The sequence below is a fragment of the Moschus berezovskii genome, chromosome 13 (assembly GCF_049115385.1).
Source record: "Moschus berezovskii isolate FMDL1 chromosome 13, NW_MosBer_1.0, whole genome shotgun sequence".
NCBI classification, from domain to species: domain Eukaryota; kingdom Metazoa; phylum Chordata; class Mammalia; order Artiodactyla; family Moschidae; genus Moschus; species Moschus berezovskii.
Genome location: NC_142472.1, coordinates 56183353 through 56250348, shown reverse-complemented (window position 1 = coordinate 56250348; position 66996 = coordinate 56183353). Strand labels below are relative to the sequence as shown.

The following is a 66996-nucleotide window of genomic DNA, read 5'->3' as shown; positions in this document are numbered from 1 at the left end:
CGATCCCTGGGTTGGGAAGATCCCCTGGCGGAGGGCATGGCAACCCACTCCAGCATTCTTGCCTGGAGAATCCCATGGACAGAGGAGCCTGGCAGGTTCTAGTCCAAAGGGTCATAAAGTGTTGGACACGACTGAAGCGACTTAGCATGCATGCACCATTACATTTATAAACATGTATAAACCTCAGACAAGAAGGAAACGGTAACCCACTCCAGTACTCTTGCCTGGAGAATCCCATGGACGGAGAAGCCTGGTAGGCTACAGTCCACGGGGTCGCATAGAGTCGGACACGACTGAGCGACGGAACGGAACGGATAAACCTCAGAAATACAGTGTTGAACAGAAAAATGCAATCTTGAGAAAGCATAGTATGTGACATTTATATAAAGCTTGAAAACACGTGAAACAATATTATAGAATGCTTATAATAGAGGTATATATAGTAGTAGGAAAAAACATGCATCTGAAAAAATAATCAGAATCAGGATGTGGCGGGTACAGGTGTTGCTGTTATGCAATTTTATAATTTTCATGAATGTTTTACATGTTAAACAAAGCACAGCTGAAATGCTTATCAGCTTGGCACAGATCAAGATGGAAGACACTTTACAAAACTCAGGTAATCCAGCCATCCCCAACCCTTTTGGCACCAGAGACTGGTTTCTTGGAACACAGTATTTCCATGGACCAGAAGGCGGGGGATGGCTGCGGGATGATTCAAGTGCGTTACATTTATTGTGCACTTTATTTCTATTGTTATTACAACTCCACCTCAGATCATCAGGCATTAGACCCCACAGGTTGGGGACCCCATTGTAATTGCTGTTCTACTTCATGTCATTGTAACTTCACTTTCAGATAGTGAGAACAAGTAACCGGTGAGCTGGGGGAAAGGGACAGAGATGAGGTTGAATAAGGGCTTCTAGAATTCTTTATTACAGCTGTCTGTGAGGGTTTTCTGGAAATTTGAGGTGAGGTTTGAGACAGGAAGGAGGCAGCCTGGTGAATAAAGCAGAGAATACCAAGGAGAGATCAGATGATGAACAGTCTGCTTGAGTAGTGAGCCATTTAGGAATGATTCATGCAGCCAATATTTATGATGTATCACTTATGCACATAAATCACAGAGACGACCTAAAATGTAGCAGAGAAACAAGAGCCAAAAAGGAAATGGAATTTGCTCTCCCCTCCCCCAACCCCATCACTCTGCATTCTATAGTCAAAGTAGAACAGGATACAGAAAAATCGGCGGAGGGGGTGGGGGTGGGAAGGATTCTAGGAGGGTCCCTCTAGAGTGGCTTGTATCTTTGTACAATGGGAATGGGAAATGGGGGTCCCAGCTGTACTGCGCTGTTCTTCATTCAGACTTGAAACGTTTCCCGCTTGGGGTTGCTTGGCAGAGCACTGGCTTCTCAGAATAGAAAACCTGATCACAAGCTGCTTTTCCTCTGTGACACACCACCTACATTGTAACATGCTTCAGTGACTGAATCAGAAGGTGACGTGCTTTTCAATTCACTAGAAGATATCCTGCTTGTCACAAACCAAGTAACTCTTGCCAGCATTTTCGAGTACAGCCTATTCGGTTATGGATCCCTCTACTAAACATAAGGTCCTCCAACAGAGGGGGAAAGAAGCGTTGCTGCTAACGTATTAGCATCTTGCAGCGTATTCACGACGACTTCCTGTGGAGCTCAATGAAATGCCAGGGCTCAGCTGTCACAGGGGACTGTGTTCATTCACTGAGCTCCCTACCGGCAACCCTCCAGAGTGTTACAAATCCACTTAACAACCTCGAATCCTGGGTTTTCTGTTCATATTTGTAAATTAACATAAAGAAATACATGCTCACAAGCAAGGAAAATTCCCATAGGCTGCTGCCAAGAAGTTTTATGTTTATTTTGGCATTCAGAAGAAATCTTTTTGAATCCCTAAAGTGGTGAGCAATTCTTTTCATTAGGAATAAGTGAGGCTGGCCTAAAATGGTCTAGGCTTTCAAAAAAGTCTCACTTCTAACGAAAGCACTGACGCAGAAGTATATGAATAAAACAGAGCAAAGCCTCATGGTGCGTGGATAAGGCAGATACTCAGGTACAAGGTGCCGCACTTCCTTCTCTGGCCTATTATCTCCCCCCAAAACCTTCAAGAAAAGGTAATATCAGAGAGAGAGAATTGCCACCCTGAAAATCTTTTTAATCCTTTTCCTCCACTTAACCAAATTCCAGTTCACTTTACAAGGACTCTGGTACCACTTCCTGGCTTTTTTCATCATTAACTTTTCATCTCCTCCCACTTGCCAACAAGAAATGGGAAGGTTAACAAGTGAAAAGGCTGAGTTTCCACATTCTAAGGGAGGTGAAATTCCAGATGAGGCTTGGGTTCTGACCAAGCTCTGGGAGAACACTGAAGGCCCGTGGGCAGTGAGACTCAGGGCCAGGTGAGGGCAGGGGCCCCAAAGAGACCACTGCTATTGGGGAGTTGGGTCTTTGCTCTTTGCAGACCTGAAATGCAGAGCACCTCTACCTGTCAGGAGTGGTCCCTTGGCATGCAGGGCAGCTGCATGTTTATTTAAGAACCCCACTCCTCTAAGGCAGTGTTCTTGACCCTTTCTCACTGACATTCACAGTAGGAAATACGTGTTACTTCACCATCCATTATTGGTCAGGGTCCACCAGTCAGGAAAAAAGAAACTAGAGTATTTTAACAGAGAGAATTTAACATAGGGAACTGGTTGAACACAAGTTGGGGGGCCTAAAAAACTAAAAAAGAACACTCGAGTAACCCATACATAATAATTGCCTCAGGGGTTGGAGATCAGAACAGTGAAGGGCCAGCGACTTTAAGGAGAGGTGCCGAGGAGTTGGCCCGTCAGACAGGAGGTTTCACTAAGGAGAAAAGCTAAGGACCCACCTGTCAAAAATATTCTGTCCTTGAACGCAAATGATATTATAAAGATGTTTTGGGGGATATCCAGAAATGTACATCAGAGGAGCTTGAAATTTAGTAAGGAGAAAAAGACAAAAGCGAATGAGTAATCAATACTTGATCAGCCACTAGGCAGCCTGGTTAGATGTCAAGTAGATGACATGGGGAGTAATACCGGGTAGTATAGGATTGTGAGCGGGAATGATCTGGGAAGGTTTCTTGTCAAGGCCTGAGTTATTTTTGATGGAACAGGCAGAGTTTAGGGAAGGAAGGGAGCATCCCAGATGAAGAGAACACCAGGAGCAACATGAGTCCTTGCATGTCTGGTGTGGTGCTGAAACCTGGGAGTCAGAACCAGCGAGGGAAACCCGGGTGCTGGCCAGGGCCAAGATGAAGCCTTGCACGTGGAGAAGGTCTGTGAACTGAATGTTGGAAACTATGCCCACGTTTAAGAAGCAGGTATAAGACATAGTTAGGAACTCAGTGACGATGCTTTGCAGAGAACTAAGGTCAAGAAGCATGTCGGCGGGAGGTCAGCAAAGTCAAAGGCTGCTGAGCCCAAGGAACTGAGGACTGAGGGAAAACTCTGGTTCACGTTAGAAGCATGTCATCTCTCTTCTCTTTTTTGGGGGGCTGCTGCACAGCTTGTGAGACCTTAGTTCCCAGACCAGGGACTGAACCCCAGGCCCCATATTGAAATCGCCAAGCCCTAACCACTGGACCGCCAGGGAATTCTCATGGTCTCTTTGATGAGGGTAATGGCTCTTGACCATATTGTCTATCTCAGTGGATCAATCTTTCGCATCTGCTTGGTGTGTTTAACTCTCACTTGAACTAGTAGAAAGTACTAAGTGAAAACAGCCAGTCCCCACAGCTTCCCAGCCGTCCAGAGCAAGCTAGGCTTTTTTGAGGCTGTGCTCCAGTGGCTCGTGGTCTTCCTGTGCGTAACTGCCCTCCTTCAGCTTCCTGCAAAGCAGCTGTTCCCTTTTGCTGCTGTCATCCACTCTCCTCAAGGGGCCTGTCCTTCTAAGCAGAGGCTCTGGGATCCTGACTCAAGAAAACAAGGAGGGTTACGCATGGGACCTTGTGTTTGGAGACCTGTTCATGGTTGTGGGCTGCACTGAGACCCCAGCCAGCTGCCTTGCAATTGCGAGTAACTGCCAGAGAGGGAAACCAGATGAGGGATCGATGGATTAGGTGAACCTGTTACCCCAACTAAACATGTGTTCAGCTGGGAGCCGAGCACTATCAGCTTCCCCAGGAGAAAAGGAGAGTCTATTTATAGCCTTACTGTATATGCACAGTTGTGACCAAATTGCTGGAGGTGACAGGTCTGGGTGTTGCTTCTGTGCTAGTTACACAGGTTTTGTTCTGGATTTTGTTTGAATGCTGTCATTTCTCCTGCACAATAGAAGCTGTGATCTCGTAGACTTTGGTTTCTTTTTTCCCTCTAAGACATCAGATTCAGCTACTGGCAACCCCTTTCTCACTTATACTAAATAGTTTTCCATAACTGAACCCACTCTGTAGGTAGCCTGAACATGTCATATGCATCAGTTCAGTTCAGTCGCTCAGTCGTGTCCGACTCTTTGCGACCCCATGAATCACAGCACGCCAGGCCTCCCTGTCCATCACCAAATCCCGGAGTTCACTCAAACTCATGTCCATCAAGTCGGTGATGCCATCCAGCCATCTCATTCTCTGTCGTCCCCTTCTCCTCCTGCCCCCAATCCTTCCCAGCATCAGAGTCTTTTCCAGTGAGTCAGCTCGTCACATGAGGTGGCCAAAGTATTGGAGTTTCAGCTTTAGCATCAGTCCTTCCAATGAACACCCAGGATTGATAGCTGCTTAATACTTACTGAGTTACTATACTGTGGGCTGAATCAAATAGAATATGCAGATATATTCTGGGATGAAGACTATTATTTTAATAGCTGGCACTACAGTTTCTCTTGGCAATGTACTTTCTTGGTATAGGAACATACTTTGATAAATAGTTTAGGAATGGAAGGTGGCCCTAAGTATAGACTCGGAGACAGAGATAAGTAAGAGTACTAAGAAAAGCATATCCTTCATTTAAGACACTTCAGTTGCTCCAAACCTTCAGAAGACTCTGCTGTACAAACAACCAAAGCAAAGAGTCTGCTTTCCACATCCTGTGGCAGCAGGAAAGGCATTGCAGGAGGTGGGATGTGAGGGAGTCTAACTGTTCAGAGAAAACTAGAGCTCAGAGCCAGAACTGACCCTGAAACTGTAAGCCCCCAGGGAACATGTGACCTTGGAGAGAACCCTGGCCTTCCGCAGGCGTTGGAAAAGGGACTTGAGTCAATTTCCACAAAACCTCTGTGGACAAGGTGACCCCAACTGAAAACTGGATGACATACATGGTAGCTTGCTATTTTCAATCATGATTTCTGGAGAGACATTTATTACTAGAAAACAACAGGGCCAGTAATCCCTACTTCCTCCTCCATTTACTTCAATCTGTAAGCCTCATTTTCTTCATCTACATTTCTGGCAACTGGAGCTAGAATACGTATATGGTCTCTATTAGCGTCTATAGCTCATTGGAAGGACTGATGCTGAAGCTCCGATATTTTGGCCACCTGATGCGAAGAGCTGACTCATTGAAAAAGACCCTGATGCTGGGATTGAGGGAGAGAAGGGGGTGACAGAGGATGAGATGGTTGGATGGCATCACCGACCTGAAGGACATAAGTTTGAGGAAACTCTGAGAGATGGTGGAGGACAGAGGAGGCTGGGGTACTGTAGTCCATGGGGTCATAAAGAGACACGACTTAAAAAGACTTAACAAAAACAGCTCTAATAACAATAGCTAACATTTTTAACATTCCTTTTTGAGGTAAATTTACTTACAGTGAAATGTACAGATCTAAAGGAAGCATTTCATGGGTCTTGACAAACGCATATACCCTCCTTAAGTGAAAGCTGCTCAGTCCTGTCAGATTCTTAGGGACCCCATGGACTGTAGCCCACCAGGCTCCTCTGTCCATGGGGCTTCTCCAGGCCAGAATACTAGAGTGGGTGGCCCTTCTTTTCTCCAGGGTATCTTCCCTACCCAGGAATCTAACCAGGGTCGCCCGCAATGCAGGTGGATTCTTTACCAGCTGAGCTACCAGAGAAGCCTCCTAACCCAAATTCTAAGCAAGATACATAACTTTTCCATCACAGAAAAATTTTCTCTTGAGGCAAACTACACCCTCTCCTCCAGGCTCCCACCCTTCTGGCTCTGATCACCACGGATCAAAAACTAATATTTTAAAATTATGTTTAAATCCCAGCATTTTAGGATGCTTCATTAGTATTAAAGCTTTTATTTCTCACAAATCCTGTGAAGCAGCTATTACCTCCATTTTGCAGACGAAAACGTTGAGCATCAGGGCAATGCACCTGCCCCTGGTTATCAGTGAATTGGGTTTTAGAAGTTGTTGGCTTAACCTCACTGCATTTCTGAGGCGGGTCACGACCAGTCTACACCGATTGCTGCTGCTAAATCGCTTAGTCGCGTCAGACTCTGTGCGACCCCGTAGATGGCAGCCCACCAGGCTCCTCTGTCCCTGGGATTCTCCAGGCAAGAATACTTAAGTGGGTTGCCATTTCCTTCTCCAAAGCATGCATGCTGCTGCTAAGTCGCTTAGTCGTGTCTGACTGTGTGCGACAGCGTGGACCGCAGCCTACCAGGCTCCCCTATCCACGGGACTCCCCAGGCAAGAATACTGGAGTGGGTTGCCATTTCCTTCTCCCCTACACCGATTATTCAAGGGTTATTAGAGACCAGCTGTCAATTGAAATCAACGCCACGGAACAAATTCTCAATCCCTGAATAATTGTAAAGGCCGTGTGCATTACATTTTACTAAATGATTCGTTTTATCCCACTCAGAAAATGGCAGAAAGGTGTGAAAGGTTGCAGATTTGGGTTTTACTGGTGAAGAAGCCCCAAAGAGGTGGCTTTTAGGTTTCAAACACGCCAGACGGCCGGGCCAGAGGCGGCTGCCTGGTTGGGCGGCGGGGGAGGGCCTGGAGGGCGACCTTTCCAGAGCCGGCGCCGCTCCTTCCTCTGACGCCACCCGCATCTCTCTCTCAGGAGAGAGCGGACTCGCGTCCTGGCACGGGGGCTGGACGCTGCAGCGCTGGACTCGTCGGCGGCCCCGGAGCTCAGCTCGTCACCCGTCCTGCGCACTGTCGCCGTCTCCCTCAGCTCCCCGGCGCACCCTCGCACCTCCCTGTCCCCGCAGCCCCGGACGCTGCCCAGGCTCCTCCCCGAGCCGACTCCGAACCCTCGCGATCCCCCCAGCCCCACCGCGCGGCCCACGGCTGTCATGGCAACCGGGCGCGCCGCCGCCGCCGCCGCCTCTTCACGCACGTCGCGAACTAACGGACTCCGCGGCGGCGGCGGCGGCCTGGGCCCCACCCCCACTCCACCTGGACCGCGGCAAAAACGGTCGGCCGACCTGCGGCACCTAGGTAATGAATCCGAGGGGGACGGGGGACAGCGAGAGAGCCGATGGTGGGGTGTTTGGGTGGACAGCCACACCCCAGCTCCCGCTGCCGGAGACGCTGGGGCCATGCGCGACGGGCGAGACTGCGTGCTGCGCGAGAAGGGGTGAGAGAGAGAGCGCGAGCGGTGGCGCGCGGGGCATTATGGGGATTGTAGTCCAGCGGCTCCTCGGGCCTGCGGCCTTGGTGGCTCGGCCCGGACGGGCGAACTACAAAGCCCGGCGGCCCCGACAGCTGGGAAAGACCGATAAACTTTGAGCCGGCCGGGGGAGACAGGGAGTCTCTCTGTGGTGAGGGGATTCTTGGGTGGTCGCTGAATGGGGTTCTGAGAGCTAAAGGGGAAGTGGAGGTGAGACTCGGGCGTTCCGCCCTGCCATTTGTCCCGCCCCGGCTGCAGCGCTGTCTCCACCCCGGCCCGGCCACCGCCCCGCGTAGAGTCGGGGAGGAGTAGCCTCCGGGGCTGTGGGGCCTCGGGCCTTCGGCGCTTCTCACCCTCCTTAGTTGCTGCCTCTTGGTGCAGAACCGTATGTATGGCACACTTTTGATGGGCGACCCGAAAAACTATATTTTAACCGATTTTCCTCCTTTCCCTGATTCCCTCCTTTATTGCTAGGTACTTGATCAGATTTATTCTGAAGTAGTTCAGAGGTGTTTGCATTAATTAAACTCATTGGTTAATAATTACTCAAAGGGCATTAATGTTTAAAGGTTAAGTGTGGAAGTAGATAAAAGGTACCATGCTGTTGTATAGTAGTATCTGATATTTTTTCCGTTTTGCATTTTATTTATTGAGGGGCAAGATTACAAAGTGGGCACTCCTTCACCTCACTGAACACTACCTACACATATTTTGATGCCATTTTAAAGATTATTTCTACTTTAAATTACTAATTTTTTTTTAAGTACAGGATTGTCTTTTTAAGCAAAATTTTTAGCAGTGGGTAGTAATAATTATTTTCTTCTATTATTAAAATGTTTTTCAAAATTTCTTAGGACCATTTTTCAGAATGAAAAGCTACCTGTTCTTTGTTTTTTTAATGCTCTGAAATACATTTTAGTCCCTAAAGTTTGCTCAGGCCCTGGAGGTAAGGAAACTGATACAGATTTAGAAACCCTCCCTAGTCCATCCTTTAAAAATTTTTCAATAGATAGATAACCATCCTAGAAATCTGGTATTTTACAACGGTGTGTTGGAAAATTATTGTTGCAGTATGGGCTTGTTTTGTGTGTGTATGTTTCTAAACAAGACAACTTAATGTCAGTATAAAATTAATTTTCTCTCACTTCAAGATTCATTTTCTCTTTGGTCACTGTAAACTTTATTTAAAGAAGCAGTTTTGTAGGAGGAGATAAAAAGTAAGTTTAATAAGACCACTCGGGAAAAAAATCAAGGCCTTATGTTATACATAAGGAATTTGAAATATTTATTCATTTAGGATTTATTTATTCATTCATTCAGGATTTGTTAAGGATCTATTATGCACAAGGCAGTATGCCAGGTGGTGGGAATTAAGAGCTGATAGAAGATGATCATGGGCACACAGTCATGTCATCACAATAGTGTGGAGAGATGGGTGCAAGTTGCTGCGAGCCCAGAGTGGGAATACTTTATAGTGATATTATATCACAATAACATGTATTGAATACTTTCTATGGGAGGCATGTTTTGCATGCAGCCCCTTATTTTATCCTCCCAACAATCCAATGAAGTAGCTCATGTTATTTAGAGATGAGCAAACAGCCTCAGAGACCTTGCCCATAGCTGAATCAGGTCATAGCTGAATAAGGTGTGAACCTGGGATTTCAACCCAAGTGGGTCTAACTCATCAAAATGGTGATCTCAACTACTGATGGCATCTTTTGTACTCTTGGGGAGGATTGTGACTCTGTCCAAGGAGATTAAGAGAAATCTCCAGAATGATGTGGCATTTGACTTGTGCAAGAAAAGTTTATTAAGCTTTTATTGGAGTGAGGCTGAGGAAGGCTGTTCTAGGCAAATGGCATAACAAAAGCAATGGAGAGATTTGAGTGTTTTGTGTTTGGAGAATCCTTGACTGTTCTGATGACTGAAACCGAGAATACTTGCAGTGTAGTGGAGAGACCAGAACTTAAAGTACTTTTTACCATGATAAAGAATTTAGAATTTTTCTTCAACATGGGGTCACCATTGAAGAATTTCCAGTGGAGTAGTGGCCTTATTGGGCTTCCCACGTGGCTCAGTGGTTAAGAACCCGCCTGCAATGCAGGAGACTGAAGTTCAATCCCTGGGTCAGGAAGATCCCCTGGAGGAGGGAAATGGCAACCCACTCCTGTCTTCTTGCCTGGAAAATCCCATGGACAGAGGAGCCTGGCGGGCTACAGTCCATGGGGTTGCAAAGAGTCTAACATGACTTAGCTACTGAACACACATGCAGTGGCCTTAACAGGTTTGTATTTTAGAAAGATAAAAATACTTTAAAGTAGATCTTTTTTCTTAAACCTCACACGTAAATATTATAACTGAATTAGATAGATTCCCTGGTAGCTCAGCTGGTAAAGAATCACCCCAAAATGCAGGAGACCCTGGTTTGACTCCTGGGTGGGGAAGATCCACTGGAAAAGGAATAGGCTACCCACTCCAGTATTCTTGGGCTTCCCTGGTGTCTCAGCTGATAAAGAATCCACCTGCAGTGTGGGAGACCTGGGTTTGGAAGAGCCCCTGGAGAAGGGAATGGCTATCTAGTCCAGTATTCTGGCCTGGAGAATTCTATGGACTGTATAGTCCATGGGGTTGCAAAAAGTTGGACACGATGGAGCAGCTTTCACTCAATTAAAAATTAGTTTGAAAATATTTGCTTTCCTACTTAAAAACCATTACTGTGGAAACAAAAGAATTAACTTAAAAATTAATATAAAAATTATAGTGACATCCGAAGCAATATTGGGTTCTGAGAATAAGCTGGTTTTTCAGTTCAGTTGCTCAGTCATGTCCAACTCTTTGTGACCCCATGGACTGCAGCACGCCAGGCCTCCCTGTCCATCACCAACTCCTGGAGTGTACTCAAACTCGTGTCCATTGAGTCGGTGATGCCATCCAACCATCTCATCCTCTGTCGTCCCCTTCTCTTCTTGCCTTCAATTTTTCCCAGCATCAGGATCTTTTCAAATGAGTCAGCAGTTCTCATCAGGTGGCGAAAGTATCAGTTTCAGCTTCAACATCAGTCCTTCCAGTGAACACCCAGGACTGATCTCCTTTAGGATGGACCTGGTTGGATCTCATTGCTGTCCAAGGGACTCTCAAGAGTCTTCTCCAACACCACAGTTCAGAAACATCAATTCTTCGGCGCTGAGCTTTCTTTACAGTCCAACTCTCACATCCATACATGACCACTGGAAAAACCATAGCCTTGACTAGACAGACCTTGGTTGGCAAAGTAATGTCTCTGCTTTTTAATACGCTGTCTAGGTTGGTCATAACTTTCCTTCCAAGGAGTAAGTGTCTTTTAATTTCCTGGCTGCAGTCACCATCTGCAGTGATTTTGGAGCCTGAAAAAATAAAGTCAGCCACTGTTTCCCCATCTATTTGCCATGAAGTGATGGGACCAGATGCCATGATCTTTGTTTTCTGAATGTTGAGCTTTAAGCCAACTCTTTCACTCTCCTCTTTCACTTTCATCAAGAGGCTCTTTAGTTCTTCTTCACTTTCTGCCGTAAGGGTGGTGGTATCTGTATATCTGAGGTTATGAATTTTCTCCCAGCAATCCTGATTCCAGTTTGTGCTTCATCCAGCCCAGCGTTTCTCATGATGTACTCTGCATATAAGTTAAATAAGCAGGGTGACAATATACAGCCTTGACGTATTCCTTTTCCTATTTGGAACCAGTCTGTTGTTGCATGTCCAGTTCTATCTGTTTCTTCTTGACCTGCATACAGATTTCTCAAGAGGCAGATCAGGTGGTCTGGTATTCTTTCAGAATTTTCCACAGTTTATTGTGATCCACACAATCAAAGGCTTTGGCATAGTCAATAAAGCAGAAATAGATGTTTTTCTGGAACTCTCTTGCTTTTCCATGATCCAGCTGATGTTGGCAATTTGATCTCTGGTTCCTCTGCCTTTTCTGAATCTAGCTCGAACATCTGGAAGTTCACGGTTCACGTATTGCTGAAGCCTGGCTTGGAGAATTTTGAGCATTACTTTGCTAGTGTGTGAGATGAGTGCAATTGTGTGGTAGTTTGAGAATTCTTTGGCATTTCCTTTCTTTAGGATTGGAATGAAAACTGACCTTTTCTAGTCCTATGGCCACTGCTGAGTTTTCCAAATTTGCTGGCATATTGAGTGCAGCACTTTCATAGCATCGTCTTTTAGGATTTGAAATAGCTCAACTGGAATTCCATCACCTCCACTAGCTTTGTTTGTCATGATGCTTCCTAAGGCTCACATGACTTCACATTTTAGTTTTCCCAAATGTGTGTCTTAGTCTTGGTATAAGAGAGAAATCCAGTTTTGCTGGGGAGAAAGCTTTGTGTCCGTGCATTTGTTTTGTGGGTTGATGGTAGGTTTAAAGAAAAGAAGGGTGTGGTTGGGGATGCTGCTAGAGAGATAGGTTGGAACCAGGAATTTGTTACATTTAGATCTGAGTAATGAAGGAGACAAGTCATAATTATGTAGAACCAAATGAGGCAGTATTTTTTCTTCTTGGTCTGAGCATGAACTTTAACTGAGCTTTTTTTGTCCTGAGACTAGAACTGTCCTTGAAGGTGTTACTTGGACTGTTGTGTATAGGGCAACTCTACTGGGTCAGTTCAATTGTAAATATTGTAAGAAGATGCTGATTCATTTTTGAATACATGATAATGCTCAAAATAAGAGAAGTATTGTCAAGTATGTGGCATTGTTAAAATATCTATGCCTCCTTCAGATGTAACCTGACCATTTAAAAGTCCTAGAAACTCTTCTGATTTAAATTCAAGGAGATTTTTTTTTAAATCCTCTTGTATTTCCGAGAGTTTAAATGGTTGAACCTTTTAAAACTTCTATTCAAAGAGGTTATGGTTAAAAGTAATTAAAGTTTTGGTACAGTTTCTAGGAATTATAATGAAAACTGGGTTAGTTGAAAGTAGCGGCCTCAAAGTTATGCATTAATGTTGATTGTGGAGTGAAAATAATAGCTTACATTGATTCAATGTTATGTGCTTGGAATGATGCTAATGTATTTCACATTTAATTTTTGCAATAACCTTGTGATGATAAATATTACTTTCCCTATTTTATAGATGTAGAACTGAGGCCGAGAGAAGTTACATGATTTGCTTGAGATCACAACTAAAAATTTGTGGTGCCTGGATTCATACCCAGGTTTTTTTGCCTGAAATTTTAATATTGCCTTCATACTTGAATAGTTTAGCTTGGTATGCAAGTCTAGATTGGCAGCCTCCAACTAGTAGCACATGAGAGATATTATTCTGCTGCCTACAGGCTTCCAATATTCCTTTTGAAAAGTAAGCTGTCAATATATTATTTTTCCTTTGTTGATAATATATCATTTCTATCTATTGCTTTTAGGTTTTGCAGTTTTACTATGTTGTCCTAGATGTGGACTTGTTTTTATTTATTTTGAAACAGTTACTGTCTTGTATAAATTTTGAAAACGTTTTAGCAATTATGTATTGAATATTGCTCTGTCCTTTTTTTCTCCTAGAATTCGTAATAGACATATGTTGGGCCATGTGTTTGTACTCTCTGCATTTCTTATCTTTGCTTACTTATTCTGTGTTTATATGCTGCATTCTGGGCAAGTTCTTTAGCCCTATATTCTGGTTTCTTGATCCTCCTTTCATCTGTGCCTGATCTGCTATTTCCTCAGTGCACTGAGTTTTTCATTTCAGTGAACATTTCATTTTAATGCTAGAAGTTGTTCTTGATTCTCTTCAAACCTTGTCTATTCATTTTTAAATGGCTTGCTCCTATGTTTTTAGGTATACTTATTTTGTAGTGACTATTAGATTATCAAATGCTTTTGAAAATAGCAATAATTCTGCTATATGTTGTAGCATTTGCCTCACTTTTAAAATGGGTTGTATTTTTTTGTACCTTGAAATTTTAGATATAACCTCAGTGCAAATACTGTGAAGTCTTGGTCAAGGATGTATCCTGTTCTTTTTGTTGTTTCTTTGAACTGCATTATGGAGAACTGGTGAATGAATAAATGCATTTTAGTGTATTCATATAATCAGGTATTGCTTAGCAATAAAAGCATCAAATTACCAATACATACAACAATATGGTTGAATCTCAAAAGCATTATTCTAAGTGAGAGAAGTCAAACCCCAGAATATGTGTTATATGATTCTATTTATGTCACATTCTAGAAAAGACAAATCTGTGGTGATTAATGAATGGAAGAATACATGCAGGTGTACACATTTTTCAAAAGAAATAAAGTTGTACTCTTAAGATGAGTGAATTTTATGGTATAAAAATTATACTTCAATAAAGCTAATTAAAAAAAGAAAAAAACATGCAACACTCAATGGCAACGGAAGTGAGACTAGTAGTTGCCCTGGAGGGCAAGTACTAATTGTGAGGAGACATGGCTTCAGTGGGGTGTAAAAATGTTCCATATCTTGATGTGGGTGTTACCTGGGTGTAAGCCATTTTAAAATTCACTGGAGATGTGTTTACTCTGTGTGTTATATACTTCAGTAATAAAGAGCAAAAGGAGAAAAAAATAGAGAGGAGTTAGAATACAAAGTTGAGAAAATCTAAAAGAAAGTTGAGCAAAAGAGAGAAGATAAGAAAATTAGAGGGCTAACCTAGAAAGTTCAATAGCTAAATAAAAGGTGTTCAGAAGAGAGAAAAATGGAAAGAAATCATCATCAAACTTAATTCAGAAGTTTTCCTAAAATTGAAAGACACTCGTTTCTAGTTTGACACAACCGAGCAACTTCACTTTCACTTTTCACTTTCCTGCATTGGAGAAGGAAATGGCAACCCACTCCAGTGTTCTTGCCTGGAGAATCCTAGGGATGGGGGAGCCTGGTGGGCTGCCGTCTGTGGGGTTGCACAGAGTTGGACACGACTGAAGTGACTTAGCAGCAGTAGCAGCAGCAGTTTCTAGTTTGAAAGAATCACATATAGACCCATGTCAAAGCATATCATCAACAGTTTTAGGAAACTTGTGTCAAAGAAAAGATCCTATAAGTTTGCAGAAAGGGAAAAAGACATGATATATAAGCAGTCAGGAATTTGAATGACTTTAGTTGCCTCAACTTACTCTTGAAACTTAGAAGGTAATAGAGCAATGCTTTTACAGTTTTAAAGGAAATTATTTGCAAATGAAAATTCAGTAATCAGCTAGACTATCACTGAAGTATGAAGATAGTTTAATAAAGGTGTTTTAAGACATGCATAATCTCAAAATTTTATTTTACTCCCCATTTACGGAAAATGTATTCTATAAAGGAGACACTTGCTCTTTGGAAGGAAAGCTGTGATAAACCTCGACAGCCTGTGAAAAAGCAGACATCACTTTGCCGACAAAGGTTCGTATAGTCAAAGCTATGGTTTTTCCAGTAGTCATGTACAGATGTGAATTGGATCATAAAGAAGCCCAAGTGCTGAAGAATTGATGTTTTGAATTGTGATGCTAGAGAAGACTCATGAGAGTCCCTTGGACAGTGAGGAGATCAAACCAGTCAATCTTCAAGGAAACTGACCCTGATTATTCATCGAAAGAACTAATGCTAAAGTTCCAATACTTTGGCCACCTGATGCAAAGAGCCAACTCATTGGAAAAGACTGTGATGCTGAGGATGATTGAAGGCAAAAGAAGGAGGAGGGAGCAGAGGATGAGTTGGTTAGTAGCGTCACTGACTCAATGGACATGAGTTTGAGCAAACTCGCCGAGATGGTGAAGGACAGGAGAGGCTGGCGTGCTGCAGTCTATGGGGTCGCAAAGAGTCAGACACAACTTAACGACTGAACAAGAGAGTAAACCAAGAAAGGAAGAAAGACATGTGATAGACCCCCCCCCAAAAAAAAGATTCGATATAGAAAAGACAAAGGCTACCCTGGATAATTGAAATGCCAAATTGAACAGCCTTGGCAGGTAGATAGAGTGTCCAGAGAAAAGGTTAGGCTTGCTTACAGCCTTGAAAGAACGATAGTATCTTCATCTGGAACAAAGGGTAGGCATGCATGGTGTTCAGTATGATAGATTTGGGTTCCCTAAATTTAGGATTCTTCACACATGCAGTCTGCTCCTTTTGCTGTTATCACATGGCCCATTACACATTGCTTTGTAGAAACTGGGGTTTTACAAAACACCCCCACAGTCTTAGGTTGCAAGTTTTGTAGTTTTAACTCTTATATTTGAGTCATTAATTTTGAGTTAAATTTTGTATATATTGTGAGGTAAGACTTGAGATTCAGAATTTTTTTTTCCTAATATGCATATCTAGCTGTTTCAACACCTTTTTTGGAAAAAAAAATATATTTTTTCGTTGATTTGCCTTGACAACTTTGTCAAAAATTAATTGGCCATACATGTATTGATCTTTCTGGACTCTGATTTGTTCCATTGGTCTTTGTCTATCTTTATGCCAATCCCATGCCGTCTTGATTCCTGTTAATTTTATAATAAATCAGTATAAGTTGTCCTGCTGCTGCTACTGCTGCTGCTAAGTCACTTCAGTCGTGTCCGACTCTGTGCGACCCCATAAACGGCAGCCCACCAGGCTCCCCCGTCCCTGGGATTCTCCAGGCAAGAACACTGGAGTGGGTTGCTATTTCCTTCTCCAATGTGTGAAAGTGAAAAGTGAAAGTGAAGTCGCTCAGTCATGTCTGACCCTTAGCGACCCCACGGACTGCAGCCCACCAGGCTCCTCCATCCATGGGATTTTCTAGGCAAGAGTACTGGAGTGGCTTGCCATTGCCTTCTCCAAATAAGTTGTCCTACTTTACTATAATTTTGAAACTGTTTTGACTGTTCTATCTATGTCCTTTGTATTTCCATCTAAGTGTTGAATCAGCTTGTCAGTTTTTATAAGAAAGGCTGCTGGGATCTTGATTGGGATTTCGTTGAGTCTGTGGATCACTTTCAAGAGAATTGACATTGAGGGTTTCAATTCATAGATGCATGTGCACATACACACATGTATCTATTATATATATCTAACATATATCTATTAACTTAGGTCATCTTTAATTTCTCAGTGCCCAGATCTTACTTATATTTTGTTGCGTTTATCCGTGGAGTGTTTAGTAGTTTTGAATGATGTTACTGTTTTGACTTTAGTTTTCAATTTTTTTATTGTTAATATGTAGAAATACGATTGATTTTTGAATATTAACCTTGTATCCTGCAACTTTACAAAACTCAGTTATTCTAGTAATTATTGTAGATTCCCTAGGATTTTCTCCATTAACAATTAACACTGTATGTGAATAAGAGCAGTTTTCCTTCCACTTTTCTAGTATGTATCCCTTTTATTTTTTTCTTGGCTAGTTGCACTGGTTAGAACCTATAGTTCTCATGTTGAATAGAAGCGTTGAGATGAGATTCACTGGCCTTGCTTATTCTTTCTTGATTTTGGGAGAGAGTATTCAGTTTTTTCTGGAGAAGGCAACAGCAACCCACTCCAGTACTCTTGCCTAGAAAATCCCATGGGAGGAGACTGGTAGGCTGCAGTCCATGGGGTCGCTAAGAGTTGGACACGGCTGAAGCGACTTAGCAGCAGCAGCATTCAGTTTTTTCACAGTTAATCTGATGATAGCTGCTCTTTACTAGATTGAGGAATTTCTATTCTCAGTTTGCTAAGAGTTCTTATCATGAATTGTATTCAGTTTTGTCCACTACTTTTTCAGCATCTGTTCAGATGATCATGTTTTATTTCTAGTCTCTTAAAATTGGTTTTTTAAATGGATACCACCTTGAAATTTTTATATAAATGCCACTTGGTCATAATGTATTATCCTTTTTATATACTGGATTTGATTAGCTAAAATTTAAATATTTTTGTATCTATGTTCCTGAGGGATACTGGTAGGTAAGTTTCTTTTCTTATAATGCCTGGTTTTGGTATCAGGCTAACACTGGTCTTAAAATATGAGTTGGAAGTTTTTCCAGCTGTTTCTTTTTCTGAGAGAGTTTGTTTGGAAATTGTTTTATTTTTTTTTCCTTAAATACTTGGAAGAATTCACTCATGAAGTCTTTTGGATTTGGAGTGTTGGTTTTGTTTTTGTGTTTCTTTGGTGGAAAGATTTTAAACTACAAATTGAATTTCACTGATTGACACAGGACTATTCAGATTAATTATTTCTTCTTCAGAAATAGCTTTGGTATGTTGTGACTTTATCTCTACAGTTTGTAGTGATGGCCCCTCCTTCATTCCTGATTTTGGTAATTTGTGTTTTCTCTCTCCCTTTATTGATTAGTACCAGAATTGAAATTTTTGAGTCTATATTGAATCTACATTGAAATTTTTTTTCTTGTTTCTATTTTATTGATTTTTGCTTTCAACTGTGTTATGTTCTTCCTTCTACTTCTTTTGGATTTAATGTGCCTTTATTTTCCTAGATTCTTAAGACAGAAGCTGAAAGCAGGAGTTTGCAAACTACAATCTGGGGACCAAATCTAGCCTGCAACTTGTTTTTGAACAGCTGGTGGCTCAGATGGTAAAGAATCTGCCTGCAGAGCAGGAGACCCGGGTTTGATCCCTGGGTCAGGAAGATCCACTGGAGAAGGGAATGACAACCCACTTTCAGTATTCTTGCCTGGAGAATTCCAGGGACAGAGGAGCCCAGTGGGCTGTGGTCCATGGGTTCACAAAGAGTCAGACCATACTGAGAGACTAACACAAATACACACACATGAACTAAGAATGTTTTTTTCATTTCTTTTTAACAGTTAAAGAAGTCAAACGAGAAATAATGTTTTGTGACGTGAAAATAAATGAAATTCAGTTATCAATGTCTGTAAATAAAGTTTTATTGGAACACAACCACACTCATTTGTTTTCATATTGTCTGTGGATGCTTTTGTACAAACTTGAGTAGTGCCAGTAGCAACTTGATGGTGTCTCAGTGCTTTAAACTGCTGCTTGCTTTGCACTGTCGTCACAGTGTCTCATGTGCCCTCCATATACTCTGACATTTTACTTTATTATCAGCGGATTCCCGTCATGTTAAAAACAGAAAAGATGAGAAAAACGGACTTGATGTTTTTATACTTTTAAAGCACAGTGAAGTGAGGAATATTGAACAGGATGACAAAGCATTGTGATTATAATGCAATGACTCTACAGCTGTGCTGAAGAAATACAGTTTACACTGATATTACCAGACGAATCACTCATCATGGTATTCCCAATCCGTAGGAAAGCAGTGGCTAGAAAACTGAAAAGGGAGTATCTTTTCAAGCAGAATTTCTTCACAAAATTAAAAAACAAAAATCAGGCTGCACCCAGAGTAAGTTTCTTGAGTGTCTCATTAGTTGGCCAAACAAGGAAGTCATTTGCTGATGGTGACTTAAGTAAATCTTATTTGACTGTAGCAGCCAAAGAAATGTGTCTGGAGAAAATAAACTTGTTTAAGACTATTAGCCTTTTGGTGAGAACAATTGCTAGAATAGTTGAGAACATCAGTCAATTAAAAAAACAAGGCAAATGAATTTGAGTGGTTTTCCTTGGCTCCTGATGAATTGACAGATGTTACCAGAACAGCTCAAGTGTTTATTTGCAAAGTCAATGCTGAGTTTGAAGTAACTGAGCAAATACATTTAATGAATAGTGTTCATGGAATAGCTATAGACAGGAATATTTATTAAAAAGTTGAGAATACACTTACTGTACAACCTGAAGTGGAATCTGATGTGTTGGAGCTAGTGGTGGTAAAAAAAAAATGTGTAGAAGAGAAAAGGCTTACGTGAACAAATTTACAAAGCTGTGAAAACATAGGGTGGTTAAAGTTGATGGTTCTTTACTTTTTTATTACCAGCAGGTATTTTACAGAGAATATTTGAATCTATCATGTGGTAAGAAACCGTTCGTGTCTTAAGACGCAGGAGTCTTAAGGACTTAACCATTGTTAGTTCCTTGAATTTTTGTCAGAAGCAGAATATCCTGACGTCTCCCTACCACACCACAGTCTGTATTGGCGAAGTTCTATTGCAGTCTTGAGTTGCGGGCTAATTTGAAATTTTTCTAAATGAGAGAAACTGTTCTTATCCACTGTTATTGAACACTGAATATCTTTGGAAAGCAGTTTTGCTGCAGACTTGATAATGTCTCAAAATCAATGGAAAATTTCAGGATCAGACTGCTTACATGCAAAACTAAAGTTATTTTGATGCCAGCTAATGTTTGAATCACAAGTAGTACTGAGCTATTTTATATAGCTTTCTACATTGTCAAAGCAAAGAAGTGAGATCTCTGTTCCCACCCAGATTTTCAGTGTACTTGAGCTCAAACTACTTTGATACAAGTGCAAAGGAAATTTCCATATTACAAAATCCATTTAACTGTGTAATGGAGATACTTCCACTTAAACTTCATTTGGAATTTATTAATATGCAGTGTAATGACGTATCAAGAGAAGAATAAAAACTTCAAATGCTTTTCAAACAGCGAATATGCTGGATTGAAATTATATGCTTGTGATTTGATATCAGTATGTGACAATACCTCTCTTGGTAAGCAGACACTTTTAAACATGAAATGCGTAAATCTTATTAAAAAGCAGTATTGACACATGAACATTTGCAGTTGATCTTGATGATAGGAGACACTAACTCTGAATCCCAACCACATGAAATCATATCCCCTGTTCTGCAAAAAGTTGTACTCAGTGATTACTACTATAGTAGTTTGAATTTTGTTGATAAAAATTATGGACATTTTGGTCTCTTTTATGTAACTACTTACATAATACCCTCAATTTTTCCTGTTGCCCCTCAAAGCTAAAAATACTCTAACCCTTCACAGGGAAAGTTTGCTGACCCTGCTTTACATGGAAATATTTACATTGTGCATCTTTGTGTGCCTGCATATATTAGCAGAATTAGTGCTTTTGTCTAAGTACTCATTTGAAGAATTATAATTTGAAGAAGAGGCTTTCCATGGTTGTCCTATATTCTGTGGGTAGATCTACTGAATGTTGAAATTTCTTACTATGTAAGAGTAGTATACTATTTGCTGCAGTGTGATTCTCAAGTAACATAAATGCTGCTTTCAAGGAACCTGTGCTGGGGGAAGGGGCAACTAAAATTGGAGAACGCATGAAAAGAAAAGACTTTAATCTTTTCAAGAATGTACTGTAGTCAGCTAAAATGACTAGAAGTAGTTGTAGTTAGTTTTGAGGAAGAGGTTCTGAGCCCCTTAAGAACAGATAAGAGGTAGAGAACAAGAGCCAGGCTACTCCCATCAAAATTTAATCCCCTCAGGAAAGCGTGGGACAAAATTATTTTTCTCTGCTAAGGGTATTTCTTGGTTTACTGTTCCAGGAAGTAAGAGTAGGTCAATTTGGACTCCTTCCCAAGATGTCATTCTCCTGGATCTCTGGACAGTTTTCAGTGGAAAGTATCTTTGCTTAGAAGTCTTGGATGATCTTGGGAGACTGTTGAGAAGCCTGGAAAAAAAGCCAGAATTATTGAGCTGGAGAGCTTTGGTAGAAACCAGAGGTTCAGATGGTATTTTTCCTAGCTTCTTAAAGAAGGGGAAGATTAATGATAGTGATTTGCACAGGCAAAAAGCTGTAGAGAATGGCAGGATCATAGAAAATTACCAGATGGGGAGCATCAGATAGTTAAATTCACAGGTTTTTGCTTAGATTTAAGTTGTATGAAACACTTAAATGTATGTAAATGATGCACAGACAACTATAAGATGTAGTTTTAAAATGTGTTCCTCAAGTCAAAAAGTTCCTTCCCTTTTTGTTCTTGGAGCGAGATAGTTTTAGTGCAAAATAATTTTTGCAGTTTTAATTGATGTTGGTGGAAAATGTGAGCTATTTATATGTTTAGCTTTACATTGTCAAGAATAAACCAACTAAAATGAAGCAAGTTGATCTTTACTATTATTGCAGCTTGTGATTATAAATGAGCAAGGAGAACTGGTGTCCAATTTATGTAGCTGTAACATAAATTGATAGTGCAGAGCTGTGTCGTTCTCTAGTTATCTCCTTGCGTGTTCTTTTGTAATCTGTGCATTTCCAAAATTGGGAACTTTGTTCAGTATCATTATAGGATGCATTCAGATAACCTCAAAGAATGAGAGAAACATTTTTACTTTCAAAGTAGTTTTAAGCAGATCTTTTAAAGTATAATAAGAAATGCTTTAAAGTCAGTACTGAAAACTTAATAAAAAGCCATTATATTTTATGTTTAGATCTCTGAAGGATGAATTTGGCTGAGATTTGTGACAACGCAAAGAAAGGAAGAGAATATGCACTTCTTGGAAATTATGACTCATCCATGGTATATTACCAGGGGGTGATACAGCAGATTCAGAGACATTGCCAGTCGATCAGAGACCCAGCAGTCAAAGGCAGATGGCAGCAGGTAAGAGCACATGGAAATGTTCAGTGGGTGAGGACAACGGTCTGCTCCACTGGAAGGATTAGAGTTGGAAAATCCGTTTGAGATTTTGCGAATAGTTCTCTTTTGTCTGAATGCTGAAATATATTTAAAATGTACCCTGGATAGTTTTTCTGTTTTTCCTAGTCAACATGTATATGTTTTCCATAATATATTGAGTTGGCCAAAAAGTTTGTTCAGTTAGTGAACTCATTGTTCAATAAAAGCCTTGGTGAAAATGAAAAATATGTCTTTTAGGTTTACTTAAAACAGAACGAACTTTTTGGTCAACTCAATATTTTTGAGACATATTTCGAAGCCATTTAATTCAAATTGATTCTAATTGTTTTTTCCTCCTCAGTTGACTAATTGTGTGTGATTGCAAGTTGAAGAAATGAGGTATTTCTACTTGACCTTTCCCCTTTTGACCCATTTCACAAAACTTTTCCTTTAAGAAAGTTTCCTCTTCTTTTGAAAGACTCTTTACAAATACAAAAGAGTCAGTAATCTAATAAAAAACACTAATATATTTACTGTGTCTCTTAACTATACAGTTTGATTTTATAATATTAGTTAATAAAAACTTGAATACAATTTCCCCATTTACTCTTAAAACTTAAAATCCTTTTAAAATTAAAAGTACAAAGTCAAGCATTTCTTTGAAGTTTCATTTATGTGCTGATGCCTTTCAAGTGTTTCTTTTAAGTTTTCCACTGGTCAGAAATTGATGTTTTACTAAGTTTTCAGGGTAAATTTGGCTTATTTTCCAACTTAAGTGTTACCAAATTATGTTGAGTGAGAACAATATATTGGTTTTTAACTCAAATTGAAATTTTTGAGTTCTTCTCTCTGGTGTCCTAGCCACAGACAAGAGTTGTTTACTAATCCAGCATGGAAATATTTTTGACATGTTCTTAATTGTGTTAAATAGTGACTGTTTCTATTCTGGTGCTTCATTATGTTTATTTCCATTGGGTTCTGAAATTTCATTTCTCTCAGTATAGCATATAATTGCATATATTAGGTGAATTTAGATTTTTCTTTGGTTCTGTGACTTGTTTGTATGTTTTTATGTGTTATTTGAGATAAAGGAAAGCTTCTTATACTCTGCTTTATAGTAAAGTGTGCTTTCTGGTTAAAAAATTAGAATTATTGAAATTAGCTTATAAATGTAATTTTCAATCTGTTATCTGTTTGCCTTTGAAAATTAGTTTGGGCTCAAAATTTGAAAATATAAGAATTTCCACATAGTGCTCAGTCAAGTTTTTTAAGTATGGGAAAAATCTTGCCTTTGAGCTTAAAATAAACTTTAGTCAGGACTCGAAAGATTTTAAACAAGGCCAAAAGAATTCAGACTTTGATGAAGCAGAACTTAAACTGGAAATGGATAATTCTTAGTATTATGCCACTCAGGACTTTTAGATGCCCATGAGAGGCATTTCTTATCTTGTGATAATGGGGATAGGAAATGCTGATGAAAATTTTGGCTGACAAGTTTTGAGGGTGTTACTTACAAATATATTAAAAGAATTTAGCATAACATTATAGATTTCTGGGAATGGTTACTGGTTAATAACTTAGTTGCTTGTTTTGAATTGTCTTAATAGTCATCACATTCTTTGGTAGAAAGAATTTCTTTATGAAAGATATATAACTACTTGCCTTAAGAAAAGGTATATGTCTTTTTCCAAACCAATTCCTGCCCTCCTATCTATATTACTTTAAATAGTTCTTTGGTTTTTTGACTGTGTTTTAATGACTCATTTTGCATATTTTGAATGGCATTAAGAAAACTAGCATTCTATAGCAGTTTGTTGTTTGCAATTTCTGTAGTTTGTAGCATAAAGGCTCTTATTTTTTAAAGGTTCGGCAGGAATTGTTGGAAGAATATGAACAAGTTAAAAGTATTGTCAGTACTTTGGAAAGTTTTAAAATCGACAGGCCCCCAGATTTCCCTGTGTCCTGTCAAGATGAACCGTTTAGAGATCCTGCTGTGTGGCCGCCCCCCGTACCTGCAGAACACAGGTAAGTGGAACTTTATGTTTGTTTTTTTTAGGTACTTCTTGAGTTAATTGATGTTCAGAGTGAAGAGAGCAAAGCTTTATTTGAACAAAGTATGAAAAACTGTTTGGGGCGGCATGTAAATTTAGTAGCTGTTTATAATTTTCACACATGTGTGTCTACAGGGTTTGTAGTTGATAAAGAACAGAACTATGTCATTTGTCATATATCTTGCTTTTGAAATATTTTACTACTGTAATCATAACAGTAGAAATCCACTGCTGGTCCTAAAGTTTAGTTTAACTGATAAATTTATCAGTTAAGCAAGTTCTTTTTAGATTTCATAATGTCAACATCAAAGCGTTTTTGCTTTAAAAGACTAACAACTTCAGATGAAATGGTGGACAAATTGGATCCATCTGGTTGGGCCTACAGCCGGTTTCCACAATCTTAGTGTAGAAGGAACCTTACCTTTCCTTTAAGGTGGAAGGGTGAATCAGTAGTGTGGCAGTAAGGCTCGAAGTTTTATCTCCTTGATGCTCAGCCTGTGCACCATCTATATTAAACCTCTCTCTTCTTGTTCTTTGCTACCTTCCTGTCTTTGCACTGTCTGTTCTTCCTCAAGGAACAGCCATAATCTCCATCTAAGCAATTCATATTCGATCTTCAAGGCTCAGTTAAACTGTTTTTCCTCTTTGTGGCCTTTTCTGGTTTGCCCAGGCATGACTGTGTGTTTATCCCAGTTATGTTCTATTTCTTTGTCTCTTGACAAGGGTAGCAGTTTTGCAAGGGCAAGGACCATGGCTTTATTTACTCAACACAAAAAACAAATAGCAAACTCCACTGCTCACGCAGCATTTGGCACATAGTAGGCATTCAGCCAACACCGAGTAACTTCATTAATTCTACAAGTAAGGAAACTGAGGCCTCAGAGACCTTGATCTGTAAGTTAGGCTAGACCAGGAGCTGTGTTTAGTTCTTTCTGGCTTTTAGTCCCTTTTTTTGTGAAGTCATATTGTGGTCTGAGTGTTGCATCACAGAAAATAAAATTTCCTTTTGATTAGTAGCTGTGTTCATGTGTTTAGCTTGTGGATCTCTTAAAATTTTCGAAAAGCATTTAAAGAGCTGTGAAAAGTAGTTAATTTGTTCCTGCAGGATTTTTTCCACTGAGTTAGAGATAATTTTATGATTCCCATTATAAAAACACAAGATGATTCTTTTCTAAGTATTTTATTGTTTTTGATGCCAGTGTGAATGGGATAATTTTATTTCTTTTTCAGATGTTTTGTTGTTAATATATTGAGGCACAACTGATTTTTGTATGTTGATCATATATCCTACTGAATTCATTGATTAGTTTTCAGTAGTTTTCTGGTGGGCCTTTAAGGTTTCCTGTATTTAAGATCTTACCAGTTGCAAATAATGACGGTTTTTGCTTATTCTGTTCCAGTTTGGATGCCTGTTCTTTCTTTGTCTTGCTTAATTACTCTAGCTAGAACTTTCAGTATTATGTTGAATAAAAGTGATGAGAGTGAGGGCATCCTTGTCTTGTTCCTGATCTAAGAGGAGAAACTTTCAATTTTTCACTGTTGAGTATAATTTAGCTGTTGTCGTACATGGCCTTTATCGTGTTGAGGTATGTTCCTTCAATTTGTTGAGGGTTTTTCTCATGAAAAGATGTTGTATTTTGTCGAATGCTTTCCTTCATCTATTGAGATGATCATATGATTTTTATCTTTTATTCTGTTGATGTGAGAGATCATGCTTATTGATTTGTATGTGTTGAGTCTGGCATCCCAAGGATAAATCCTACTTGGTCATAGTGTATAATCCTTTTAATGTGTTGTTGAATTTGCTTTGCTAATATTCTGTTGAGAAATTTTGCCTCTGTATTCATTGAGGATATTGATTTATAGTTTTCTTTTCTTGTCATGTCCTAATCTAGCTTTGGTTTCAGGGTAATGCTGGCTTCATAAAATGAGTTTGAAGTGTTCCCCCTTCTTCAGTTTTCTGAAAGAGTTTTAGATGGATTGGCATTAATTATGTTTAAATGTTTGGTAGAATTTTCCAGTGAAGCTGTCTGGCTCTAGGAGTAACTTTCAGTGTAGGAAGTACCTGTTCTTAATTGCCAGAGCACCATGATATGCTGCAGAAAGCAGTGGCCACAGATAACTCTAATGTCTGAGGTTCAAACTGAAAAAAGTGTGGCTGGCATTTTCCCATTGATGAACACTTTCCTGAACACTTCTTCTCATTAGAGAAACACCAACCCAGTTATTTCTTTTCTTTGACCTCCCTTAACTGCCTTGTAGCACAGATCTGATTTATTTTTATACTTGTGTTTTAAGTCTTATTCTTAATGAAAGTGAATGGACCAGAATATGTTTCTCCAAACCTCCTTCCTCCATACTAAATTTTAAAAAGTTTCCCTTGTGTGTAGCCATTGTGTATGTACATATTTTCTCTGTGGATCAGAAATCCTTAATAAAAGCAAATCTAAGACTGTATATTGCCTGGTGAAAAAAGATTTCCGTTTCCATATGTATCATCAACAGTGATGGAAAATCACCCAACAACACAGCAAGCTTCTACTAGTGAAGGACTGCTATTTAATACAATGAGTAATATCATAGAATTAGGAATTTTAAACTTTAAACTCTTTGTATCAGCAAATCCACATATTCTTTACCAAGTAATATCAGCGTAATGATATCTATGTAAGGCAGAATGAAGTAAACTTCATTGTAGAACAGAATGTGTGCATGTGCTGATAGAATTAGGGTTAAAAGTTACGGGAGATTGAATTTGTATAATTTTTTTTCCTTTTACAATTTCGTTTCTTCTACAGACTATATAAAACAAACATAGGAAAATACCACCCAGAGCTCGTGAAAGTGAATATAGCCCTTATAGTACTCTTGCCTAGAAAATCCCATGGATGGAGGAGCCTGGTAGGCTGTAGTCCGTGGGGTCGCTGTGGGTCGGACACGACTGAGCGACTTCACTTTCACTTTTCACTTTCACACATTGGAGAAGGAAATGGCAACCCACTCCAGTGTTCTTGCCTAGAGAATCCCAGGGACGGGGGAGCCTGGTGGGCTGCCGTCTATGGGATCACACAGAGTCGGACACAACTGAAGTGATTTAGCAGCAGCAGCAGCAGCCCATGGTGTGGTGGGAGGACACTTGAGTCCATGAGATCTGAGTTTGAATTCTACGTCTGACACTGCTTGGTTTGTGACCTTGTACAAGTTATTTAACCTCTAAACATTTAGCTTCACTCTCTGTAAAATGGAGTGTTTACCTCATGAAATTAATTAAGAAATTTTAGTGTTTAAGACAGTAACTGGCATATAATAATTAAAATGAATCATCAACTCTGAAATAATTTCAAAGTGCTACAGTGTTCTTTCGTGTAAATAGTAAGAGCTAACAATTTAAAAAATGATACTGCCTCATTCATAAAATCCCTCAAGAAATTTTATTTCCTTCTAGTACATTCTACATAAATCCTTAGTTTTTTGAAACATTTTGAATAACTCTGGCAGAGAGGATATGGTTTTTTTAGATGTCCAAGCCTCATGAAGTGGGTGATCATTTTCAGGAAAAGGATGAGATAACTAGTTATCGGTCACTTTGTGCTTTGCAAGCATTCTCTTGTTTAAACCTCCAGTGATCCTATGAAATAGCTACTTGTATTGTGTACCCATATTACAATTGCTCATTTATTGTTATGAATTCCATCTAGAGCTAAGTAAATTGAAGCTTATAGAGTGTATTTTTCCAAAGTCATCTGAACAAGAAAGTGGCAGAACCAGGATTTGAACCCAGATCTCTTCAACTTTAGGAGTCTTGTTTATATCCACTCTGCCATATTACTTTCCTACACATACTTGGTGATATTTGTGTATATATTTTGACAAGTGTCTATATATTCTAATACATAATATATAATTCTGTTAAGCACTTGATTAAATTCTTACTAGAGGGGTTAGGAGAAAGGGAAAATGAAGAATGCTTAATGAAGTACTTAAAGATGCTTAAAGAAACTGAAAATGCTTAGTGAAATAAATAATGTAATTAAAAAAATTTCTCTCCGGTAATACCACGCTGAAACTGCAGTGTGGGCCAGTCAGAAAATATAATTTACCTTGTTCTGTACAAAGTGTTTCCAGGATGCATCTGATGTTTGCCATTAGCCACTAATTCAGTAGCCCTGCTTGTGGGTCTGTCCTTTTCACACAGAACTTCTTCTGTTACCACTGGTGGTCTCTGGTGGTAGTTTGCCATATCGTTCCAGGTTATACCTTATATGTTGTGTGTCCTCTGAGTTTAATCATGATCCTATTTTAGATTACCAGCAGCTGCTTCGATAAATCAAAGCAGCCTTTTAAAATGAATTAGATTTATTGCCTTTAAATATGGGGGAAACTGAGCTACAAAAGTAGGATTATAATGGGAAGTACTGAATTAAACTCCAAAGAGATGGAGCTTCCAGATTATTCTTAGTGTCCCAAGTTAAAAGATATCTTGTGTTAATTACATTATTTTATATTTGCCATGTGTGTTTACCAAGCATAGTTTCTTTAATGAGGCCATTTAGAAATGATCTTTCCTAGTGAGACCTAAGGCCATGAAATTAAGATTTTCTGTACAGGAGCAGTATGTGACATAGATTATATTCAACAAAGTATTTTTTATTCAACTTCAAAAATAATTGTGTTAGTTCTTTTAAAGTGACATCTTTTGGGAGAGATGGCGGTAGCAGTAGGATACCCCAGCCTGAAAAGCGTCATCTGGTTTCTTCCATTCAGGTTTAAAAAGATAACTCTAACAGGCCCTCTAATGCTGTTTCACCTAGAACCAAGGGAAATGGCATAATATGTTTCTGCATACAGATAGGTGGGAAGGCTGATTTTTATCAACTTTGTGCTCTTCTGTAGAATTTCAGCCAAGAGGAAATTCTTGTTGACTTGGTATTAAAATCGTTACTTTATGTTTTCTGTGGATACCCTAATAGATGAAGTAACTGCTTGTGTATTAAAATCCCAGTTTGCACTGGAAGAAGCTCAGTCACGGCCAAGGTCGGGTACTGATACAGAGTACCCTGCCTTCTCATCCTTTCGGTGTCTCACCCGGGAAACTTTCCCGGGGTTGGGAGGTGGGAGAGCAAGTTTCTGTATCAGTGCCACCACTAATGGAGTGGTCCTCCAAGTTAATTTCACTTCTACCAGCCTCAGTTTTCACCTCTTTAAAATGTGTATCATTGTTTTGTGAAATTGTTTTGAAGTCTTAGGAAGAAAAAAACACTACTATTGATCTGTCCAACATCTATGTTAGGGGCTTCCCTGGTGGCTCAGATGGCAAAGAATCTGCCTGCAGTGTAGGCCAGGTTCAAATCCCTGAAGTGGAACTAATACGAGAAATAACCCAGACATCGTGGAAAGCCTCACCTAGGATGCTGGCACCTGTTGTATGGGGTATGGCGGGTGCAGCCTTCCTGAACTTGCAGTCTTGGAAAGTGGTGTGAGAGCCGTTAGTGAGCTAGGATTGGCTGGATGTGGTGATTAATGAACTTTAGAGAATGAGAGAAGAAGTAGATAACCAAACATCTAGACAAAGCTGTTGAATTGAAAGTGAGAGCCAGAGTGTAAGAGTGATTGGGATTAGTAGTTAGCTACTTGGGAATCATCAGCATGTAAGGCCTTTTAAGAAAGAAGTTTTAAGGTCATTCTTCATATGGTGGAATAGGTTATTGCCTAATATGATGGGCAGGTTGAGATTATACTCACTTCTAAACATTCTGGAGTCTTAGTCTCTTCCAGAATTCTGTTTCTGGAGTATGGAGTATACAGACTATGGTAGAATGTAGCTAGCAGTGCTGATTAACTACGATAACTGACATTTATTGAGTTTTTAACTGTGAACTAGATACTGTGCTGATAAACTCTCTACATGGTTTATTTCTTAATCTTCAACAGCCACCCTCTAAAATGGGTACTATTAATATCATCCCTATATATTTTTAGAAGAAATTGAAGTTTGAAGATTCTAAGCAACTTTATCAAATGCTGCATGTAGGTTAAGTAAGATAAGGATTGAGAATTGGATTGGATTTAGCAACGTGGAGCTCATTGGTGACCCTGATGAGTGATTTTGGTGGAATGGCTGGTGGGTTCAGAGAATGGGAAGAGGAATTGGAATCAATGAGTACTTGCAGTTCTTTCAACAAGTGTTGTTGAGCACAGAAATTGAGTAGTAGTTAGGAAGATGTGGAATCAGAATTTGTTGTTTAGAGATGTTTGTGTGCTGATGCGAGTGCTGCAACAGGAAGGGGCAGAGTGATGGTGCAGGGGAGAAAGGGGGCCATGCTGGAGCAGCGTCCCCGTGGAGGCAAGAGGAGACGGGGTCCCGTGTGCAGGTGGAGGGGGTGCAGGACAGCTGATCAGAGTGGCTGCAGGGAAGCCAGTCAGTTATGAAGAGAAGCAGCAAGATTGTCCGAGAGTGAGTGCAGTGCAGGTGTTTTCCAGGGTCTAAATTCTCAGCTGAAGGGTCCCCAGAGTGGGACTTCCATTCCAATTGGCTACTTTATTTCTTTTATGTAAGTTTTCTAGGGAGCATTTGTCTTATTGTAGGACTCAGTAGTCACTCATTTGAAATTTTTATTTTGGTATTCGAGGTGTTTATTATAATTAGTGCCTAAAAACATGGTATTTATCTTTTTTTTATGTTACAGAAAAGACAACTGAAAGATAGAAATTTTAATTCATTAGAGATAAACTAAGGAGTGGGAACAAGATAGTGGTAAGTCAGACTGAAATCATAACGTGTTCATTTTGTTTTTTCTTTCTTGAAAGAAGTCTTCGCCCTGCTGCCCTCTAATTACCTCTGTCTTCTTCCCTCTTCGTTCCTTTGGCAGCTGCTGTGATGTATACACTCCCTCTGTTGCCTTTCACTGCTTCTTGTTCCTTAAGAAGTAGGGATCCTGGATCTCTGTTCATTGCAGTATTGGGACTGAATTCTTAAAAGACAGCTTCCTAATTTAAAATGGAAGGCCGAGTTCTCACGAGTTATGGTGTTTTAACTTTTGTTAACAGTTGATTGTGTTTACCAGCTCTCTTCTCTGGAATGCTCCTCTTCTGTTGGCTTCTCTAACACTGCTCTCCTCCCTTTTCCTTCTTGTCCCCCTCTCCCCCCGCCCCCGGGACTGTGGCCTTTTCTCCTCTTATGTCCTCCTTTTGTTCCCTAGTGCTGTCCTGTGCTCTTCCTGTGTTCACTTCAGCTCTAGGCTGTTCTCACCCTGCTTTGCAGATGAGATGTTAGTGATGGCGGGATTTTTGCCTGCTGGCTTGCATGAGCAGTCTAACTGTTGTTTCTACTGATAGATACCTTCTGTTTTCTCTCTCATTGTTTTTATGATTTTATTTTTTTGTCTTGGTGTTAAGTAGTCTCACTACAGATTATCTGAGTGTGGATTTATTTTTATTTAACACTACTTAAGACTTATGCTTCTTTTGTTTCAAATTCTTTTTTATGCTTTTAGCCATTTTATAGTTCATAACTAATAGTTCTATTGTTAGAAGTTATTTGATGCCTTATCTTTTTTGTTATTTCTGATGGCTCTTGTTTGTGGTCAAGTTGAGAGTGTCCCTTCAAGATCTGAGCCCTTCTGACAGGTGGCTTATTTAGAGGAATGTCGCTTCTTGGAGGGTCTGTGTTGGCCCAGCCAGCTGCCTTAGGGGTGTCACCTGCCTGGACCACTTTTAGGTAAATTTCTTGGCTTAAGTAAGTGTGAAACTAAATCCCAAATCACATGTGCACGGACCCCTGATACTATTTCTAGGGAGACTTGTGCTTACTCCGCACATAGAGAGCATAAGCTGGGATGGCCAGACGTACTTATTTCTTCCATGTGCATGTTTAAATGTGCCCTTTGAGAGTCCTGGCTTCACGTGCTGCTCTCTGGTCATCTTCGACAGTGTTGGCCTCAGGCCTGTCTTATGCCTCACTGTGTGCTCATTAAAGTCTCGAGCCCTCAGGTGGCAGAGACCTGGAACCTTCAAGAAGCACAATGCCATCAGCTGTATTTTATTTATCTTTTGGCTGTTTTGTATTTCTCTTTATCTTCTGGTAAGATCACCTGTATATAAAGAGGATATTTGTTACATTTTATTCAGAATTCCTATCTTTTTTTGTGTGTGTTACAGGAAAAAACAACTGAAAGAAAATTAAATTCATTAGAAATAAACTATATCCATATACTTATCTTAAGTTCTTGAGGGCCTTACCCTCCAGCTAATTGTTTTTGAGGACTCTTATTTATAGTTTAGGTGGGAACTCTTCTTCAGCAAGGCTTTAGTTGTAGGATTTATATGTGGATAGAAAAGGGATGTCCAGTACAATACATAAAATATGTATATATTTTTAGCTAAACTATAAGTTTCTTGAGTGCAGTGATTATTCATATTTTTTTGTATTCCCATGTTTTGCAAATCAGTAGAATAATTTAAGAACTTGACTATAAGTTAGACAAAGAACTGTGAGATGTTTAAAATTCAACTGATAATATTTTAATATAATCTATAAAGCTGTGTAGATTTTTATGGTCTCTTTCTATACACTGTTTCTATATTCTAAAACAGTGCTGTTGTCATCTAGTTTTAAGGTCTTTAGAGCTGGGCAGAAGAAAGGTATTTTAAGTTTTTTAAGTTCAAAGTTCTTTAAAGTTAAATAGAAAAGGCACGGGCCAATCTTTAAACCCAAAGAAGAGCAAAGTAAAATTAATAAATTATCACCTTGCCTGGGAGTGGTGGCATCCTACCATTAGACTCAATAATCAGTGATGTTATCATCCCCTTTCCCACACAATCTTAGAAGTGATAGAGTGACTGGCTTAGCAACTCTTTGAATGAGGCTTAGTGCATCTCATCAGAGTCTCTGACAAGAATTTAGTCACTGTCCTTGCTGAAATTTCTAGTTGTGGGTGACATCAAAATGCTAAGGGGGCAGTCCCGATGATAGTTAAATGGGATTGTATAATATTTGGTGTGAGAAATGTGTCTGCAGCCCCATGTCTCATACATTTTAAGTTTCTGGCTAAATGTCATCTTGGTTAACTCGGACGATAATTATCTTTTGGGTAAGCATCTTTCAATTCCAGTGCCATTAGAATGAAGAACAAAAATGTCTTAAGAGAATCAAAATTGTAATAGTAGTATTCTTTTTTGTTAAGAGATATGTACATATTTATTATTTTTATGTACTTGTAATTTAAGAAAATATGGCTCTTGAGAGTGATAAGCATGCAATTCCAATCAGGTATATTATGGAATAATTTAGATCTGTGATTTTTACATAAAAATTTGTTTTAAGTACTTTGGGGGAACATTTAGGAGAGTTTGAGGCTTACCCCATTTGTAAGTTTAAGTTACTAAGTTTATGAAAGTATGTATATATAAGCTATGCTTTGTTAAGAAACATAATTGGAGAACTAAGAAGATTGTGAAATATATTACATTTATAATTGTAGGCTAAAATATTTAGTGGCATTTAAGTAGCCGGGTTTTAAATGGCATCAAGCATTATTCAGAGTCCTCTTAAAAGTGACTTCTAAAATCTGCTGCTTTTATGCATAGAAAAAGATTTGTAAACAAATCCACAAACTTAAAGAACTAACTGAATTTTTTACATTTTTAACTTTAATAAGGTGAATATTTAAAAAAAATAAAAGTAGACCTCTGAAGAGATTTTCCCTACAAAAAACAGCCTTGAGGACACAGAACTACTCATGTCAGCACGGCTTGCGGTTCTCCTTGGGTTCTGAGTGGGACTGACTTGCTCGTTAGATAATGAGGAAAAGCTTAACCCAATATTCAAAAGCCTTTTATATTATGTAGTGTAGTGTCTTGCATTCATCGAAAGTTCAGGTATTTGTTTTTATCTGCAAACAGTCCCTTGCTTTTCTTGGAATCCTACTGTCTGTGTTCTTTTAGCTTACTCTTTCACCCAGCATTGTGGTCCTGAGATTGATCTGTTGGTATTGCACATGGCTGTGATTCATGTTCATGTGTGTATAGTATCCCGTTATGTGTATAATGGTTCATGCGTCTGTTCTGATTCTGGGCCTTTGGGTTATTTCATGGTGTTTACCGATCAGCAGTGCCACCACTCCCAGACAGGAACATTTACATACAACATTGATGATTAATTTTGCTTAGAAAGGAAGAATTGGCTTTTGAAGGAAATCAGGGTTGTTTGCACATGATAGAATAAGGCACCTTTCTTCCCATTCCTACAAGGAGATATCCTCCCATGGGAGAGCTGAGCTCCGCATAGATATGCTGCTTGTTTCTCTGCAGATTGCCAGTGCTTCTCTGATTTGGAATGCTGTAGGCTAAGAGGATGTCAGCCTGGGTTTGACTGTTGGGGCAGAGGTGGATGATGCTGTTGCAGGTCGGGGTTGAGTTGCTCAGTCGCGTCTATCTGACTGTGACCTCACGGTCTGTAGCCTACAGGCTCCTCTGTCCTTTGGATTCTCCAAGCAGGAATACTGGAATGGGTTACCATTTCCTTCTCCAGGGGATCTTCCCAACTCAGGGATCAAACCCGTGTCTCCTGCATCTTCTGCATTGGCAAGTGGATTCATTACCACTGAGCCACCAGGGAAGCTCTGATGCTGCAGTGCAGCCCTACTGGTAATATAGTCTTTTTTAAAAAAGAGACGAGTAAAACCAGCCTTGAGACTTACTGTTTACAGCCTGGAAGCTGTCACTGAGTCCTTAAATTGAAGCATGACATTGTGCAGTGATGCGCTAATGGAGGAATAAGTACAGACAGAATCAAGGGTGTCCTTTGGGAAGCTGACAGAGTCTGTTTAAAATGTAATATCAAACTGCAGTGAGACGGAACTGAAGACCTGCAGAGCATGGGCAGGCTTTCTGTGCCACTCTGGACTGGCCACCAGTGGCACGTCTGGCCTCTTTGATCAGTTCCATGCAGGCCGGGGATGAGCTCGTCAGAATATTGAGCGGTAGGATAAGGTTGGCAGTAGCACTCTTGGAGTGCTGCCTGTGTATGAGCTTTGAAATAATTCCTCTCGCAGCACAGCTTTACTGACCTGGATGTGTGTGCAAAATGGACTACAGCAGGACTCCTCCAAGACTGCTAAATAGCCAGCCGAGGTGGGAAGGCACAAGCTGAGGAGGCAGAAGAGCTGTTTGAGGATTCACTGCAGTTCTCCTCTCCTCACGGAGGCCTAGCCGGGCCAGCCCAGCAGCCGCGCAGCAGCCCGTTGCGCAGCTGTAAAGGACGGGCTTGCTGTTTGCCAGCGAAAGCCTCAGGCCGGCTGTGCCTCGGAAGAGCAGGACCACAAACAATGACAGACTACTTAAATAGCAGGCGCAGCTGCTGACAGAAGGCAAACACGTCAAGAGTGTTCTGCATAAGGAGGTTGTTGGTTGCATTTGATTGTCTTTGGCAACGAATCCGATTCAGGAAAGATATTTATATATATGCAGATATGCATTTACTGTTACATATATATATTTACCGTTATATATATATATTTACTGTTTTATATATATGTATATGTAGAATAATAAGGTTCTGCTCGCTTACTTGATACCTCTTCATCAAAAAGGAAGTTCAGTCAAAAAACAATGGTTGCAATGAAATACTAGGAACAGAGCAGTGTAACATTTTTCTTTTTTTTTATTCTTTGCCAGTTTCATCACATTTTTTTTTATCTTGCTGATACTGCTGCTGCTGCTAAGTCGCTTCAGTCATGTCCTACTCTGTGCGACCTCATAGTGACTGGCGGTCAGAATACTTAAAAGGCTAATAATGCGCTAGAACCAAAAGCATAATAATGCCTTTAAATTTGAAAATGTATTATCATTTCACTATACATGATTTTTGAGTTCCTTTCCTGTGGATTTTTTTCCCCACAAGATTGCTCTTTCATCTTTGTCTCCTCCGAGGGCCTAGCACAGCAGAGGCTATCTGCCTCCTAACGGGTGTCTGGGTGGGTGTTCAGTACATAATTGTTTAATTGGACTGAATTCCAAGGACTCCGATGTCAGTGTGCAGTAACCTAGTAGGTAGATACACATTTTCCACCAGGCTCTCTCATCCGTAACAGTTTCATGTGGTGGTCTAATTCCAGTGGTCTAAAGATGTTACAGTATGTTACCCATTTTCTACCTTGAGTTTGCAGCCTTCCTGGGTTGTTATCCATTTTCCTGGGCTTATTGAGTTGTACACATGTGAGCCTTCCCCGATAACAGAGAGAGAAACTTCCATGATGAGTTAGATGAATTAAAGCAAGAAGCTGGAAAAGGGAGAATGATAGATTTGGCACGTGGGTGGAAAAAGGGATATACATATGGGATATGAAGGGCTACAAATACAGGTGGAACTGTGGAGAGAGTAAAGGTAGAAAACAGAGGCAGAGACAGCTCAGGAAATTAGCTACGAAGTGACAGCGTCTCAGCCAGCACCCAAAGAGGGGCAAGTAAAGTACTGTGCTGAGGAGCCCTCCGACTTTACTATTTGAAGAAGACACATTTCACATTACATGAGACAAAGTGTGCTACTTTGTCAGCATAGTTATGTTTATAAGTTTATCAAAATTCTTTTTAAAAATTGCCGTGTAATTGACATACTATGTTAGTTTCAAGTGTACAGCATCATGATTCAGTATCTGTGTGTATTGTGAAATGGTCAACACCATAAATAGAATTAACATCTTTTGTCGCACGTAGTTATCAGAATTCTTGATTCATGTTTGGGGGCCTGTATAATTTGAGTCTTGATTTTTGACACCTTCAAAGCATGAATTTTAGATACACCTAAATTAAGATTTCATTAAGCCTTGCTATTTGTAATTTGATGAATAAAATGCTGGTTTTTCCAATACAGAAGCAGAGAAAATAATTTTGGTTGTAAAGGATAAACTAGTAAGCTATGCAGATAGACATATTTTCAGTTCTTGTCTTTTCAACTTTTAATAACTTTTTTTTAAAGTTAGTTATTTGGTTTAGGACAGTAATGAATAAGGAACTGATATTCTATTACACTATTAAGATTATTAGATGGGAGTAGTCTGTATTGCCCTCTATTGGTGATTAATTGTTACTTTGACAAACTAATTGCTGTTATATGTATCATTTATATGTATTTGATATTTGTATCAACCAGGATTTTTTTACAGAAAAATGCTTTCAAAAACTGACCATGAATTGGCAAAAGGGGAAACACTGACTTTGTGGGATAATTGATTTAATAGTTTCATTAACTGAGGTAGTATTGAAGTACTTTTGCCTTTGATTAATTTTAACTTTATTTTTTTTTGGTTAGAGCTCCACCTCAGATAAGGCGTCCCAATCGAGAAGTAAGACCTCTGAGGAAAGAGATGCCAGGAGGCGGTGCCCGGGGACCCGTAGGCCGAGCACATCCCATATCTAAGAGCGAGAAGCCCTCCACCAGCAGGGACAAGGACTGCAGAGCCAGAGGGAGAGATGACAAGGCAAGCCTCCCTCTTCCTGACTCATTAACTTTAAGCCCATGACCTTTGGTGCATATTGTAATTTTTGGTAGGCTTTTCAGAGGACTCTGGTTTTGACATGGAAGAGATATAAATAAAAAAGAACTCTGAATCAAAAACTTACGCAGTCTTTGCATTTTGAAGGCCATTCTGCAGTGCCAGTAAACTCAGAGATGTATTAAATAAGCACACACACAAATTTGTGTGTACAAATCTTAAGTAAAATGGAGCTTTTGTAGAAATATTCAAAATAAAGTTTTAAAACTTAAAAAGATATTTAGTATTCTGAAATAAAATGAACAATAAATGAAACATAACTGTAGGGGAAAGATTTATAAGGAAATAGATATGTATATAGTCTTCACAGAACAAGACAGTGGATACAGTTTATTACTGAAACAAATTTTTAAAACTTAGATTTATATGTAAATTGTTGAGTGGATTTTTTTTTCTTTCATGAGAAAATTTCCTTCAGTATATATGTTTATCTGGGAAATTGATTGGTGAATAAACATAATACTGGGTAGAGATTCTGTGCTGTGCTTCAGTTCAGTCGCTCAGTTGTGTCCAACTCTGTGACCTCATGGACTGCAGCACGTCAACCTTCACTGTCCATCACCAACTCCTGGAGCTTGCTCAAACTCATGCCCATCAAGTTGGTGATGCCATCCAACCATCTCATCCTGTCGTCCCCTTCTCCTCCCACCTTCGGCCTTTCCCAGCATCAGGGTCTTTTCCACTGAGTCAGTTCTTCACATCAGGTGGCCAAAGTATTGGAGCTTCAGCTTCAGTATCAGTCCTTCCAATGAATATTCAGGGCTGATTTCCTTTAGGATTGACTGGTTTGGTATCCTTGCAGTCTAAGGGACTTTCAAGAGTCTTCTCCAACACCACAGTTCAAAAACATCAATTCTTAGGTGCTCAGCTTTCTTTATGATCCAGCTATCATATCCATACATGACTGTTGGAAAAACCATAGCTTTGACTAGGCCCACCTTTGTTGGTAAAGTAATGTCTCTACTTTTTAATATGCTGCCTAGGTTTGTCATAGCTTTTCTTCCAGGGACCAAACGTCTTTTAATTTCATGGCTGCAGTCACCATCTGCAGTGATTTTGGAGCCCAAGAAAATAAAGTCCATCTCTGTTTCCATTGTTTCCCCATCTGTTTGCCATGAAGTGATGGGACTGAATGCCATGATCTTATTTTTTTGAATGTTGAGTTTTAAGCCAGCTTTGTACTCCCCTCTTTCACTTTTGTCAAGAGGCTCTTTAATTGCTCTTTGCTTTTTGCTATAAGGGTGGTGTTAACTGCATATCTGAGGTTATTGATATTTCTCCTGACAATCTTGATTCCAGCTTGTGCTTCATCCAGCCTGGCATTTTGCATGATGTACTCTGCATATAAGTTAAATAAGCAGGATGACAATGTATAGCCTTGACATATTATCCCTTCCCAATTTGGAACCAGTCCGTTTTTCCATGTCCAGTTCTAACTGTTGCTTCTTGACTTGCATACAGATTTCTCATGAGGCAGATAATGTGGTCTGATATTCCTGTCTCTTTAAGAATTTTCCACAGTTTGTTATGGTCCACACAGACAAAGGTTTTAGCATAGTCAATAAAGCAGATGTTTTTCTGGAACTCTCTTGCTTTTTCTGTGATCCAGTGGATGTTGGCAATTTGATCTCTGGTTCCTCTGCCTTTTCTAAATCCAGCTTGAACATCTGGAAGTTCTCAGTTCATGTACTCTTGAAGCCTAGGTTGGAGAATTTTCATTACTTTTCTAGCGTGTGATGAGTACGATTGTGTGGTAGTTTGAACATTCTTTAGCATTGCCTTTCTTTGGGATTGGAATGAAAACAGACCTTTTCCAGTCCTGTGGCTACTGCTGAGCCTACCAAATTTGCTGGCATGTTGAGTGCAGCACATTCACAGCATCATCTTTTAGGATTTGAAATAGCTCAACTGGAATTCCATCACCTCCACTAGCTTTGTTCATAGTGATGCTTCCTAAGGCCCCCTTGACTTCACACTCCAGGTGAATGATCACACCATTGTGGTTATCTGGTGATTGATTTAAGTAATTGATTGAATTACTTAATAGCAAATGGCCATTTTTTGAAGATTTTCTTTCTCATGCTTAAGTCTAGGAATGTCTGATATGGAGAGATATAAAGTGGGTTGAAGTATTCTTTTGAGAAATGTGGATCGGTAGTTATACAAATGAACAATGACCTAAAAAAATCTCTTTATTGAAGAAAAGTATATAGATTTTAAGGGTAGTATTTGATGAATGATGATCATCTAACTAGTAGTGTACTGGTAAATGTCTAATAACTAGTTTTTTTGAAAAAAGTATGTATACAAGTATGCATACATATTCACACAAATTTATTATAAATCTCATAATGATGTACAACATATAATTTACAAATAATAAAATATGTAAGACTCTTCATTGTAAACTTTTATAGTGCCCATGGACCCTCATGAAATGCCTTTGCTGCTTTTTGCTTAACTCTTGCATCTATAGGTACCTATGGTTGCAGTTCAGAGATGATCAGGAATGTAGTTCTGACAGGATTTGGTTGATACTTTGTTTTTATTAGTGAGTCAGTTGAAAATGAAACAACAGAAACATATGTCAGAACTTCACTCCTCCATCAATCATTTGAACAACTTTGATGAATCATATCATGGTTTTCAAATACTGAAAACTTATTTCCTTAATTTTTTGTGCTGTTTACATTGTAAGAACTATAGAAATGACACACTCTTTAGTTTAATACTTCCCCCATTAGTTTAAGTCTAGACGGTTAGCAGAACAGGAAATCAAGTCCCCATTTTGTAGTATTTGCTGGTTTCTATGGTATAAACACTTCCACTATGACTGGATCCAGGCTACCAACACAAGATTTCTGAACTCAGAGTTGACATGAGTAGCAGCCTAGCATTCTGCAGTGTAGACGCAGTACAAGTATGTAGGTGATAGTTCAGTAGTTGGCAGTGAGGAGTTTTGAGTAATTACTTCTTCTGTTTTTAGTATAATTTATTCTAAGTTTGTATAATTTTTACTAATGGCTGTTTTTCACAGTTGGCTTGAAAAATTCCTGAAAATTTAATAACTGGCTCTTAAAAACCAGTAAGAGTCAGCTTGGACTGATTGCATGCAACCTCTGTAACTACCATGTAATCCGTGTAACTATCGCTCAGGGGTCAAAAATAGAACATTGAGCTCCTCGGAAGCCATACTCATGATCCCTTCTGATCTCTGCCACTTACTGCTTTCCCAAAGAGAACCACTCTTCTGGTTGCAGTTAATCTAGCAGGTTAACTGAAACCACAGCTATTCACTCATATTTGATATTTCCCATTTTAATTGAGCTGTTTGCTAAGAAGGATAGTTGTCACCCATTTTGTTGATCTCCCAGTATCACCAAATAAATTATTTATTTTTAGTTTCCTAGTTTTGCTTTTTAGTCATCTCACCATTTTGAGTTGAAAAAGATCTAGAATCTTCTTTAGAGCACTTACTTTGTGTTCAGGTCTCATCTGTACTATTGAGAAAATTTGGGTGGGAGGGCAGGTGGTTTGACTCTTTCTATCCACGTATTGAGAGCCTTGACTTTGCTGCTACAGGCTTTTATTTCCCTGCTTCTCCTTCTTTCTCCAGCCCACCATTTTTTCCATGTAGCAACTACAATGGTCATTTTAACATATAAACCAGATTCTGTCATTGCCCTTCTTAGCAAGTTTCAAAAATTTCCCCATTTACTTAGAATAAAACCTAAACACCTCCCTGTGGCCTCGAGGGCCCAGTGTGTTGACTTCTGACCATCTTTCCAACCTATTCTTATTTTTAAAAAATACTTTATTTTTATTTTTTTGGCCACACTGCACAGCATTCAGGATCTTAGTTCCCCAACCAGGGATCAAACCTGTGCCCCCTTCAGTGGAATCTAGGAGTCTTAACTAGTGGACTGCCAGGGGAGTCCCCCTCCAGCCTATTCTTTTTGCTCAGTACCTTTTAACTATACTGACCACTTGGTTTTTTCATAGCACTTTACAGTTTATGTGTGTTTGGCGATTACTTGTTAACTTTCTGCCAGTAGTCTAGCAGATAATCTTATTTTATGCACTGATCTTACACTGAAGGCATAATAGAATGTCTTGGACATAGTCATGTATTTATTTTTCTTAAAATCCTATGATTCCTGTTGCTTCCAGACAAGTGTACACCTTTTACTTTCCCTTGATAGTGCTTATTAAATCCTCCCCACCACTTGGACATTCATATTAAAATGACTCTCTGCCTATATTTTTAATTTTTTTTTTGGTAAGTCTCAAATTACAATGTCATATCAAAGCTTGTTAAATCCCAGATATATCAGTTTCTGTTGCATTCTCTGGTTGCTTTATTTTTAGAAGAGTTTTAAAAACGATTACAGAGTGTTCACAGTGATATGTTTGAGTGTGACTAGCCTTGGCCCATCTTTATTATAAAATATGATTCTAGGCTGAGCTAATTTTAAATTTGTTGACGTTATCTTTGTTGTGTAGGCACGCCAGAAATTTACTCCTTTTAAGTGTCAATATTGGGATGTGTCATCTGAAGTACAAGAATCTTCCTAAAATTTCAGTTTCATACCATGCTAACCAGAGACAGTAAATTATTCATTTTGGAGTCAAGTTACCAGAGTACTGTTTGGTCATTTACCCAGTGGCTTAAAGAACTGGAGCGTCTGCCTGTAGGGAGCCATTTAGTTCTCTCTGCACATGGGATCTAGTTTACGGTTTATCTCAGGTGGAGTGTGGTAGGAGAGGTTCATCCCGTTCTCTCTCTCCAGGTTGGAGCTCAGGAAGTGGGTTAGTGTTTGGATCACTTTTCCTTCATTTTGCCTCAACAGTGACTGTGGGGTTGACGCTCTGGGGAGGTACTTGGCCCTGTCTGCTAAAGTAGTTCTAGTGGTTGATCTGTCTCTGGCAGCTGAGCACGTCTCATTTAAAGCTCTTCAGAGCTGAGTAAATGTTGGCAGAACCCCACAGAAATCGTGGCATGTAATTCTTTTTTTTTTTTCTTCAAGCTAGTGTGTTATTAAATAAAGAATTTGGGGTAAAGTATATTGCTTTAATGACCCTAATGATACTATTTTAAAAGGTCCTTTTATCTTTGTCATTATAGTGACTTTATGATGTGGTCCAAGGACCTTACTAGGAAGAAACCCTGAACCCTGAGTGGGTACTTACACTGAGTGGGAAAAAGCTTTGTAAGCTGCAGTTCAGCGTCCCAAGTCTTTCCTCACCCGCCGCCTCTTAGATGCTTAGGAGGATGTAATAGTTCTACCATATGTAACCTACTCTTTTTTTTTTTTAATGAAATATGTTTGATATATAATGTTGTGTTTCAGGTGTATGGAGCAGTGATTCAGGTATAGATATTTATATATATAATTTTTTTTCAGACTCTTTTTCCTTATACTATAAAATACTGAGTATCGTTCTCTGTGCTAATAGGTCCTTGTTGGTTGCCTATTTTATATATAATAGTGTGTATATGTTAACCTCACCTTCCTAATTGATCCCTTCCTGCCCCTTTAACCTGCTTTTAAGCTTTAAAATGACCCAGGCAGGCATGAGGTGGTCTGATGTTGTGGAAAAGCGTGGGTTTGGGGAGTCAGGAAGATCTGAGTTAAAATCTGTACTCGGGTGTTTAATAATTGTGAACTTAATTAACTTTCTGAGTCCCAGTTCCTTATCTGTAAAAACAGGGTAATAATATTTTAGGGTTGTTGTATTAAATGAGATAATACATTTGAGATTTCTTGCTGTGCAATAGGTTTTCAGTGAGTTGGTTTTTTCTTCCTCTGTGTTAATGCTTGAAATATTTTCTAGTGGTGGCAGAAATCCCTAGCACCCCCAAATTTAGAGATATCAAGCTTGTTTAGTCTTAATGTGCACCTGTCCCCTCAAGAATGTAAATTTGAAGTGTCTCCTAAGGTTGGCAAGTTCATCTATTGCTGGTGAATTAAATAGGGGAGGATGGCCTTGGGGGTAATTAGAAAACACTATTAAAAAAAAAATAAGCCATTTAAAATAGTTCCACTGCAGTATTTTGAAAGCTTAATGATGTTAATTAAAACTATCTTGTTATTGATATTTTTTTTACACCTGTGCCCAGGGAAGGAAAAATATGCAAGATGGTACAAGTGATGGTGAAATTCCAAAATTTGATGGTGCCGCATATGATAAGGACCTGGTGGAAGCCCTTGAGAGAGACATCGTCTCCAGGAACCCAAGTGTTCACTGGTGAGTCTGTTACATTCTTGAATCACAGCTGCGGAGAAGGCTGTAGGTTGGCTTGGTGTGTCTTGTCTTGCTCTCCATTCACCTCCTGATTATGACTTCACCCATAATATGAGTGTGCAGACTTGGCAGAACAGTTGTTCTTTCAGAATACAGCCAAGACATTTTCATGTTAATTCGATGTTGACGTAACTAGCAAAGGTTGTTAATTGAATAATGTCCTGATTTATAACTGTAGTATGTTTTCACTGATCATTTTATACAGTAAAAATTAGAATACTGTTCTTCCTATAAGAATAATTTAAGAATTATCTATAAGAATATCTATAAGAATATTCCTGTAAGAATAATTTCCTAAGTGAAAAACAATTCAAAGAGCTGCTATTGACCATAAATCAAGGGTGACCCTGAATAAGCATGAGATGTGGATGTTCTTCCAAAGGGATGACATAGCAGATCTGGAAGAAGCTAAGAAGTTGCTGAGGGAAGCTGTCGTCCTTCCCATGTGGATGCCTGACTTTTTCAAAGGGATTAGAAGGCCGTGGAAGGTGAGAATTTATTAAAATAATATAGGCATAAAACTGCAGCTTGCATGATAAAGAAAGCCAGCGTTGTAGTTTCCTTATGCATTTATTAATATGGTCTGTAAAGGTTAGGGGAGGCTGATATGTACCTCAGGTACCTGGATAAGGATTTGTGGTTGAGATGCTGCCTCTGCCTGGCAGAAGAGGGGTCAGGAGTGTTGATGCTGTCATCTTTAAAGTCACTTCCCTCAGGGGTGCTGAGCTGGAGACGAGTTTTAAGAATTTTCCAGGTGTCTGTAAATGAAAAGTTAGCAAGCAAATTAAATAGTAACAGTACATAGTCATAGAATAAGTGTTTGATCAAATAAATATATTTTTAAAAGCTGACCTGTCTCTCATTAATTAATTATTTTGGTCACTTCATCTAGGCCAGGTATGAATTCTCAGAGGTAATGAGAATGTTTAGATCTTTCTAGCTTGCCCTGTGCTTTATAGTCTAAAGCCTGCAGGACTCGCGTCTCCTAAGTTCAGTGCTTTCATTCTAGTGTATTAAAAAAGCCCTTCCAGCAGCTGCTGCCTGAACTGTTTTTGGTCTTAGTCATAGGCAGAGTCTTGCTTTGCTCCTACTGGCAGAATGAAATAAAAGCGTGATCTTACTTTGCCTCTTCTAGATTAGCTGGAAGGTCTTTTATGTTCTCAATATCTCCTCCTTGTTTGTGCCCAAAAGGAGAAAGGAGGAGAAATTGTGTGTTTATACCATGGAATTTTGATTGCCTCTCACAACTTAAAAGCTTCTATAGACTGTTTGTTATTAGTTCAGTTCAGTTCAGTCACTCAGTTGTGTCCGACTCTTTGCAACCCCATGGATTGCAGCACACCAGGCCTGCCTCTCCATTGCCAGCTCCCGGAGTTTACTCAAACTCATGTCTATTGAGTTGGTGATGCCATCCAACCATCTCATCCTCGGTCATCCCCTTCTCCTGACCTCAATCTTTCCCACCATCAGAGTCTTTTCCAGTGAGTCAGCTCTTCGCCTCAAGTGGCCAAAGTATTGGAGTTTCAGCTTTAGCATCAGTCCTTCCAATGAATGCCCAGGACTGATCTCCTTTAGGATGGACTGGTTGGATCTCCTTGCAGTCCAAGGGACTCTCAAGAGTCTTCTCCAACACCACAGTTCAAAAGCATCAATTCTTCGGCGCTCAGCTTTATAGTCCAACTTTCACATCCATACTACTGGAAATCCCAGAGCTTTGACTAGGACCTTTGTTGGCAAAGTAATGACTCTGCTTTTAATATGCTGTCTAGGTTGGTCATAACTTTCCTTCCAGGGAGTAAGCGTCTTTTAATTTCATGGCTGCAGTCACCATCTGCAGTGATTTTGGAGCTCAAAAAAATAAAGTCAGCCACTGTTTCCACTGTTTCCCCATCTATTTCCCATGAAGTGATGGGACCAGATGCCATGATCTTAGTTTTCTGAATGTTGAGCTTTAAGCCAACCTTTTCATTCTCCTCTTTCACTTTCATCAAGAGGCTCTTTAGTTCTTTTTCACTTTCTGCCATAGGGTGGTGTCATCTGCATATACGAGATTATTGATATTTCTCCTGGCAATCTTGATTCCAGCTTGTGCTTGTAATATCTGTTTGTTATAGATATCTATTTGTTTTAGATATAGATATCTATTTGTTATAGATATTACTAATTTAGGGAACGTAGTACCATAAATTTCCCCCTTTATTATAACTTTAAAAATGTTTTAAAGATATAATAAAGGCCTTCATAAAATAGGTATTTAAAGGGGTTTTAAAACACCTGGAATGGTAGGTGTATCCTCCCTAGCATGACAAGTCCTGTATCCTAGAACCAGCCTGGGGAGGAATAGTTTCAGGGAGAAGGGAACGAATGGGTATTGGCAGCATCAAAGGTCAGAGGGAGAAGAGAAGCTGTGAGTTAAAAAATGACTGTTGGGTTAGTCAGTCAGGTATTTTTCGTGAAGCAGTGGAGGCAGAAGGTAGAGGTAGGTCGTCATTAGAGGATTTGTAGGGTCAAGTGAAGGATTTCATTTTTCAAATAAACAGGAGAGGAGATACAGGAAAGAGAGGAGACAGTTGACGGAGTAACGTAATGAGGAGGTGACGTGTTTGAATGCTGTCCTGTATCTGTGAGCTATGTTTGTGCACAGATGCTGACACTGGAAATCGTTTCCTGGTTGTGGCTGTGTTAATGACATTATGAGAACTGAGAGGGCATTAAGAGGACAGTGGAAAGAGAAACAGGGCCTTTTCTGTAGCTGTGCCTATACCGTTAGTTGTCTTTACGGTTTTTGAAATGTCAGTCTCACATGTAGTTAAAGGTTTCTTGCAAAGCAAAAAAACTAGTGTTTTAAATCCTACTGATTTCTTGTTGTCCTGGGTATCAAAATTCCATAGCTAGAAGCAGGTGGACAGTTTCTGAATTTAGAGTTTATGAAACTTTGCTATGCACATAGTTTTCAAAGTTTAAGTCCTCCAAAGCTTATTAACAAATGGCTCAGAATTCATCTTAAGATCACCAGCTATTATGCCCAAAAAATGTAGTGTTAAGTATATGTCTGAACTCTCACTGAAAGTGTTAGAAGAAAATGGTATTTAAAAATCTTCTAGTCTTCAGGACTGGAAGATTAGTGTTCTTGGATAATTTGTACTCCTCGATTTATTTTTATAGACTACTTCAGTTTATTTGCTTTCAAAGGTGAGAAATAACTAAAATTTAGATTTTAGTCTGTGTTATATTTGGCTTTTTCATTACTAACAGTGTTTTATGTAAACTATTAACTGTCCAGCACACTTAAAATGCTAGCTAATTTGATTGTTTGAATCACCACTAGATTTTAGCTACCTTATAAGCTGATACATGGATCTTTATTTCTGATTGAAAGTATATATTGTGTGTTATGGAGGATAGGTAATTCTGCTCCATGTGGTAGAAAATGTCATCTATTTTCATTGCTTAAACAGAGCAGTCAGTCTTAAGCTGTGCCCAAGACCATCCATGTTTGTCTTCTGCCAGGTCCTCTCCAGATGTCCCCGGTGATTCCTTGTTGTCTTGGCCCATTGTTAGCCCAGCTCGGAGTACCTCTGGTACCTTTGAGACATTCTGTGAAGTGATTCGTCATTTTAGTTTTTTCTGTCTATAAAATGAAACGTGTCAAATGCACCATGATTTTACTGTGCCAGTTGAACTTCTCTTTTGATGGGAGGAGTTTCATGTACATTATTAGCTGATGATGTTTTGTAAGAAAGCCTTTTAATCTGATGAATCACTTAGTACATGTTTTGGAATTTCAGGGAGTGCTGATGGTCGGGCCCCCGGGCACTGGTAAGACCATGCTGGCTAAAGCCGTGGCCACTGAGTGCGGCACAACCTTCTTCAACGTCTCATCTTCCACACTGACCTCCAAGTACAGAGGGGAGTCTGAGAAGCTGGTTCGGCTGCTGTTTGAAATGGTGAGCGATGATGTGTTTGCACTTCAGAGTCCCGTTTGTATATAGGCACATGGTGTCCCTGTAACCTAGATCCATTCACCTAGGTATCTTTTTAAAAGGTCACGTGTGGTTGTTTCAGAGCCCTTGACACTAGTAAGACATGGGGTGGTGAGTTTTGTGGAGTGGCTCTTGTGTCTTCAGCTTGCATTCCTCTCTGAGGTTGAAGCCCCGTGGCATCCCATCCAGGGAGGGTAGAAGAGACTTGAGAAATGTGTGTAGTTTGGAGGATATTTCTGGCTCTCTAGTGAGCTGATTGAGCAGCAGTATATTTTAATATATATTTTGAAAGCCGATTAGGAATTGATCTATCGTTAAAAGTTTGTTCCTTTTTCATAAACATTTGCAATAGTTACTTAGGAATGTATATTTGAGGATACACTGATCATTTATCTTTAGTATCGTTTTGTATTATGGAAGTTTTCAAACACAGAAGTAGAAAGATAAGACCATGAGTCCTTGTGTATCTGTCACCTGACTTCACCAACCGTATAACTTATCTTTTATTTTTAGGATTTTCCTTTTTCTGATATGATTAACACATCAGTAACCAAAGAGTGGCATTAAAGCAGTGAGAAATTTCTGCTCTTTTTTTACTGTTGTTTTAGATGGAGGAAAATAGCATTTTAGAAATTCAGTTTATTTTATGAGATCATTAAATGATTTCTTTCAAATATTTTCACAAAGGCTAGGTTTTATGCCCCAACCACGATCTTCATCGATGAGATAGATTCTATCTGCAGTCGAAGAGGAACCTCTGATGAACATGAGGCGAGTCGCAGAGTTAAGTCTGAGCTGCTCATTCAGATGGATGGTAATTGATACTTAATTACTGCCTCAAAACTATTCTAGTTCTTTTTTGAATTTTGTGTAGATTGATTTTTTGGAAATTCTCAGTGAATGGACCAGAAGGCTGCTGGAGTTTATTTGTAGTCATTTGTTCATCCAGTTGTTCATTTCTTCATGCACTCAGAAGGCATCTGCTGCATACTTGTACTGTTTCAGGTTCTGAGGTTACAAAGAAAAGGAATGTCATGGCCTATTTAGAGATGTGGTCCAGGGTCCCAGGGGTCTTTAAAACTCCTAAAAGGTGTGCAAATGCTGAAGTATTTTCATAATAATAACAAGATGTTACTTACTTTTTTCACTCTCATTCTCTTGTAAGTAGAACAGTGGAGACTTTCAGAGAGTATAAGACATGTGGAGTATCACAGTAGGTGAAAGGCTGAAGCAGCAGATATGAGAACCCATCTCTTCTCTGTTGAGTCAGACATTAGAGAGGTTTGTAGAAATGCCAAAAAAAAAAAAAAAGCCAGCCTTACTAATTTTTTTTGGTTTTAAAAAACAGTTATTTTTCATAAAATATGTTAATTATATTAACAAATAATGTCTTTTTTATTGTTAAAATGAATTAATATTTTTAAGTCTCAATATTAGTTTTTAATAATAAGTATTGAATATTGATATACTCCACACACAAAAAACTCTTTGGAGCTCAGTAATCTTTAAAGGTGTAAAAAAGATTTTGGGACCAAAAAGTTTGAGAACCACTGTTCTAGTTGAGAAGCAGGCACTTCATAGACAATTACAATATATCGCTAGTTATATTGTAATTGTTTAGTTCTGTAGTAGAACTAAACTCTGAGTGTAGTGAAAACACAGTAGGAGGGATACCACCCGAACGAAGGGAGTCATAGAAGGGAATAGCCAAGGGACTTTGAAATATTGGTAGAAGTTATTCAGATTAAGAAGGAAAGGCTTTGGGGAGCCACTGGAGGAAGAGAATAATGGGCCCAGAGCTACTCTTTAGAGTTATGTGACTCTGATTGCCAGGCACTGTAAGAGGTATAAAATAATTCAGTACTAGGAGGCCCTTCCCTGAGTGAGTTTACCAGTTTTGTGTCTGTTGAAGTATAAAAGAAAGGAATGTATGTGTTGTAATTTTTTGCAAGGAGGGGTGTGGAGGAAAACACACAAAACATATAAAAACATCACCAAATACAAATTTAGTAGCTGAACTTTATTGCTGGGTATTTGTGACCATTAGTTGGACAGCTTAACTCTTTATAATAATGATTGAAATAAGAGTTTAGTAATTTATTAAGAAAATACCATTGAATTAAGTTGTTTTAAATCTACTACTTTGTTATATCGGACTCAAAATTCATATTGATAGAGTTTGTGAGTTTTTGATAATTTTTTTTGATTATTGTATATTTTGCAGAGTTTCCATTCTGTAAACCTGGTTTTTTGTTCTAAAATTTTAATTCTGAGAAGATAGACCCTGTGTACCTATATTTGGTTTTGTGTAAAAAGAAATGGCTATTTTCAGTAGCAATTGATTATTACATTCATTCTTAAATTTCATCTTTATTTTTTCTCAGTCACTTATATATTAGGACAAAATTATTACAGTATAATGTCTCTCAAAATTATGATTGCATGCTAGTATTAAATAAATGTGAACCCTATTCTGTTCTCCTTTCTCGTGAAAAACAAATAAGAGTAATAACTAAAAAAAAAATCATGATTTAAAAAAAATAAAATAGTAAAACAAGTAATCTCCCTTGCCTCCTCTTTGCAGAGGAAAAACACACAGAAAAGATTACAGAGAAAAATTAGATTTTCTTATGGGATTAGAATTCTGCAAGAGACTATGGGAATTCTTCTCCTTTTTGTTTTCTCTGTGGATCTGTCTGGTTTCTGACACCACACAGGTGAGAAGGACCACATCATGTTTGTCACTGAGCTTCCCACCAAGCCTGTAGCTGATGCTTAGAAGTACTGGTTGAATGAGAGGATAAGGGGCTGTAAAAAAAATGTTCTTCTTTACCCTTGTTGTCCACAGGAGTCGGAGGAGCTCTGGAGAATGATGATCCTTCCAAAATGGTCATAGTATTGGCTGCCACTAATTTCCCATGGGACATTGATGAGGCATTGCGGAGGAGATTAGAAAAAAGGATATATATACCTCTGCCAACAGGTATGATGCCTTCCTTTTACTCTATTTTGATCTTTCTTTTACTCCTGGTTACCTTTCTCTGTTTCTCTAAGTCTTCATTCTGTTGGCATTCTGCTTATAGAAGTTTATAAATAGCCAATTTGCTATTTATGGAGACAGAGGCTACAGTGAAGTTTCTCACATTCAGGGCAGTGTTGTTTTACCCTCCTTGGAACATGCTTTATTTTATTTAACACTAATACAACCCTGTTAGGTAGGAAATGTTGATCCCACTTCTCAGCTGACCAGTGTTCCCGAGGCCCAGACCCAGGTATAATAATAGCTGATATTTGTGTGCTTATACTGTGCTCTCTGCTGTCTTAGTTCCTCGATGTACTTACCCAGTACTCCTGTGAGAGAGAAAATATATAATTAGAAAGATAATTGATGACAGGATTTTATAAACTGCTGAGGAAAGCTTAGCTTGGGGGGGAAAGATACAAGTTGATGGTACAAAGGCAGAGATTCAGCAAAATACTGGAGAACACAGACCTGGCTGACTGTTGAGATTTTTTTTCTGAACTTACTTTCATGTATGAAAAGGTTATGTCCATCGTGGGCAATGACTTTTAGGTGCTTCTCTTTGCTCACTACTAGTCTGAACATGTGTACCTCATCACCATAGAACTGGAGAAATTGCTTTCTCCTAAAGGACTCCCATTGCTAAAGCTGAAACTCCAATACTTTGGCCACCTCATGCGTTGAGTTGACTCACTGGAAAAGACTCTGATGCTAGGAAAGGTTGGGGGCGGGAGGAGAAGGGGACGACAGAGAATGAGATGGCTGGATGGCATCACCGACTCGATGGACATGAGTTTGAGTGAACTCCGGGAGTTGGTGATGGACAGGGACGCCTGGCGTGTTGTGATTCATGGGGTTGCAGAGTGGGACACGACTGAGCGACTGAACTGAAAGGGCTCCCAGACAAATAATCATAATCAGAACTCCACTATTTCTAACTTCTTTCATCTGTGTTAATTAATTTCACAGGTGTTTATTTAGCTCTCTGCTATTTGAAGGACATTTATTATTAGGTATTGTGTCAATATAAAGATGTGTGACCCTTGTCCTTAGAGCGTTCTTGTATGGTTGGAAGGGAGCCATACACCTACCCAGTTTAACTGTAGTGAGACCAGGCAACACGTGATACTGGGGTTGCCCATAGTCTTTTGGGGTGGAAATGAAGAATAGTAAATTCTGACCGAGGTGCTGAGGGGAAACTTCACGGAGGAAGTTGTATTTTTTACTGAATTTCCATAGAGAAGGATGGAAAGAGGCATGGCTGCTTGAAAATGAGTAGACAGCTATTGTGGGATAATCTGGTGGGGTAGAAGGGTGTGGTAGAATCTGATGGGTAAAGGGTGTGAAAGAGATAGAACTAAAAAGAAAATGTGGGAAGACAACAGGCCTGAAAAAATGGTTTATAAATCTAGAGTAAAAGGAATGGAAAGAAAAGTAGATTTAGAAAGTTAAAAAAATGGAAGGACATTTTATGAACAAAATCTATGCCATGAAAAGATGTTTTTAGTTGGAAAAGGCAAGAAGTACAGGAATGAAAATAGATAAAACAAGAAAAGCCACCCAAAAAGGCATATTGTAAGTTATGTAATTTACATAAATAAATATGCAGATTTCTTTAAGATTGAGAGGCAATTAGAACTTGATGGCGAGAAAAGGCAGTGGATGGGTTACTCTTGCTGTTGCAAATGTCTTGTTTGCTGACAGACTCTGCGGATCAGGAATCTGCATAGGGCACCGCGGAGATGCTGTGTGTGTGTCCCCTCATGTCTGGGGTCACAGCTGGAAGGTCAGCAGAGGAGGTGACTCCATGCTGGAGCCTGACTTATCTGGAGTGTGTCCACCTGGGACGGAGGCCTGGGGCCTCAGGTGGAGCACCTCTGTGTGTTACTTGGGGTTATTCCATGTGGCCCAGGCTTGTTCAGGCATGGTGGCCTCAGCTGATCATGTTTCATACATGGTAGCTCGGGGCCCCAGGTGTGCTTGTTCCACTGGAAAAGGTAGACGGTGCACTGTTTTTTTTTGACCTGGCCATGGAGGTCAGGTAATGTCACCTCTGGTAGAAGCATTTACAAGCCCACCCATTTTCAGGTGGAGGGGAATGAGACCACCAGTGGGTGGGGATGGACACCACGTTGTAGAAGTGCATGTGGATGAGAGGCTTTCACACCATATTGGTGACTACCGTCTGCCGTGGTCAACAGAAGGAGGAAGTGAGGTAACAGGCTCGGGTGGAGCTTGGCCGCTCACTGAATACTTGATGCATCTGAATGACAGCAGCAACCTCCTGTCAGCCTGACACACCCCCTTTCTCCAGCACCTTCATTTAGTTGTGCTTTGCTTTTAGACTCACCTCCCTAAACCACCAGGGTATCACAGAGTCTCTTAGACTCCAAATGATCCTTCTTTACTATCACGTCAGGGTTCAGTTCAGTTCAGTCACTCAGTTGTGTCCAACTCTTTGCAACCCCATGAATCACAGCACGCCAGGCCTCCCTGTCCATCACCAACTCCCGGAGTTCACTCAAACTCATGTCCATCAAGTCGGTGATGCCATCCAGACATCTCATTCTCTGTCGTCCCCTTCTCCTCCTGCCCCCAATCCCTCCCAGCATCAGACTCTTTTCCAGTGAGTCAACTCTTCGCATGAGGTGGCCAAAGTATTGGAGCTTCATCAGTCCTTCCAATGAACACCCAAAACTGATCTCCTTTAGAATGGACTGGTTGGATCTCCTTGCAGTCCAAGGGACTCTCAAGAGTCTTCTCCAACACCACAGTTCAAAAGCATCAATTCTTCGGCGATCAGCTTTCTTCACTGTCCAACTCTCACGTCCATACATGACCACTGGAAAAACCATAGCCTTGCAGACGGACCTTGGTTGGCAAAGTAATGTCTCTGCTTTTTAATATGCTATCTAGGTTGGTCATAACTTTCCTTCTAAGGGGAAAGCATCTTTTAATTTCATGGCTGCAATCATCATCGAGTACTTCTTTTAAGCTCTCTTTTCAGTACCTTATCTTTCCTCTTTGTGTCTGCATTTCTTAGTATTCAGTTGTGCTTTTCTACTTATATTTTTTTCCACACGTGCTTCTTCCTATTTCCATGTCATGGTTTACAGTGCTCTCATTTCCCAGGATGTTTTCTCTCTTCCTTTCTATTTAAATTTTATTGGTTTTTCTGAGTCAGTGAAAACACATCAGTTCTTTGAGGTCTTCTTTGCTCTGGCCTCTCTCCCTTGGTGGGCTTCACTCCGTTGGCCGTTTCCTCTGTGTTGTCTGTCTCCCAGTTGGTCCTTTATAGAAGGGCTCTGGCTTTCTCTGTCTCCCTCTAGTCCTGTTTGTTGATTGACTGGGGGTTGTGGGAAAATGAACACTTACTGCGTGCTGCCTGTGGGCTGCGCCTTTCAGGTGTTAGCTCATGGCGCAAGGCTTGTGAGGTCGATTCTCTTCTCACCTTTCCTCGTGAGAGCCTGAAGCCCTAAGGGTTAGGTGTCCTCCCAGGGCAGCAGAGCTGAATGTGTGCCTGGCCCCAGAGCACATGCTGGTTATCTGCCGTGCTGGACGGCCTCGGGTACTCGAGGAGAATTGTTACTACAAGTGTGTGATCCATCTAACTGTTTATTTAAATTTCAAATGTGTATGAACTTGGTCATGTAGTGTTGACAGTTCTTTATACTGTTGTTACCACATTAACCCCTCATTAAATCCTTTCACAATGTTATTAAGTATCATTAATTCGGTTTTATAGAGATGATAAATCCTACTTAGACTCTTCTAACAATCACTGATAGAATCAGTGTCAGAAGTTACTTTCCCCATATCATGGTCACTGGGGGAGAGGAGCGTGCTGCCTACTGAGCTTCAGTCCTACCAGACCCTCACGTAGGAGCAGGCTTATGCCCCAGAGTTCCTTGAAGTTGGCTGTTGGGAGTTTTATTTCTGTGGAAGAACACGTTAGGTTAAATTCAGTGTTTTAAGTTCTTAGGACAGGCCACAGTAAAACATTCTGATTTACAAACAGTGATGTTCTAGTACCGGGACTAAAAGAGCAAAGTGATGTTCATTCACTAACATCCACCTGCTGTGTGTGGAGCGCCACCAACTGCATTGGAGCCTAGAGTTTCAACTCAGGAATTTAGCGGGGACACAGTTCAGCCCATAATATCCATCATGTGGTCATACCACAATTGCCCATCATGTTATTTGATGGATATTAATGCTTATTTCCAGGTTTAGGCTGCTATGCTGCTCTGAACATTCTTCTGTATGCTGTAGTGGTGCCAGTGCCTGTTTCCTTAGGCCAGGATGGAGCATTGCGTCCTAGGAGTGAGTTGCTGGGTCATGTAACAGCTGAAGCATCAGTAGATAAATCCAGTCTGTCTTCCAAAGCGGTTGCTCTAGGGTACACTCCTCCCAGCAGCATGTGAGAGTTGCCATGGTTTACATTTCTCCATCGCCTAGTCTTGTCAGACTTCTAAATGTGTACCAGTGCTTACTGTGGTTTACTTTGTCTTTCCTTTACTGTTAAGGAATTTGAACATCTTTTGCTTTATTGATTGGCCATTTGGATTTTGTGATATATCTGTTCAAGTTTTTTGCCCATTTTTCTATTAGGTGGTCCAACTTTTTCTTAACTGATTTGTAGGAATTCTTTAACTATTTTAGATATAAGTTTTTTGTTTAGTCTGTTGTATTTTTCAAACTCTGTAGATGGTGTGTTTTCACTGATTTATAAGCCGTGTCTTTTGATGAACAGAAGTTCCTGATTTTAATATGGTCAGTTTATTAGTCTTTTTGTTTGTAATCGATTTCTTTTATGTCTTATGAATACTTACTCTGAGGTCGTTAGGATAGATTCCTGCTTTATCTTCTGAAATGCTTATGAATTGGCATCTTATATTTAGATCAGTAATACATCTGGCACTGATTTTTATGTATGGTGAGGTATGACCCAATTTCATTTTTTTCCTTCTTTGAATAGTCACTTCTGGTGTCATTTATTGAAAAGACACCTTTTTCTTCCACTGCCTGAATCAGGTGTCCACACTGTATGCCCTGCTCTGCTTCTGGGCTTCCTGTTTTCTATCCTGGATCTGTTTGTCTGCTCTGAAAGAGTGTTACGGAGATTTGAATTTTATTGCTCTGTAGTAGAGCAGTTCCTCCCACCTTGCCGTTTTTCTTCCACAGTGTCTTGGTTATTCTTGGTTCTTTCCATTAACATTTTCATACCTATCTGCCTGTCAGGTTCAAACGTACCTGATGGAGTGTTTTATTGGAATGCCTTAACTCTGTAAGATCATCTGGGGGAGAATTGTCAGTGTCGTGAAAGACGGCACAAACAGAACAACACGGGAACTGTTTTAGACGGAAGAAAACTAAAGAGACAGTAACTTAATGCCATCTGTAATTTAGGTCTTTAAGAAAGGAATGAAAGCCTGGGACAAATGTGGACATTTCAGTCTGGATTTGTGTATTAGATAATCCTCACGTACCGGTGTTAAATTTCCTGCTTAGTGAGATGATTGTATGGATACCTTTGTTCCTAGGAGACACTGCTGAGTAATTTAAGGTACAGTGTTGTGATGCCTAGAGCTCCTCATAGTTGAAAAGGTAGGGGAGTAGAGGAGAAGGCAAGGGGGTGATAACTGGGTGACAATTGGGGGATCTAAAGAAAAGGCAGATGGCTTTCACTGATTCTGTTTTTACTTGAAAATTTTAAATTTTCAAAATAAAAATTGAGAGAATTAAATTTCATTTTGCCTATTAGAAAATAATAGAGAGCCACATCTGAACTAATTTTGCATCATCTTAGTGTGCTGTATTAAGCAGATTTGCCATAAAAACTTGGTAAAACAGCACGATTGGTTATATTAAAAGGTCTGTAGTTTGTGTCAGCTTACTTCATATGCATTTGCAGTCACATTGGAACAACAAATGTCTGAGCTGGCTCTCCAAGTAAAAAAATATATATATTATTGAGCGTTTTGTGCCAATTGCTGATTTCTAGGAAAAGAAAACTAGATTTAAAAAAAAACAAACGATTAGAGTTCTAGAAAGCTTTTCCTGTGTCATACTAAAAGATGAGCAAAGTAACTCAGGAGTTATACTCCATGCACTCTAGTTTCATAAAACTAGGCTAAATACATTTTTGTTTTTACAAAAGCATTTCTGGTGCTAGAATACTAATGTTTTTATTTTTCATAAAGGATCTCAGACCCTTTGTTCTCATGGCAAGTGTCTTCACAATCTTTTAGGAAAACTCCAAGTTTTGTTTCAGTTATTAGTCATTGCAGCTAAGGCACACAGGAAGTTACATTATTCCTTGAGTCATTGGGTAAATCAGTAATTATCTGTAGACTCAGAGTTATTTACTCTTTTTTGCATTAGACTCTTGTTTCTTTTCCTGAATGTTAATAGATGATTTCTTAACAAAATGGCTTGTAAAGTAAAATATCTAACAATAGCAAAAAAATCTTTTAACAGCAAAAGGAAGAACTGAGCTTCTGAAAATCAATCTTCGTGAAGTTGAGCTGGATCCAGATATTCAACTGGAAGATATAGCAGAGAAGATTGAGGGGTACTCTGGTGCTGATATAACTAACGTTTGCAGGTACTTTTTTTTTTTTTTTAATGATCTGTGACCTTTTTGTATTGGTTGTTTTCTGTGAAACTTCACTGGTCATTGTTAGATGAATAGTTATATAGCAATATATTCACCTTGTATAGCCTTTGATTTTTAAGAAATTGTTTTGCCTAACTTGGTAATAATGCCTTCAACAACCTGAGATTAATTTAGCCCTAAATTGGAGCCTTGCTACATCAACATAAAATAATATCATTTAGTTTGGGTTGGCATCATTTTACTACACACAGATGAAGAAAAGTGATTAATTATATATATATATATATATATATGTAAATTTCCCTTTCAGTTTAGTAACATAACTTTTAGACAGTTCACATCACTCAAGAGGATTTTTTTTTTAGTACTTAACTTTCCTGACAACATGTAAATTGACATCAGTAAAAACCGTGATATCTATGTTACTCATTTTTTCTATGATTACTTTTCTGTGTGCATCTAAGTTTAGTGGCACTCAGTAAGCTATTAATAGCTTCTACTATCACTATAGTAAAATGTATAAAAATGTGAAATTTTGATTGGCTTGGCTGCCTGTTAGCTATCTTGTGAGCAGTCATTGTCTACTTAACCTGCATAATTATTTACAAGTGATCAAGAATAGAGTTGAAAATTGGATCTGGAGAAGCCAGATTTTACTTCTTCACTTGCCCACAAATACTCCCTGTGGGGAATTCCGTATCTGCTGTGTGTACATGTATTCATGCTCCAGAGAGAAAGGTTCTTGACTTTTCTTCCTCTGCTTAGATTGTAGACAAACTGGCATAAGATTTAAGTTATCCTAACATTGGCCTTATATTTATTTCCAAGTCCGCAATTCAGTGTTTCATAATTCCCCTTCAGTTTCCTAGACTTCTGGGCTGTCTGTGAAGAACAAGTGAGGGAAAAGAAAATTCAGCACCATCTGAGCCCAACCTAGACTTTTAGGATTCACCAACAGTCCCTTTTATGGTTAAGTCCTTAGCATCATGTCTTCACCTTTCCTGAACCCTCAGGATGTCTCTGAAGTGGAAAATTCTGAGCAGCGTTGTAAAAACATGTAAAAATGATCTTTTGAATGTGTTCCCTTAATTTTATCGTAAGCGAATATATCTGAAACATTCACAACAGTAAATTCTCACTGATCCTGGTATGTTTTTAGGGATGCATCCTTAATGGCCATGAGACGGCGAATCAATGGTCTCAGTCCAGAAGAGATCCGTGCGCTCTCTAAAGAGGAGCTTCAGATGCCCGTGACCAGAGGAGACTTTGAGTTGGCTCTTAAGAAAATCGCAAAGTCTGTCTCTGCAGCAGACTTAGAGAAATATGAAAAGTGGATGGTAGAGTTTGGATCTGCTTGAATTTCTGTCAGCTCTTTCATTTCTGGTATTTTTGTCTATAAAATGTGAAGAAATTCCAGCAATTTTTTTTAAAAAAACAGGTTTGGAACTTTTCATTGGAGAGATTTTTCTCTGAAAGGAAAACAATTTAAAACCACAAAGAGTGTACATGTAGTTGAGAAATAAGAAAAGCCTACATAGAGAGCCTGACATTCACGTATCCACGTGGTAGGATTGCACACCAGAGTATGGAGGGCTGAAGAAAGTGACCCATGTGCTGTTGTAGAAACTTGTTTACAGAACATCTAGAAAGAACTCTTTCTGACTTTGCATTTTTTTCCCCTCTTCTTTGCTCTGAACACGAAGGACCTGTTTCTGTTGACTTTCAGCATCAAAACTGGGTTTGTGTCAGATCTGTTCCTTGTTGTGAAGAGTGATAGTTTTGTATTGAAGAATGAATCTGCTAGTTAAAACCTTCAGCATTCAACCACTACTGTTAGAGGCTGTTATACCGTTTGAATGTTTACCTTCCCTTCCCTCACCATGTCCTCTACTAGCTGTTTAATCACTTATTGAGCTTTGTGGGGGTGTATAGCTTCATGCTTTGTGGTTTTTGAATCATCTTGCCAGGTGACTCCTCTGGTCTGGAGTATTTTTGCTGGCAGTACTTCATATTGGAAGGGCGGGAAAAGTATCATGTTTGCATAAGACCTTCCTCTTCGTTCTAGACTTCTGAGTTTGTTTTCACTCTTCTTTCAGTAGGTTCAACAGATCAACCTTTGCTCTAACATTGTTTTTTGCTGAATTTGCCTTTCGTATTCTAAATAAATGCTTTGGTATTCTGAACAAGTCCACTCTCTTGTGGCTAATGCAAAACAAAGCAAACTCTTTATGGTTATCTGGACAGCTTGTTTGTTAACAAAACAGCATCGTGCGTAATGAATGATGTTCAGTTGAACATTTAGAAACCATTCCTTGTCTAGGTTGAGTGCTTGTATGCACACTAAGGTTAGGTTAGAAATCAGCTTTGCTCATTCACTTCAGCAGGAATTAGACAAGAAGGAGGCCAGAAAAAGAGAGGCCGTGTATCTAGTTATGAGTAGCCAAATGTTAGTTTTTAAAAATTGCATTATTTTGACTGGGCAACCTATGCTTTGATAGTCAAGCTTTAAAAAAATTTGTATTGGATGGTATCCTGAATTTTCAATTTTAGACAGTAGCTACTAGTTTAACTAAAAATAATACAGCTTTTTTGACAGTTGAAGATAACTTTTAGCAACTTGCTTAGGAGCTTTTCCCCTACTAAGAACTATATAATTTTTAGATAAGTCTGACTCTGAACTGCAGTATTCATCTGATGCTTTAAATCGCCTCCCCCTTTCCTCTGAGGCATAGATTATAAGAGTTAAAGTCATGAGATATCATGATTTTATTTTAATTGAATTAGTTCATCTTAATTCCTTTTATTCATGAACTTTTAAAATAAAGAAATAATCCCACTAACATAATCTTGTAGACTATTGCCAGCCAGTAGCTTATTTTTTTCATGACGTCCTAGGGGTCATCGTTAAAACCTTAGTGTTTTGATTGCCAAAAATTTTGTATATGTTAGTTGATTAGTTAGACCATATTTCTAGATTTTATGTTATTTGTCTTGGCTTCTGTTTCAATTTTTCCTGACTTTTTCATAATAATAACATGGTAATTGTGATTTTTTAAAAAAACTGTCAGTTGATTAGTTCCTGGGAGCTTGTCTTTACTGTGTTCTGTCAGTCATGTGTGCTTTTTTACTTCCCTGGTTTCTCTGTCAGAGGATGGTGAATGCTTTGTATGTGTTAACCCCTTAAAGGATCCTGGTTCTAGCTAATGAAAATGAAAGGCACAGTAACCTGTGTGTGCTTTGGAAAGATAATATATAAAAGTTTTTCTGTCTTCAAATTTGCTTTAAAATTAGAACAGGAATACATTTGCTTGAACAATACAACTATTATAGACCTAGCTGCTTTCAAGAACCATTTTTGCCATTTCCCAAGCTACATGTTTATTGTTAACATGTACACATGTAATTATGGAGAACCTGTAAACTTGTTACATGTTTATTGCAAACATTTTGCTTGCATAATTCCTTTGTTTTTAAAAGGAAATTAATATTCTTGAAATGTGCCAGACAAATGGCTGAAACCTTCTAGAAATCCAAGTAGAAAGTAGACGGTTGGCGTCCCAGATTTTGTCTTTTAGTCAGCAGCATCGTGAGCATTCCAGAATGACCGGATACATGTTGGGCTTGGACCTCTGCCTCCAAAAATGCCAGGACAGCTTGGAAGAAGTAGCATGCTATGTTCTAGCTGCCTGTGGGGACTTTGTTGGGCTCTGGAGATTGCACTTTTTTATGATGTGATATTTGACTGTCAAAAAGTAGGCTGAAATCACTAATTATTCAAAAAAATGAGCAAGTGTCTGGTGAATCTACTGTAAACAAACATATAGCTGCAACACCAGGAAAAATACACCACCCAGAGTTTCAGTATAATGTCACTCTTCCACTTCGCTACATGTAGGCTGACTCTTTGAAACGTGACATTATTGATACTGTAGGTTTTGAACAGCTTGAGTTTGTTTGAATTCCTTCCTGGGAGATTTCTGTGTACACTGCTGAATCCATGATGAGAATCATAGATCACCTGACACAGTTCTGTTTTTACTGTCTTGACCCTGAAGGACTTTGAGGTCCAGTGAAGGACAAGGCAGGCATTGCTTGTCCTGTGGGCTTTGGCTCCTTCCGGGTTGTCTTGATCATTGAGTCTTGGCATAATAGATTCCCACACTTCCGTTTCGCTTGCAAACGGTAAGTCACCTTAGGGTATTTCCTGTGTGATAGGCATAGAATGCTAAGGGTAATTGCTGGCCTTTTCCAAGAAAGGGCCACTTTACCCACATAAGGAAACAGTGGTAATCATTCTTTTAACATTCGTTTTGTATCTTCCGTTCCATAACTGTTTTGACTGTATAGATTTGTTTATATGCTATATATACTACTTACTTTGTGATGTACATAATATTTATGTGAATTTAGAAATCTGTCACAATAGAAAAGGGTAGGAATTACAGTTGGAAGGCATATTGGAGGAATTCAGATATTTAAACCCCAAATGTTTTAGTCTCATTGCTGCTAACTTTTTTTTCAGAAAAAGCTAAAACCACATTATAATTACTGTGTTTACTTATTTATACTTTTAAATTAGGCTTTTTATACTTATTTATTTAATTTTTCAGGACATTGCTTTTAATGTTTTCTCTTGTGGAAACAATATGAATATTTAAAAAATAAAGCCCCTAAGTAACACTTATGTTTTTAAACATTCACAAATTGACAATAATTCTTTGCATTTTTATTAGTTTTTTATTGGCTCTGGACAACTCTAACTTTAGGGATATTTCTAAATTTCCAGTTGACTTGTTAATAAAAACAGGAAAAATATGAAGGTAATGTCATCAGATTTAGTTTTTTTATTTTACCTTTCTCATTTCTTTATTGATTTTATTTTATATATATGAAAATAACCCAGATTCTGCTTTGTCACCAGCAGTGTGTATGTTTCTGTACGTTTATGGAAATTTGGCACAACAAATAGGGAATTAATATGGAGGTTTTCCTCCTGTGAAAGGACTCTAATTTTACATTCAGAATTATAAAGCACACTTTTGTTCTGCAAGCTCTGAAATGACTAAATATTGCCCTTTGGAAAACCTGAGTCTTTGCACATGTCATTTCCGGAGTCTACCTCAGTTCAACAAGCTTAGTTTCATGTGGGAATGAACTGAACCGTGTTGAAATTCAGTTCATCATCTAGGCAGATTTGTTTCTTGAATCGTTTCCTTCTCTCTCCTCGCTCACTCACTTTTTTTTTAACACTGAAAGTTTAATTGAAGATCCTGGTTGTTCTTCCTCTGGCAAAGCCACACCCTCCAGGTGAAGCCTCTGCGAACATCTACATTAGTCTTCCCACCTCTGTCACGGCGGCTTCACCACCGGTGCTTCCATTCAAGGAGAAGTTTCAGACATAGTGCACCTTCTCAGTAGCTTCATAAATACACACTCGTGTGGCAAGGACCTAACCCTTCCTGTCCAAGGACCTGAGTGCTTCGTGACAGCACACAGAGGTGGGCATGTGACACGTCCATTTACACGGCAGCAGCTGATGCCCTTGGTGAACACTGTGCGGACACAGCGTCAGTCAGATCGCTCTGTGCTGTGACCATCGGTCTTCTGTTAAGATTTTTGTTTCAATGTCTGTGTCCCAGTGTTTTGAACCTAACTTCAAAAGATGTTTCCAAATTGTATTTATTAGATGTGCTTTTCCTTACATTTTGTGTGGCCATGGCGCAAGTTTCACAAGCTGAGCTGTGTCTGTGCGTAGAGTGTAATTTGGTAATAAATTTCCAGAGCGTGACTTGTTGGTGTTTTCTTTGTGGTTCATGTTTGATCTACAGTCTCTAGTCTACTTCTTGCCACTAGTGGGAGTAACAAATCCCTCACAACAAGGGATGACTTCTTCCTGAGTTTTAGTTGTTATAAAATCACATATTGTAAACCCGTTATTTTGTGTTTGCCATGCATTATGCTAATAACTTCAAGCTTGATAGAGGTAAGATAAGAATGGCTTTTTAGTTAATTCTGTTTTAAAAAATACATTTGTCTTCCTTGTGTAGGACCATTTTGCAAAGCAGGCGTTCCATGAGGTGAATTTTCTGGGTGTCTATGTCTTATTTTATGAATCCTCCAAAACTATTTTTTTAAAAATTCATAGGCTTTATTTTTTGAGCAGTTTTATGTTTACAGAAAAATTAAGCTTGTGTGTCAGTAGGGTTCTCATACACTTCTTCCGTCCTCACCCTACCCCGCCATTTCCCCTTTTATCAGTATCTTCACTTCAGTGTGATTAACTTGTTTTAGTTGGGTCAGTATTGATTATCACTGAAGTTCACAGTTTGCATTTTACTTCAGCAGGTTTGACAAAAGCATCATGTCGTGAACCCACCGTTTCAGCGTCACACGGGTTGTGTCACATGTTGTGAACCCACCGTTACAGCGTCACATGGGTAGTGTCATGTGTCATGAACCCACCGTTTCAGCGTCACACGGGTAGTGTCACATGTTGTGAACCCACTGTTACAGCGTCATATGGGTAGTGTCATGTGTCGTGAACCCACCGTTTCAGCGTCACGCGGGTAGTGTCACATGTTGTGAACCCACCGTTACAGCGTCACATGGTTAGTGTCATGTGTCGTGAACCCACCGTTTCAGCGTCATGCGGGTAGTGTCACGTGTCATGAATCCACCGTTAACAGCATCACACGGGTAGTGTCACTGACCTGCAAGCCTCACCTTTGCCCCTTTCTTCACCCTGCACCCAGTGATCTTTCTGCTGTGTCCACAGCTTGTCTCTTTCCAGGGTTCCATATAGCTGCAGTCGCACAGCGCATGCCCATTTTAGACAGGCTGCTTTCACTTAGCCGTATGCAGTTAAGGTTCCTCCTTGTCTTTTTGTGGCTGATGGTTCATTTCTCTTCATCAGGGAATAATATTCCATTACATGGATGTGCCAGTCTGATCATCCATCACCCACTGAAAGGACATCCTCGTTGATCCCAGGCTTTAACATTCACGAACAAAACTGCCATCAACATTGCTGCTCAGGGTTTTGTGTGGACGTAAGTTTTCGACTCATTTGAGTACATACTTGAGAGGACAGTTGCTGGAGTGTGTGGTTAAGAGTTATGTGCAGTTTTGTAAGAAACCACCAGGCTGCCTTTCCAAGTGACTGTACCATTTGCATCCCCACCAGCCGTGAGTGAGGGTCCCTGTGGCTCGGTATCCTGCCGGCATTTGGTGCTGTCGGGTTTCTCATTGTACCATGCTGACAGGGGTCTCCTGGGTTCTCAGTGCTGTTTCAGTTTTGAATTCTCTAGTGACATGAGGTCAAACATCTTTTCATATGCTTATCTATTTTTAATGTGGCTTTTATTAAAAGCTTTCTAAACGATGTCATACTTGTTCTCTGACTTTGTAAAACAGAGAATTTGAGCATCACCTTCTCTTTGTGTTTCAGAGTTTTCCTTGTGATGCGCCCCCCTCAGCAGCCAGTGGAGGGGCGAGCAAGCTTTTCTGCCTGTCACTCTGTGGTCTTTGAGTTGTGGCGTTTGCTTTCATAGCGTTTTTACTCTCCTATTATCAGGCTGTCAACCTTTATTTCTCTTCCAATTTCTGACCTGCAGTCTTTCAGTGAACCTAATGGAAAGAAACACGTTGTTGGACGTGTTAGAATTATGGGTAAATTAGGAGTACAGCCATTTGGGGATGAAGAGTGATAGGGAGGTGTGTTGGTTGAGCGTCAGTGTTTGTGTCGTTTCTCTAGGCTATCTGTGGCCTGTCGGCTTTATCTTTGGTTCCCAGAGTGTTCCAGGTAGACCCAAGTGTGAAGCAGTTATTTATGCATCATTATTTTGTCATGTTGTATGATATTTATAGCTGGAAGGCACCTAGCAACAACTCGATTCCACGGCTCCCCTTTCTTCCTTGCTGTGACTGTTGAGGATTTGATCTCTTAGAGGGTATAAAGGAAAAGAAGGAGGTACAAAACTAATGAAGGACAAAAAGAGGACACACGCATGGCTAGGGCCTTCTTCCCTTCAGTCTCTTCTACATTCTCCAGCGCCCATGGCCAGTGCTGCCTCCCACTGCCCAGTGCTGTGCTGACCGCTATGCGGCAGAGGACACGTGTGCTGGCGGGTTTGCCTGAGCCGGGACTTCAGTTGCAAACAGTGAGGGAAGCCTTGCCTGGCCAGGGGCAGCTGCTGCTTGCAAACAGATGGGGAGAGAGGCAGGGTGGGCTCGAGTCTCCTCTGGCGGATCCCATCCACCCAGATTCAGACTTGGGAGACTGGCACCCTGAGCTCTCCTCCCTGCCTGCCTGGGTATCACCGTGGTCAGCTGCTCCCCGCCCAGCAGAGGCTGGAATTCACCAGTGACTCCTCCCCCTCTGATTCCCAGCCAGTCCTGCTCCGTCAGCCAGGTGAGAGAGGGAGTTGAGAACACGTCTGTTCGGCGCCCACTTCCCATCCTTTTTGTGATCCAAAAAGTCATGGCCAGTTCTTCCCCGATTTCTGATTTTCTAAGATCTTCTTAGGACCTTTGCTGTGAGTTGTTGAGAGACTCAGCAGCAGCCTTGGGCATTGAGACCTGAAATGGGGAGCAAATGACCTGGTCCAGGCCCTTTGTGTTACAGGTGAAGGAACAGAGCCCATGGAGAGTTTAAGATGTGTGTTCAGGATCACATTCTGAATTGGGAAACAGGACAGCTGTCTATTTCTCATCTTGATAAATGCTGCAGGTAAGGTGTAAAGACAGCATGCCAGACAGCAAGCACATTTATGCAGGGGCTTCAAACCTCTGTAGCGTGGTGCAGATAGAGATGGTTCATCCAAGTAGATGGTAGTTAAAAATAAATACCAGATGAATTGATATCATACAGCACTGGTGCTGACATTTGTAATGTTTGCTGCACGCTAGAACTTTACCTTTATTGCTTTATTAAGTCCACACATTAGTTTTAAGATGTATTTATTACTATCCTTTTTTTTTTTAGTAGAGGGCTTCCCTGATAGCTCAGTTGGTAAAGAATCCACCTTCTATGCAGGAGACCCCGGTTCGATTCCTGGGTCGGATAGATCCTCTGGAGAAGGGATGGGCTTCCCACTCCAGTACTCTTGGGCTTCCCTTATGGCTCAGCTGGTAAAGAATCCACCTGAAATGTGGGAGACCTGGGTTCAATCCCTGCGTTTGGAAGATCCCCTGGAGAAGAGAAAAGCTTCCCACTCTAGTATTCTGGCCTGGAGAATTCCATGGACTGTATAGTCCACAGGGTCGCAAAGAGTCAGACACAACTGAGTGACTTTCACGTTCATGTTTTTTTCGGCAGAAGCAGCAGCTGAGGCTTATAGGGTGACTTGCTCTAGTCATTTGGCTCTTGAGAAGAAGGAATGGAACCTAAGTCAGTTTAGTTCTAAAGCCTAGGCCTTTGCCATATTCCAAACAGTGTTAAATGCAAAAGTTCTCAATTCTTGAAATAAATGT

At 39.7% G+C, this 66996-nt stretch overlaps 1 protein-coding gene across 5 annotated transcripts; it reads left to right on the top strand.

Annotated features, from left to right (window-relative positions):
* The first annotated feature begins 7277 nt into the window (after positions 1-7277).
* Positions 7278-63313, top strand: KATNAL1 (katanin catalytic subunit A1 like 1). 5 transcript variants are annotated; one of them, XM_088842706.1, is made up of 11 exons: positions 7278-7412; positions 21807-21979; positions 23859-24019; positions 37352-37520; positions 43717-43844; positions 44284-44389; positions 47690-47848; positions 48572-48698; positions 50733-50867; positions 57387-57513; positions 58685-63313. In XM_088842706.1, exons 2-11 carry the CDS (start codon positions 21818-21820, stop codon positions 58881-58883), a joined length of 1473 nt encoding a protein of 490 aa, XP_088698832.1. In that variant the 5' UTR covers positions 7278-7412; positions 21807-21817; the 3' UTR covers positions 58884-63313. The 5 variants fall into 5 exon arrangements, with proteins under 5 accessions (XP_088698832.1, XP_088698834.1, XP_088698833.1 ...); XM_088842708.1 differs by lacking the exon at positions 7278-7412 and adding an exon at positions 7564-7735; XM_088842707.1 differs by lacking the exon at positions 7278-7412 and adding an exon at positions 7564-7969.
* Positions 63314-66996: the final 3683 nt, after the last annotated feature.

Excerpts from the sequence above, each read along its gene's own strand:
- KATNAL1 (XM_088842706.1), top strand. The coding sequence starts at position 21,818 with ATGAATTTGGCTGAGATTTGTGACAACGCAAAGAAAGGAAGAGAATAT. Across the intron at positions 43,845-44,283 it reads AGGAACCCAAGTGTTCACTG|GGATGACATAGCAGATCTGG; the intron begins GTGAGTCTGTTA and ends GTTCTTCCAAAG. Across the intron at positions 50,868-57,386 it reads ATATATACCTCTGCCAACAG|CAAAAGGAAGAACTGAGCTT; the intron begins GTATGATGCCTT and ends ATCTTTTAACAG.